Source organism: Adiantum capillus-veneris, chromosome 4, assembly GCF_014529385.1.
Source record: "Adiantum capillus-veneris isolate H3 chromosome 4, ASM1452938v2, whole genome shotgun sequence".
In the NCBI taxonomy this organism is placed as follows: domain Eukaryota; kingdom Viridiplantae; phylum Streptophyta; class Polypodiopsida; order Polypodiales; family Pteridaceae; genus Adiantum; species Adiantum capillus-veneris.
The window spans coordinates 156,870,249-156,942,337 of NC_140934.1; the positions used below are offsets into that span (position 1 = coordinate 156,870,249).

The 72,089-nt window shown below is 41.0% G+C and overlaps 1 pseudogene; it reads left to right on the forward strand.

Annotated features, from left to right (window-relative positions):
- The first annotated feature begins 41,848 nt into the window (after nt 1-41,848).
- Nucleotides 41,849-42,825, forward strand: LOC147460199 (uncharacterized; annotated as a pseudogene).
- The last annotated feature ends 29,264 nt before the right edge of the window (nt 42,826-72,089 follow it).

A 72,089-nucleotide genomic window follows, 5' to 3' on the forward strand; every position in this document is an offset into this window, starting at 1 on the left:
ACACACAAGACCCATCCCAATATAACAAAGAAAATATACATGTGGGTCCCTAAAGCTTCTTTAGTGACCATAGCTAGTGCTAAAAGATAGGAGCCTGGTGAGAGACGTCCCACTCGCTCCAAGAAATGTAAGGAAACGTGGCATTGGATTCCTAAACAACTATTGGAAGCCCAAGGCTACTATCAAGGAAATGATCAAATCTGGGTGCCAAAATGTAGATTGTGTTCTTACTTGTCACTAGGCCCATATAAGCCCAATCCTGTGGCTCCAAAACAAATTGAAGATCGTGGAAAGGAAAAAATCATGGAATGCTACACACTCGCTCCAGAGCTAGTTTGGGTACCAAAGAAAGAACGATTTGTTCCACCTAGCTTAAGAACAAGGAAGTCAAATGAAGCTTCTTGCTCTTCATGCAATTCCTATACAGAAATAGGAGCTTTGATACAATCTCCATCTACCATTGTACATATCCATACAAGCAAGAAAGAGTTTTCACCTCCCGTTGTAAGTTCACCACCTACAACAATGTTGCAAATAAAATCATGGGAGAATACCTTACCACCCTTGCAACTAGATGAAACGCATATGGCGGTCGAAAAAGATTGGTTAAAGTCTTCACCCATAACAACTTGGAACAATTGGTTTCAAAAGGTGACGACATCATTCCAAAAGGTATGATCTACCCAAGGAAGGGGAGAGTGTTTGCTGACATCCATCATTCACTTGCTTCCCTCGCAACCTTCCTCCCTGACCTCTCAATCTCCAATCTTAGGGAATGTATATATAAAGCCTTATCATAAAAACAAGATAAAAAGTAAAAGAGCAAGAGCATAACACAAAATCATAAAAACACATTATGCACAAGAACACGATCCTTGTATTATTTGCACTCTAACCATCATCTATTTGTGTGTACAGATATGGCTAGTACACTAGAGTCATCCACTCCTGCCTTGGGTGAGAGGTACCCTCGTTACTTTTCACAAATGTTTCACATGGTCTTTCCGGTGCTTGCTTTTGAATGGGATTTGGTAGGTACGCTAACATGTGAGAGGAATTTCGAGGAGTTAGAATGGCTGATATGTCTCTTGACCATGAGACTGATCCATACTTAGTAGAGAGAGTTTCTTCCATTGCACAAGCCTACCCTTTTGACCAAGATGACTATAGGCGTCTATGTGACCTTCTTAGTAAACACGGGTGCCTCTGATGAAGAAGAAGATTTACATGACTACACGGATGGCACATATGGTCTCATGGATGATGACTTTGTTTTTCTCGACAACGAGGATAGGGGTTTAGCATTAGGGTTTCCCCTCAATCTCTATAATATCCTATTCCTTTGACTCTCTAGGGGGAGTGCAAATAATTAGATTCGGATTCCTTATGTTTTTTAATTGTGTTCAATAAGTGTTGGTACCTTTTCCCACTGATGTGGCTCCTAGAGGTATTCTTTGTGTTTCCTAGTGTGTACAGGAACGTGTTGCTGTTGTTAGGATTTGGACCTTCATGGAATCTTTCTCTCGTTCTCTCTTCAAATCAAGTGCGACCATCAACACAAACAGGTGTTTCTTGTCCATTAGCATTGCCCCTTATCTTTTTGCATCCATGTTTGTCTACTTTAATTGTGATTGGTAGCATAATATTCAGCACATTTTCTTAGTACCAAACATTAGATTCAATGCAATTTTTTGTCATAATCACTTGTGTAGGTTTAAAAAGCAAGCATTCTGACTAAGCTAGTTTGACCAAGCTAGGTGTTACAGATCTTCTCTTAATACCATGGGGAATGCCTTCCTAATAATCATTTGTTACTTAGGTTCTTAATCCGATTTAGGCAGCATTGTGTGAAATGTATTAGGGCTTTCTAGTGGGCTTAGTCCCTATTGACCTTTAGCTTAAGTATTACAAAGGGAGTTTGCTAATGTGATGAGCTTGGGAAGGGTAACAGTGTTATATGACCCCCCAAAGTTACAAAATTAAAATGTTGAAAATGTACAAACAAAAAAATCAAAGTGCCACAATATAAAATCTTAAGCTGGAAGAGAAATCTCAGCTTGATTTGGTACTTCACTCACATGTATCGCCTATGGTACTAGAGCAAAATAACAAAATAAGTACACACATCAAAATTGAAACAATGTGAAAAGACTTTGGGGGGTCAAGAAAAGAAAATAAGTCAGGCAATGGTTTCATGAGCAATTCCTTTTATTGTAGCTTAACTACAAGGTCTTCTAGGTATAGCCTCTAGTCAGCCCTTGGACTGAAATACTTGGCTCTCACAATCAAACAACTCAATTGACCAGAGAAAATTGAGAAGCTTGCCCATGGTATTAATACTCGATCTTTAGTGCCTTTCGATCGTTAAATTAGCGACCCCAGACTTGTTTACTTTTTTACCTTTACAACTGTTTATGCGTTTGATTATATTGCAATTTAATGTTTATTGCTGACAAATGGTTTAAAATTATGTTACCAATCAAATTGTGTGCCTACAACTGCATATGCTTTTAAAATGTGTCATAATAATCAATATCTAATTCTCATAAATGATTTTCTCATATTAAACTGATCATTTAATGTGGGGAAGTGCCAGGGGAGAAAAAGCTAGAATATTGGTTAAGCTAGTAGACCGGCCACAGTAGGGATCCAAAGGAGGGAAAATAGGGATCCAAAGGGGGGGCCATCTTCAAAAGAGCCATGTGCAACAATGGGCTAAAAAGAACCTAAGGTTCAGCCCATTAAGACTTCCAAAATGCTAAGGTTCCAAAATTCAAAGGTTGTGTCCAAAGGTCAACCCTAGGGAAAATTGGATGCTTTGTGAGTAACTAAAAAGTCTTTGTATATCCCTACATGGGAGGGGGCGAGCCCTTCTTCTAGGGGATGAGAGATAAATTCACACACTCACACACACACACCCACACACACAGGCTCCCTTTACACAAAGGGAATTAGGGACACATGTCGGCTCCCTAGCCCAGATGCCCACAAGCTGTGCCCAATTCCTATTGGATGGCCTTGGAGGTGGACCAATGAGAATTAGGCTAGACTAAATCTAGTTTAATTAATTTAAAAACACTTAATAAAAGAACCAATGAGAATTAAGTCTCCTAAAAGACTATTGGACAGTCTCCCAAGGGGTCCAATGAGCATTCAGGAGCCCAACGGCTTGCCTGATTCCTATTGGCCAGGAGGCAAAGGGGTCCAATGAGAGTTTAGTTTAATTATTACATTGCCTAAATCTCTCACAAAAGAGGAAAGGGGGACACATGTCAGAAGGCTATCACTTATGCTGCTTAATAGCCATTGGCTTATTCACTTGGGGAGGTCCAATGGGGAGCCTGCAAGAGAAAATAGCAAGAGGGCTCACCCAAGAGAGAGAGAGGGGGCTGATTTTTGCAAGGCATTATCACACACACACTCACACAATCTCATGTGTGAAGAAAGAGAAGACTATCTCTTCCCAAGCTTTAATGGATAGCTCATCACCTACTCTAAGCTTGTGATTTACACTATCGGATCTCTCAAAACCATTTGAGGTCCAATGTGATGCTTGTGGTGATTGCCTTGGAGCTGTTTTACTCCAAGAAGGGCACGCCATAGGCTATGAGAGTCGAAGGCTCGACCCTGTTGAGCAAGCTCTAGGCATATATGAAAAGGAACTCCTTGCAGTTCTACATGCCTTAGACTCATGGAAGCATTATTTATTGGGGACTCCTTTCATTCTGCGAACGGATCACCAAAGTCTTAAGTACTTCATGACGCAGACCAAGCTCTCCGACAAACAAATGAGGTGGGCAAATTTCCTTTCGCAATTTCATTTTCATATTGCTCACATTGCTGGCAAGCATAATCAAGTAGCTGATGCACTCTCAAGACGGCCGAGAGTGAATGCGGTTTCCATAGCAACTCACAATGATCTATCTTCAATGATATATGAGTACGCTATTGATCTCGATTTTAGAGATGTGATTTCAGCCCTTGCATTAGGGAAGAAAGAAGAACCATTTACTTTACAAGATGGTTATCTTCTCTATGGCAATAGACTATGTGTTACTAACTCACTACGTGAGAAAGTAATGTATGAATCTCATGCTCCACCGTATGCAGGGCATAGAGGGATTCAGTCTACCTTAAAGGGAATTGAAACCTATTTCTATTGGCCTACCATGAAAGTGAACATACAAGAGTATGTTTCTAAATGTGTGGTTTGCCAAAAGACAAAATTTGATAGAGGGAAGCAACTTGGATTGCTTCAACCCTTGCCAATCCCTAATTCACCATGGGAGAGCATATTTATGGATTTTATCTTTGGATTGCCTAAGTCTATCTATGGGAATACAGGAATATGGATGATAGTAGACAGGTTCAGTAAACAAGCTCATTTTATACCTGTCAAAAAGACTATCAAAGCCCATCAAATGGCAACCCTCTTCATTTCACAAATTTTCAAGTACCATGGCTTGCCAATGTCTATAGTGTCGGATAGAGATCCTAGAATGACCAGTAATTTCTGGAAGGGTCTCTTTGAGAATTTAGGAACAAGGCTAAACTTCTCTTCGGCCTATCATCCACAAACGGATCGCCAAAGTGAAATAGCTAACCTAACAATTCTCAATCTACTAAATGCCTATGTAACGGAAGTAGATCAAAGATCCCAATGGGAGAAGTACTTACCCTTAGTGGAGTATGCTTACAATAACAATGTACATACTTCCACGGGAAAATCACCTTCCGAGGTAATTGAGGGAAGATCAAAAAGTACCTTGCTACTTAAGGTACATGGGAAGATCTTCGCTGCAGATGAGTATAGCCGAGACCTACAAGAATCTTTTCAAAAGATTAAGGATGCTATCTCTATCTCACAACAAAGGCAAAAGGCTGCTGTTGACAAGCACAGAAGAGCCCAAGCCTTTAAAGAAAAAAATTAGGTCTTGTTAAAGTTTCTCAAGGCTCGATTAAGGCACACGACGGGCAAGAATCCTACGGGCCACCAAAAGTACTATGCAAAACTAGCAAAAAGGTACTATGGTCCCTTCCAGATTCTTAGGCCAATCAATGAGATGGCCTATCAACTCAAATTGCCCAATCATTGGCTCATACACAATGCTTTCCATGTGAGCCTATTAAAGCCTTACAAAGCAGAGCCACCTCAAGAACCAACTATTGAAGACCCACCGGAGATTGAGGACCAAGAGGAGGTGCTGCAGCCCGAGTCCATTCTCCGACATGAAGACAAGGTATTAAGAGGTGGTAAGACTATCCGACGATATCTTATTAAGTTTAAGAATTGTCCTTTTGAAGATGCTAGATGGATGCAAGGCATACAATTAAAGTATAACCTAAACCTTGTCAATGCTTACAATGCTTCCCAAGAGTAAGCAAATGTACAAAATGTTAAAAATGAACAAAGTTTTTTTTGTCTTATAAGACTCTCTTTTTCTTTATTGTGCACAAATATGAATTAGTATGCATGCTTAGATCAAGTTTGCGGAGACGACGTCTCCCAAACACCAAGTAGAGCTTGTCACTCTACTATGGAAGAATGATAGGACTAATGTGCAGACATGCTTGCGACAGCTCAGGCTCTCAAGCACCAAATGGACTAGTCATCCATTGTGGAATGATGTCGTAGGGTAACATAGGGATCCTCTACCCGCTAAGAAAAGGACTCATGAATATGCTTTATCTTCTCTACACCATAGTCGAGGACGACTATGATTTCAAGAGAGAGGTTATGTCATAATAATCAATATCTAATTCTCCTAAATGATTTTCTCATATTAAACTGATCATTTAATGTGCGGAAGTGCCAGGGGAGAAAAAGCTAGAATATTGGTTAAGCTAGCAGACCGGCCACAGTAGGGATCCAAAGGGGGGGCCATCTCCAAAAGAGCCATGTAAAACAATGGGCTAAAAAGACCCTAAGGTTCAGCACATTAAGACTTCCAAAATGCTAAGGTTTCAAAATTCAAAGGTTGTGTCCAAAGGTCAACCCTAGGGGAAATTGGATGCTTTGTGTGTAACTAAAAAGTCTTTGTATATCCCTACATGGGAGGGGGCGAGCCCTTCTTCTAGGGGATGAGAGAGAAAGTCACACACACACACACACACAGGCTCCCTTTACACAAAGGGAATTAGGAACACATGTCAACTCCCTAGCCCAGATGCCCACAAGGTGTGCCCAATTCCTATTGGATGGCCTTGGAGGTGGACCAATGAGAATTAGGCTAGAGTAAATCTAGTTTAATTAATTTAAAAACACTTAATAAAAGAACCAATGAGAATTAAGTCTCCTAGAAGACTATTGGACAGTCTCCCAAGGGGTCCAATGAGAATTCAGGAGCCCAATGGCTTGCCTGATTCCTATTGGTTAGGAGGCAAAGGGGTCCAATGAGAGTTTAGTTTCATTATTAAATTACCTAAAGCTCTCACAAAAGGGGAAAGGGGGACACATGTCAGAAGGCTATCACTTATGCAGCTTAATAGCCATTGGCTTGACTTGGGGAGGTCCAATGGGGAGCCTGCAAGAGAAAATAGCAAGAGGGCTCACCCAAGAGAGAGAGAGGGGGCTGATTTTTGCAAGGCATTATCACACACACACTCACACAATCTCATGTGTGAAGAAAGAGAAGACTATCTCTTCCCAAGCTTTAATGGAGAGCTCATCACCTACTCCAAGCTTGTGAGATAGAAGCCTACATCGACACACTCTTGGCTTATGGATGCAAATCCAACCAAGAGCCAAGCTTCAATGCATGCTCATATCCTCTACCAAGCTAATTACTAAGCTAAAGCTATGCTAATATGAGTGATTATGTGAGGAGATGTACATCTTTCTCGTAAGATACTCCTTCTTCCTCTCAATCTACTCTCATACCCTTCTAGCTCTCACCATCTTTGAAGGTGTGTGAGGTCTTGGGTCTTAGAACGGGGATAATTAAAGTTGTGTTTACTAAGTGTTTTGCTTAGTGCATGAAGCTTTCATCTTCATTGCACTAGCTAGTCTTGAAGGAACACAAAGAATTGTATTGTACAATGTCTCTCTTGATGGGAGAAACCATAATACAAAGCCTTTTGGAGGGGGGACCAGCTCCATGCAAATTCGGTCCTCAACTGTTGTCAATAGCTTAATCTCTCTCTCTTTTGAAAGTATTGTTGATGCTATCCAACTAGGTGTTATGCTTTTTGTTGCTCTCTCCACCCAAGCACTCTTGTAATTCTCATTAGGAATCTATTCTAATGAAATGCCCACTATGTTCATGCTAATTTCCGCTACACATAAGTTTTTAGACCATTAAATGTTACAAAATGTATATGAGAATGCAATTATTGTGCCAATGTTGTTGATTTTGCAGACAGTGACTGAAGAAGGCTAAGGACATTCATCTCAAATGCTCTTCCACCTCGATGAGAGAGCTTCAACTCAATAGCTTCCAAGGATGGAATCTACATCAGGAAGGGGGGCATGTTAACCCTCACACACATTCCTATCACCTAAGACGGACACCGTATTATTTATTTGGTAGAGTCAGGTACCGGGCTTGTCAGTCCAATAGGAAAAGGGTAAGAGCGATTGCCGATGAGAGGCGCACTCTAACTGGAACATTCAAGGGATTAGTTGGCTAAGCATTGGGTGCCCAAGTGTGAATGGGGCGAGCTCATATAAAAGTCAACCAAACCTAAAATTCACTCATTCTTTCATTTTTGCAATTGAAGAGTGCTCTTGCTCCATCTCCATCTTCTTCTTCTTCACCTCTTTGTGTGTGTGTGTGTATGCATGAGAGAGAGAGAGAGTGCGATCGAGCATTGCAACGATGTCACGGCGACGGCGAAGCGGTTGAGTGCGGCGCAGTGGTGGCTCCTTCTTCTTCGTGGCGAGGAATCCTCCATGACAGCAAGCGTAGAGCGGTGAGTCACACACCATCACCATCTTTGAGCTTACTAGTTTAGGCTAGTTGCATGCTTGGAGCCTTTTGTGGCTCACACACAATGTATCGGCAAGTTCCTTTGCATTGACATGTGCGACAGACGCGCACACTCATTCTAATCAAGATCTCCATAGTTTAATACAAAGTCGTAAGCCTTCATAAGCCATTCACTTTAATGCTAATCTTCCATAGCCGCTCCTAAGCTAAGCTCCACAGCCCACCTAATATTAAGCTTCCTAGGCCCACTTTAATCGATACTCCTAAGCGAGCTTTAATCATAAAGTAAGCCTTCATAGCCATTCGAATTCTAACTCAAGCTTCCATATCCACTTTAATCCAAACCTCCATTGTCGAAGGGAATGCAAGCTCTCTCGGAGGAGAAAATCCGTCAATCCCTCTGCTAAAATCTTGAAATCTAGGAAGCTTAAAATGTTAAGCCAATATTTTTAGCCTGATCGAAATGAAGCCATAACCCAAGCTGTATTCCTAAGGCAAAATTAAGCATTTCTCTGGGATTTCTCTCTCTCTTTCTCGACCTTGAAACAGCAAAGGAAGAACGAAGGGGAGACTCTTTGTCAAGACAAGCTCGACATGCCAATTAAGGCAAAGGGGAAAGCATTGTCATACTCTATAATTGTTATCATCAAATTGGACCTTATCATCATCGAGTTTACTGAAGTTTGATTTTCTTAAGTATCACTTGAATTAAGGCAGATTAGACCATTTAAGGAGCATAAACTCCATAATTAACATTTGATTTAGCAGCGGTACTGTTAATTGACCACTTTGGGGTAATCAAGTTTTAGAATCTTGTCTAAGTTATCTATTTTAAGCTTCGTCTACATTGATTGTGTCTATTGCAACTCTCTTCCTTGCACCTCTCACAGCCAGAGGCCCCGTGCCTTCTCGGCTTACCTTTCGAACACAAATCCCCCGACACCGGTCATAGTAGGGATCCAAAGGAGGGAAAATAGGGATCCAAAGGGGGGGCCATCTGCAAAAGAGCAATGTGCAACAATGGGCTTCAAAGATCCTAAGGTTCATCCCATTAAGACTTCCAAAATGTTAAGCTTTCAAAATTCAAAGGTTATGTTCAATGGTCAAACTCTAGGTAAATTGGATGCTTGTGGGAAGACTCAAAAGTCTTCTGTTGGACAGGAGCGACTCACACACCCATGAAGTGCATGCAAACACTACCTAGATCAACATAATGTCAATCGAGGACACAAATGACATGATAGGCACACGGAGGAAATCTCTTTAGCTTGTCAGGCTGAGACCATCCTACACATACAACACTCTGGAAGGCCAACTAAACCACAATCAAGAACCTCACTGCTCTCAACTACACCACCTAGCCACATACACACATACGGAAGGTAACTCACCTAATCATGCCAGATTCGTACGAAACTTAAGGAACACCATCCCATCACTAGGATACACCTGTCCCTACGCTTCTACACTCAAAACCCTCACTCTAAACCCATCTGCGGAAAATGCGTAGGATGACATAACAGAATTTTGAAAGTGCTCAAAACTGAAATTTATGAGTACCTATGCGTAGCTAATGTCGCCACGATTCTATAGACTACTAGTACGCAGAAAACAGACATCGTTTGATACACTTACGGCCACAAATAGCTCGTAGATGCGTCGGCGTGTGCGCTTCATCTCGCGTGGAATGCTTGGCTTTGTCGCGTAGCTCTCCTCGAGCGTACAGCAATGGTGCAGTCGGATCTCCAATGTGTTGAGCGAGCCGGGGTAGCGAGAGGATAAAGCTCACGCTCACTCTCTTTCTCTCTCACACACAGTAGACGGCAGCGCTAAAGTTTTGATCATGATTAAAAGTCCTCTTTACAAAATGACCTAGGTACCTTATATACTAAGGCTACCTTAGGTTTAACCAAAAATGGGGTTGAAAGGGTCAAATGGCTTGGTATCTACAATCTGGAAGTGCCATTGCACCCCGGCTTCAGAAACTAGAATAACTACTCATTACAAATGATGTTTATAGCCATAATCCGCAGCATTTCATAACTCGCAAAAGATAAGACTTTGGTACGAAACTTGAGTTATGTTGTGTTGTTGACCCAGCGGTCAACACTCCCCCCTTCCGCGTTCATGTCGTCCCCGGCATGACCTGATTGTCGATGGCGATGTGGTCGTTGTTGTCGTTTTGGCTTCATCTGTTGCAGTGCTTGTAACTTTGTCGACCCACAACAAGAACTATGATCCATTAGAGCGTACATCTATCATCATAACCATTCATCTTTTGCGATCCTCTGATTACTTTTATGTCTGCTCTTCTTCATTGGGGACTTCTTTGTTCCTGTGCAATCATGTTGTTAGTGTTGTCTGCAACTTTGTCATTGTAGGCCATTCTTCGACTCGCCATTGAGGAAAAGTATGCTATGATCTGAAATTGGTGCTCCAATTCATTTGTCAATTGATTTGAGTAGCATTTACTTATTGTTGATGTAGAAGGAATATGTACAAGAGGATGGTGATAGGTGTCCTTAGATTAGGGTCTAAAACCTGGATGACCAAAGGGAAAAAACCCGGTGGGAAAAAAATGCCTTTGGTATATGCTCTTATTGGAGGTGAGCAGTTGAACATGAAGTCCATGTTCATGAAAGGTGAGTGCTTGGGTGAAACACGGAAAGAGTGCCTGATGCAAGTGCCAATTATGGGACACTCTATATGCATATGAGAAATTTTTCAACAAAAGCATGCAATGTGAAAGAAGGAGATGATGGGTGTTTCGAGGAATAAATGTAGCACATGTGACATCAAAAGATGTCTCAATAACTTCCACCTTTCCAAGAAGGGTTGTTGATGTAGAAGTTTCTCCACTCGTATCTCACTATGCTCAGTACATGAGTGTCTTTTGGACCTTCTCCTTCACTTCACCGGACTTAAGTACTTAGACTTCGACTCTTTTGTTCAACTATACCAGCATGAGCGACACAATGTAAATACGCTCAACTCTTCCAGCTTGAGCAGTACCTAGAATAGCTAAGACGCTTAGACCACAGAGAATATTACTTGAAGCTTTGGGACTAACACCTCACTCATTTTGTGGCGTAGCTACTCGACTCTGACTTGTATGACTTGTCAGTTGCATGTTGACACTGCTTTGTGACAAGTTCTTCGGCTGTTGTAGTGGCTGCTGAGACATACTTCGTGAAGTTTCATCGTTTTCCTGTACCTTCTTCTCTTTGTAGTGCTCACGCCTCTCGTCAGTCGTTTCTTCACGAGGATTACGGATTTTTTTATTTTTTCTTAATAATAAACAAAGAACATCTTAAAACAATTCAACAAAAGAAAAATCATTCAAATAGAAATCTAAATGCTATGTACACTATACACATGTCCCTAGGGGCTCATATATGGATTTTGTCCCCATACTCCTCTGTAACACTACTATGAGGGCATATACTCTAAATTTTGTCAAAAAATTGTCACAATAAAACGCAAAAATTCAATGTATCTCACAAAACATTGCCCTCTAATAGTCATAATGTTAGGTCCACATTCAGAATGCCTCCCCTCTTCCTATTTGGAGTCATCCTTTACGACAGGGTATCGCAAAGGGTATGTATTGTGCTTGGGCAATTAAAATTTATGCCTATGCAGGTCTTGTAATGTAGCCCTATTATCCATACACAGTCAATGCATGGAAAAGATTTATGTTGTGCAAGATGTGGGTATAAGCAATTTGCTTATTGGCATTTGTTGGCGAGGCTTCCTATTCTAAGCAATGTAATGGTCTTTGAAGCTCCTGTATCGTTGCTTGATTGAAGCGACTTGCTCTCTTCCAACTGTACTGTAATCGTAGGAAGAATTGTAAGAATTCAAGCGGCGATGCACTGATAGCTGTTTTGTTGTTCTTCTTTGGGACCCATTTCTTTGCGATTATTGGCTGTTTTGTTGATGGCTCTCGTTTGGGAACCCATACTTGTCCATGCTTCGTTTGTGTTTGAAGAGATTTCTTTGGGATCCACCTTTTTGTTGTGTGAGTTGACAATGGTCTTTGCTTCAGCCCTTGTACGCTTGGTTGGTGACGGAATTCAGGCTTTGAAAGTTGATACTGTGGTTGTTTTGGAATCCAAATGAATTCCTGACTTTTTTGTGCTTGAATCAACTTCTTTGGAGCCCAAACCTGAGTTGTGAAAGCTTGAGACTTTGTGATATTCTTACATGTTCGTGCACGCTTTCCTTGTTTTTGTTTTGGTGTTGGATCTTGTGATTTTTCATTAGAGATCTTTGTCTTCTTGATCCATATCTGTTTTTGGCCGATCTGGCTTTTTGGTAGCCAGATTTGTCGAGCTTTTTGGCTTTGACTTGTTGTCCTGTTATTTTGACCTGTCATGGTTGTTGCTGAAGGGGTTGGTGATAGTGATGGCCTGAGTTGATGATAGGGGATGTCGTAAGATTCATCACACTATCGCTACTATCCTTAGCAAGGTTGACTTCTTGTACTTTTCCTTGATTTTTTGGCTGGTAGTGGAAAGTTACTGTCTGTTTGCTCTTGGGTGGTAGTTTCTTGGAGGAATTTTCTAGCCCATTGATTAGAGCATTGTTAGCTCGTTGCTCTGGTAGTATTCCTCCTAGTTGAGTCTTTGCATCCTTATTAGGAGCCCTGTATGAGGATGCTTGTGGTGGCTGTGTCTTCACCGAGGACTTTGGAATCCACTTTTGATGCACTTTATTCGTGTAGCGATGACATTGATTCCCGGGTCGTTGATCTTCTTGAAGCTCGAAGTGTTCTACGGAGTCTTTGCATCCTTATTAGGATCGCTGTATGAGGATGCTTGTGGTGGTTGTGTCTTCACCGAGGACTTTGGAATCCACTTTTGATGCACTTTATTCGTGTAGCGATGACATTGATTCCCGGGTCGTTGATCTTCTTGAAGCTCGAAGTGTTCTACAGAGTCATAGAACTCGTCGTCGTCTTCTTCATCTTTTGATTCTCCACATTTGTTTGTTTGCTCCATATTTCGAGAGCTTGTTGATGTCTGGTTCTCTTTGTTTTCCTGGATTACACTCACTGCAAAATAAGGAACGACATCATAGCCATTTTCATCACAAAACTTTGTTGTGGGAGCATCCTCCACGGCGCACACGTCCAAAGTAGCCAAGATGTGTTCCCATCCAAAAGGCTCTAACTCTTCTTCAGGAAATGGTTCTGGGATATAGTCCATATCCTCTATAGCCCGCTCTAGGATACATTCCTCACGTTTCAAGTTACCACATTGTGAAGCTCCACACATCCATAGTTCTTTAGGCTTACCTAACCAAGCTGGAAGTTTTGATCCTGCTACTGTGGCAGAATCAAACTCCTCAACCGGTGTTCTCGTCACATCCCTATAGCTATGGTCCCTCAAGTTTATCTTTGTTATGGTTTCCATATGTCTCAGGTATATATGGTCATAACCCCAATCTTGGACCATTTTCAATTTTCGCATGAATGGTCTTCCCAGAATGATGTCATAGTTGTTCTTCTATCCAAAGTCAACAACAACAAAAGTGTGTTCATATCCAATGCCACAAGAAGTAACAAGTACTTTTTCTAGCAGTCCTAGGGGCTTTTCCTTGTGTCTGCCTGCAAGCTGTAGGGTCATTCGTGTGGATATCAAGGCAGGTTTTCCCCATTTTTTCCAAACCTCTTTGGTTGCAATGGCCACACCAGCTCCACTATCAAGGATTGCCATGGTTTTTACATTATTGAATTCCACAGGAAGGGTGGTGTTTCCCTCTTCTCCCTCGTAATACTCACCTGCCTTGTTTAATGGCACTGGCCTAGTATTTAGTTGAGGCATTTCAAGCTCTTTGATGCCTTCCTCGATTTGAGTCATTGGGGTTTTTACACCAAATTTCTCTAGACATTTACCTACATTAGCCCACATGTTTGGTCTTATTCTAAGCAACTCGGCTAACATTATTGTACAGGTGACTGGGGTAGATAGAATATCTACTAGCCCCTTCGAATCCATGGCCTTGTTGGGAGACAGTCTCTGTGATGGGACTGCAACCACATCTGACTTGGTCTCGTACTGTCCCATGTAGGACGGTAGTGTTCTTAGCGAATGGGGTTGACTATCCATAGATTGTACAGACCCTTTGTCGCCCCAATACGATCGCACGTCTAGATTCAATTGAGATCCAGTCTCAAATTCCTCTATTGGTGGTAGAAACACTCCTCGTTCATCACTACTCTTGTCTACTCGTCTTCTTAGGTCATCGGCTTCATTGGCCTCTCTGACTTGTTTCCACAATTCGTCAAGACCATCTATCTCTTTACAATCCTCAGGTATAGCTTGGTGAAATCCCTTGGAAGAGTTATCCGTGGTATTCAGTAATATCCTTGGTTCTAATGCTGGGTCTTTGAGGTTTGGTCTGTGCTCATGACTAGAATCTGGCTCTTTTAGTTCCTGGTTTGGTGGGATTACTTGTGTAGGCATGACACGGATCACATCCTCAGGTTTTGCAACTTGTGGTTCTAGTAAAGCTTGGGCTGTTTGAATCATTTTCTTGCACATTTCAAACCTTTGCTTTTCTAGTTCTGCATAGAGATATGTCATCCACCTGTGTTCTTGGGTTTGGTTGTTTTTTGGCCTTTCATCATAGGCTTTCAAGAGGGCATCTAATGTCTCATTAACCTTCTCTGCCAACACAGATCCTCCTGAACTAGCACTTCTTGGTTTCTCATCCGTGGATGGTTCTTCTAGAGGTTTAGCCATCTGTGTAAGAGAAGGTGCCTCCTTTTCCTCATGTTGTTTTATCTTCTCCTGAGCTTCGGTAAGCTTTTCAGCTACGGACTTTTGCTCTCGTTCCCTGTGTGCTTTCATCCTAGTCTTTCTAGCTTTCCAACTATTTCGTTTGCTCTTGGTTTTCTGACTAGGTGCGTTTGTCTTTGGTCCATCATCTGTCTTTGGACTCGTGTCACTTTCCGTGTTCTTTGTCTCTGGATTCTCATCAGCTTTCTTTTGAGCTTGTGCTCTCGTAACCACTTGAACTGGTACAAAATTTTCATTTTCTGAGCTACTAGGGAGCTGAACAATCCCTAATACATTTGTCGTGATTTTCCTGATTTGGTTTGGGTTTTTCGGTCAATCGGGGATCATGCGAGTGATGCCACACTCAAGAAAATAGGCATTTACTTCAGTGATCTCCGTATGAGGACATTGTTTGACCAAGTGGTTGTCACGACTTTTGTGACAATCTATCTCTGGTTGAGGAGATTCTTTTAGCATTTCCTCTTGGCTATAAGCAAGCTTTGACCTAGATAAGCCGCTATTTGCAATGAATCGCAATGTCCTTTCGTCCATTTCATACCTTCTTTCTCTTGATTGAAACCCAGGAGGTGGAGATTGTACCGGCCTCACCACTCCATGTGTTTCTCTCACATTTTGTTGCTCCGAAGGGTAGTACTCACTTGGGTTGCTATACCACATTGTAGCTGGTATTGGCGTTGGTTTATTTGATGCTTCCATCATTGGCATGTATCTCATGTCTACCTGCATTCTAGAACCTTGGAGCAGCAGAGGTTGTTGTCCTACGACAAGCTGTGGCCTTAAAACTCCTACTGGTCTTGGCACATTCCTCGTAATGTGTCTAGGTGGAGTAGGTGCTTCTGGAAAGGTTGTACATACATCTCCCTAGCATTTTCCATGCTATAATAGCACTCTCCCTCCGTATGGTTCATCCATTTTCTCTCAATTTCACACCACTTCAGCTCTCCCAAATCAAACCTTACAAGAGGAATCAACCTCTTGACCAAGTCGTCGATAAGCTTTTCTTGATCAATAGGTGCCGTTGGCTTGGCAATGGACTCACTTATCTCTGAAACATTGTGTTGAGAGGATGTGTCATCTCCTTGACTCTTTAAGTCCTTTTCTTTGTATGCCTCACAGTTATCCACTAGATAAAGAGCTTCTTTGATCAACTCGTTTAGCGTCATCCTCCTTATCATATGCAGATCTTTCTGAAGGCCCGCATGTCTCATTCCCTAGATAAAGATCAGCATCAGTCGTGCTTACGTAGGTAATTCCTCTCTCGGACAGAGCTTAACATATCTCTTGAGCCGTAATGATGCTTTCCGTACTGATTCATTCTCTTTCTGTTTGAATCTATGGATTTGCGAGACCGTGTTGTGAGCAATGCCTTTTGGCAAGAATTCTTCAATAAACTCCTCAAACAGCTCATCTAGGGTCTCAAAATCCCATTTTTCCACCGAGTCGAACCATGTAGCTACATCATCTTCTAGAGTCAATCCAAATCCCGCAAACTGTGTCGCAAAATCTGAAACTTCCTCTACTCTAATCACTCTTCTAAAAGTCGTTACGTGATCTCTCAGATCTTTATCCCCGGAGTATTTTCTGTTTACCCATTTCTGGACTTGGGATGGTCTAACTCGTTGATTGTCTACAAGTCTAACCAGAGACTCTCCCAATCCTTCTCTCGTTATCGCTCTTGAAGGGAATCCTGGTGGCTCTCTTCTTGGAACTCCTATAGGAATTCTCGTGTTTGGTGGAGGCATTTGTGGTCCTTCATTGACCAAATATCCATCTGTTTCTAGTACAGTCTGTGGATTTGTGCTTTCTACAACTTTGTATTCTCGTTCATACTTATCGACAACTATAGATTTCCATTGACAGTCGACTCCGTATGTGTAGACATATAAGAGCTTGTAATCCGTTATCTCTTCTAGGTATAGATCTGAGCACCTATAAAGATTGACCTCATTGTCGTCAATGTATCTATATAGTCCTTCACTCTCATGACCAATCATCCAAACTCTCTCAACAACATGGGTCTTTATCAATTGCAAGTTTGGAAGATCCATTGTAGGAGGATATTCCTCTATCGTCGGGATCTCCAAGCTTGTGTAAGTTGCGTTTGAATCTAGGGTAGACATGATTTCTGGGCTTAAGAGCTTTTGCTTGGTTCAAGTAGACTTAGTCCACTGTGTTCAAGTGCTTTGGTTAGGGAAAAGTCGAAACTATATCCAAAACCGCAACCGTTTCGTCACAATTCTCGCAAATTGTCGCTTTTAGACACCCCTAACTTGCGGAGGTATTTTGAGGCCTCAAACGACATTTTTATCAAAATTGACCTAAATGGTTGCCATTGGCATACAATTAGTTCATGTTTTGCTCTAAGATCTGTAGAGCCGCTCTCAGGCTACGTTTTGATATAAAAACTTTTTCGATCCGCTACCGTTTGTGAAAGTTATGGCCAAAACAGTGAAATGCAGTTTAGAATGGTCAAAATGAGTCCAAATTTAATTTTAAAAGAAGATTTGGGATCTCTGTGACACTGTGAACACTCCAGTATGGTCAAAATTACAGTTGGACCCTAAAACTGGCCTAGAGACATCCTACGCGTAGGATGTCTATATGCTCAGAATTTAACAAAATTTGGTCCAGAGACTCCCCTTAAGTCCAGCAACACAATGGTATGCTCAGAATTTTATTTGGACCTAAAAATGGCCTTGAGACATCCTACGCGTAGGATGTCTTTTTGCTCAGAATGACTTGAAATTTTCACCCCAACTTCTCCTTAATGTGCTGATCACAGTGGTGTGCTCATAAATTCGTTTGGAGTCCTAAATCAAGCTGGAGACATCCTACACGTAGGATGTCTAACTGCTCAGATTTTGTCCAAACTTGATCCCAAGATTCTCCTAGTGCTCAGCAACCCAATGGTATGCTCAAAATTGAATTTGGATACCAATAGGTCAAGATTTGGGCTGCATAAGCTTCTAGTGCACTCCAAGAGTAGAATGTCTGACAATTCTTGTCTTTGCTTGGTAAATAGGCCAAACAAGGTCCAAATTCACTTTTGAAAAAAGTTCTGGAATCCTTGAGACACTGGGAACCTCCCTATATGGCCAAAGTAGAATTTTGACCACTTTATGACCCTGGAGACATCCTACGCGTAGGATGTCTTTTTGCTATGTTTCAGCTCAAACTTGCACTGTAGCTTCCCCTTGTTGTGCTAAGCTCACAGCTATTTTTACTTTTTGATTATGACACCTATAGGTTGGTCAAATGATCAAGAATCTATTCCAAAAATCTTGATGTCTGTTCTGATGAATTCCCAAGTCAAATCAACTCCAAATTGGACTAAAATTGACTAGGAATCTTGCCTAAGGCTATACACACCCTGCTATGTCGCCAATGTTGGACGGGAGCGACTCACACACCCATGAAGTGCATGCAAACACTACCTAGATCAACATAATGTCAATCGAGGACACAGATGACATGATAGGCACACGGAGGAAATCTCTTTAGCTTGTCAGGCTGAGACCATCCTACACATACAACACTCCGGAAGGCCAACTAAACCACAATCAAGAACCTCACTGCTCTCCACTACACCACCTAGCCACACACACATATGGAAGGTAACTCACCTAATCATGCCAGATTCGTACGAAACTTAAGGAACACCATCCCCTCACTAGGATACACCTGTCCCTACGCTTCTACACTCAAAGCCTCACTCTAAACCCATTTGCGAAAAACGCGTAGGATGACATAACAGAATTTTGAAAGTGCTCAAAACTGAAATTTATGAGTACCTATACGTAGCTTATGTTGCCACGATTCTATAGACTACTGGTACGCAGAAAACAGACATCGTTTGATACACTTACGGCCACAAATAGCTCGTAGATGCGTCGGCGTGTACGCTTCATCTCGCGTGGAATGCTTGGCATTGTCGCGTAGCTCTCCTCGAGCCTATAGCAATGGTGCAGTCGGATCTCCAATGTGTTGAGCGAGCCAGGCGTAGCGAGAGGATAAAGCTCACGCTCACTCTCTTTCTCTCTCACACACAGTAGACGGCAGCGCTAAAGTTTTGATTATGATTAAAAGTCCTCTTTACAAAATGACCTAGGTACCTTATATACTAAGGCTACCTTAGGTTTAACCAAAAATGGGGTTGAAAGGGTCAAATGGCTTGGTATTTACAATCTGGAAGTGCCATTTCACCCCGGCTTCAGAAACTAGAATAACTACTCATTACAAATGATGTTTATAGCCATAATCCGCAGCATTTCATAACTCGCAAAAGATAAGAATTTGGTACGAAACTTGAGTTATGTTGTGTTGTTGACCCAGCGGTCAACATCTTCCCACATCCCTATCCTTGACGGGGTGAGCCCTTTTAGTAGAAGGATGAGAGAGAAACACACACACACTCTTTGCAAGCTCCCTAGGCCAGTTGCCCCCAAGGTGCATTCAAATCCTATTGGATGTCCATAGAGGTGGACCGATGAGAATTAGGCTAGAGTAAATTTAGTTTAATTCATTTAAAACCACTTGATAAAATAACCAATAGAAATTAAGCTCTCTAGAAGACTATTGGACAAGGGGTCCAATGAGCATTCAGTAGCCCAATGTCTTACCTAATTCCTATTGGGCAGAAGACTAAGGGGTGTAATGAGAGTTTAATTGCATTATTTAAATACCTAAAGCTCTCACAAAAGGGGAAAGGGGGACACATGTCACAAGGCTATCACTTATGCTTCTTAATTATTATTGGATAGGCTTTGCAGGGTCCAATACGATGCCAGCATGAGTAAAAAGCAAGAGGGGTCGACCAAGAGAGGGCGCTGATTTGGGCAAGGAAGTTATCACACACACACTCACACAATCTCATGTGTGAGGTAAAGAAGAATATCTCCTTCTCAAGCTTAATGGAAAGCTCATCATCTACTCCAAGCTTGTGAGGACCAACAACTCTTGGCTTTGTGATGCAAATCCAACCAAGAGCCAAGTTGCAATGCATGCTCATATCCTCTACCATGCTAATTACTAAGCTATGCTAAGCTATTATGAGTGATTATGTGAGGAGACCTACTTCTTTCTAGTAAGAATACTCCTTCTTCCTCTCAATCTACTCTCATACCCCGCTAGCTCTCACCATCTTCAAAGGTGTGTGAGGTCTTGGGTGTGAGACTGTGAGGGAATTGATGTTGTGTTTTATAAGTGTGAGCTTGGTGCTTGAAGCTTTCATCTTCACTGCACCAGCAAGTTATTGAAGGAACACAAAGTATTGTATTGTAAAATGTCTCCCTTGATGGGGGAAACCTATAATATAAAGCCTTTTGGAGGGGGATGCGGCTCCATGTAAATCCGATCCTCAACTGTTTTCAATAGCTTAATTTCTCTATCTTTTTGAACTATTGTTCATGCCTATCTAACTAGGTTTTATGCTTTTTGTTGCTCTCTCCATCCAAGAACTCTTGCTATGCTCATTAGGAATCTATTCTAATGAAATGCTCACTAAGTCTATGTTATTCTCCACTACACACAAGTTACTAGACCATTAAAAGCTACAACTAAGGTATACAATATCTCTTGTGCAACCCATGCCATGATCAGTGTGCAGCTAAATTGTCAAGAGGAGTCAATTGGGTGAAAGTCCTTATCTAGGAGCTATTTTTATGAAATCCAAAAGGGTGGTTGAAACAATGGATAGAGGCCAAGTAGAAAACACTAAAGTGTGGTAGAACTTGTGGCTTCTTTTCCCAGAGTATGAAGGCCCTGTTCGTAGACTTTTCACTCATGTTGAGACATATCTAGCCTTCCCTACAGTGGATGTCCCGGTGAGGTCATTTTTGATCCAGGATGAGCCCAATTGATTGGGCACATCAAGTTTTAATGCTGCCTTTGGATCTACTGCCATTGCACCCATCAATAACTTTGTTATTGTTTCTACAGCATCAAAGACAACAATGGTCTCTTTTGTGGAAGAAGGAGTACAACAACCACCCGTCAAGAAGTGGAAGCAAGAGATATTGGAGATGCATCTCCAAGTGTTATCTATATCCCAATCTGCAATGAGGGCAAACCACAAATATGGGTCAGACTGTGTCCGTACCGTTATCATCTTCAATATCGACTTCTTTGTTTGTGCCATAGTCAACTAGTTTTGTATCAACTGTGGCTATGGTGATAACTACTCAAGCTACATTAACAAGTGATGTAAGAACGGAAGAACAGACAAAAGTGATTGTGCCAACACAATTTTTTCGAAGCTACAACAACTTCTCTCTGGATTCGGCCAGAATTTGGTATACCCCTGGTCATAGCCTGATTATCAATTGTAGCCACAACATGCTACCCATTTCTTACAATTTGTGTACCAAGTTAGGAAACATTGGTAGGATTAGCATAAGCAATTGTAAGAGATACCCGTACAAAAGCAGCAGACTACCCAAAACCAATTTCTGATCAAGTAACTTGCAAAGATAGAAAAGAAGCTTCATTGAGCTAAATCACGCACTTTTGGATCAGAACAACGTACGGAACAAGTGAGGGCCGCTTTTCAAAATTTTAGACCACCTCTCTCTTGGTATGCACTTGATGGCAAGGCTTCAAGGCTTTGCGGAGGAGGAGGGGCCTTATGCATTAAATCTATGTTTATATTTTGTACATAGCTATGATTTTGATACATTTGGATCTCAAAAATAAGGAGAGGTAGGAACAAACCCTATGAAAACAAAAAATTCACTGGATGCTAATTCTACTTGACAGTCACTACAAGTGAAGAGTAAAAGTCAATAGTAAAAGGGAGGAGAATCTTATGCATTATTGAGTTGGCATCAACATAATTCAAGCATAATTCACTTGTGGACACAAGGCTTGCACATGGAGTCAAGAGGGGACCACCTCGAAGACTTTTGGAAGGAAAAAGATTGACAAATATATTTGTGGGATTTTTATCTATTTTTTCCATTTCGAATTGGTAAACATTTTCAACAACAAATTTGTAGGCGTGGAGCTAATCTTTCTGCTCCTATTTTTTTATGATTTTTGGAGCTACGATTTAAGAGATATAGCCGAAATGGTGGAGTCTATCTGTCCACGTGAGAAGAAGTCATGATTATCCATCTCCACACACATAATTTTTTATAGGTTTCTCTCCATTATTGCTTGATTTCTCTTATTTTATCAAGATTCTCTCAAATATTATAAGGAACCTCTTGCACTCAAGCTATGAAAGAAGGTGGCATGGAGACAAAGCTTGCCATGATGAAGGTGATTAGGAGGAAATTGGTCAATAAGCAGGTCAAACGAATCTCTCTCATTTGGGGAAATGCCCCTAACGGAGGTTACTTTGTAATAACTCCTTTTGCTCATAACCTCTTCCCTAATCACTCTCTTGGCCTATAAAAGGAGGTATTCTTTTTGGTAAACCTATCACACACACACACACACTCTACCCCATATGCACACTATCCCATACCCACACACCTACACATACACACCCTTATGCTACATGTTGGTAGCATGAACCCTAATCACATAATCACAACACCATCACCATGCACAAAATGAGCACCATATTTTCACAAACTTGTAATGAAGAATTGAAGGCACAATTTCAAGAAGAATAATTATGGCTACACTCATAATATTCCTCGCCATCAACTCCCATGCCTTCATTATGCATCCTAAGGTCTTGTCCCCTTCTCATCTTCTTGCCCTATGCTACCTATTGTATTCATCTTTTGCAAGCAATCAACACACTCCATCTTGGTGCCATACCTTCTGTCATTTGGGATACACTTCATTGTGAGTATGGTTTATGCTTGTTCTTTGCATTTTTCTTATGTTGAGCTGTGTGCACTTGCCACCATACACTCTCTCTCTCTCTCTCTCTCTCTCTCTCTCTCTCTCTCTCTCTCTCTCTCTCTCTCTCTCTCTCTCTCTCTCTTCCTCTCATATTCCTATCATCTTGCTACTTGCACCTTAAGGTGTGCGGATTCTCCACCTCTGGTATGAGAAGTGAGCATACTTGCATGTTTCCCTTACCTCATTATCTTCCTTACTACATGCACGAGTAGCAAGCCCATTCTCACTCACTCACCATTCCTCTCATCTTGTTTTTTGACCACCCCATCCCACACTTTGGCATGGATCTTGAAATTGTTTTCCATGGCATGTTTGATTGTGTTTTATGTATGCGTCCTAGCCGCATATCTTGCTAGGTGGTGCCCCTATTGTATACCTCCCATGATGAGGCCATCATGCATAGTCTTGGTGTAGAGGCCACCCGGTCGGTTTTGCACTTCCACCTCTCATTTAGTGCCCCCATTGAGGAGGGATCTACAAAGACCTTCAGTCAAAAAAGAGTAGTGATGCATGCCATCAATCATGGACAAGTGGCTACAAGATTTCTCAAATTGGAGGACTGAAGAAGAGAAAATAGTAGAAGCACTCAAGGCCTTCATTGAAGTGCTACTGCCAGGTTGTAGCTTTGTCAATATCTAAGAGGTAAGCTTCCCATCTTGCATTGATCGTGCTAATTTCAAATCAAGAGGATCAAGAAGGAGGGCTATGAAATTTCATCACTGCTATCAAACAAAGCATTTTGTAAATGAGTGTTGATAGAGGAGGTGAAGAAAAAATGGTGAGTTTTGCTTTTGAGAACCGCATCAACACTCTCACATAGTCAAATTATGTGTAGCACGAAGTGTTTTCTCTCCAACAGTTAGAGAAGAGTTGTCAACTATATTAACCACAAATTCCAAGCCACAAAGCCTAAAGCATTTGGTGGAAGCAAGTGGGCATACGCTCTCTCTAGTCCTAGAGAGTTCAAGTCAAGTACGACCACCCAAGCATCATCGCCGCATGCGAAATGGAAATCCAATTGAGGTAGACTCTTCTTGCACTATTATGTTTTGAACCCAAAATTGAGGATTATGTGGACTTCAAAAAGAGGTAGAGGCCTTGGTGAAGGTGTCATCTTGTCAACACTTAAGGTATGCAACTCTAGTGGTTAAAGTCTTGCTCTACACCCAACATGGATAATAACAATATTCCAAAAGTCTTTCCTTCCTGTTTCTTGAAACACATGTAAACGAGTACATTGATAGGAAGATATTCTACCATCAAAAGATTGTTTTCCTATTTGGAGCAGAGATGCTTGACGAATTCCTTAGATCCCCACGTCCCATCATCTAGCTCATTCTTGATTACTACCATTCTTTTGATGTAAGCATCTTTATTCTATTCTAGCCTTGTGCTCTTCGTAGCTTCTACTCAAGTTTTCCACCCATATATAAACCTTTATGAATCACTAAGTCATTCCAAGAAAAAAAAAGTGATTGTCTACTGATTGATTTACTACCATGGCAAGGGTCTCTTTTTCCACATTTAGTGGCAAGAAGGGAGAAGACATCACCACTGATTTTCTGGATAACTTTGACATCGCTTGTGTGGTTTCCAACAAGGATGTTGATGCCTCATGACTATGAATCTTTCCTCTACTAATGAAAGTAGAGGCTAAGTCTTGGTACAATGCTTTGCCCCAAGCTACCAAGGATGCATGGGACTTACTATCTGCAGCCTTTGTGAAGAGGTTTGGTAGAGGCACAACCTCAGAAAAGTTATGGTAGCTGCTACGAGAGTTAAAGTAGGGAAATCTGTTACAGTATGCCACTTACAAATCCAAGTTTCTAGATTTTTGGGATTGATGGGTTGCCTCATTGGAGGAAGGTGAAGGAGTGCCTAATTTCTTGAAGAAGGACCGTTTCAATGTTGGCCTCTAGTCGCCGCTTAAAGAGAATATGAAGGGGAGATTCACTACAACGTATAAAAGCAAGAGTCAACAAGTCAAAGGAATCAAGCTCAGTCCAACTAACCCCAGTATGTGCCATACAAAGAAGAGATAGGCTTGATTTTGGAGCACTGCCATGAAGAAACAGGCCATCAAGGCAAGGATCAAGTTGTCTTTCGTGTTTTGAGAGCAGGTTACTGTTGGCCCTCTATGATGAGAGATGCTTATTTTTGGTGCAAGTCATGCCATGAATGCCAAGTGTTTGCAAATCGGAAGCTTTTGGCTAAGCCTCAAAAAGCTATAATGTCTTTTGATGCATTTGCAAAATGGGGAGTAGATGTTGTAGGTCCAATGCCAAGGACCAACAATGGTAAAAGGTATATCCTTGTGCTGTGGACTATTTGACAAAATGGGTGGAGGCAAGAGCAGTAAAAGATGTAACAGCACGAAGAGTGGCCTCTTTTTTATATGAACAAGTGTGTTGCAGGTTTGGAGCTCCTATGGTTATTATTTCTGATCGTGGACCAGGATTTAGGGGAAAACTTGTTGCTGCTCTCATGGAGAAATTGAAAATTCAGCATAGGCATTCTTCTCCTTACTACCCACAATGCAATGGGTTGGTTGAGAACTGCAATGGTCAAATTGTGAAGTTGCTATCAAAGTATGCTAGAGAGCATCCTAAAGAGTGGTACTTGGACTTGGAAAAGTGTTTGTGGGCTTATAGAACTGCATATAGAGTGTCAACACAGTTTACACCATATGAACTTGTTTATGGAAAAGAAGCTCTTATGCCCATACAAGTGCAGTTGGATACCTTGAAGTTGTTGTGCAGAATGCAAGGTGAGCATAGTGACAAGCTGCAAGAAAGAATTATTTCTCTAGAGTTGTTGTGAATGAATAGAGAGAAAGCCAGTAATTATTATCTTCAACAAGCAGAGACAAGGATGGAGAAAATGAATAAGAGGCTGTCAGAGAAAGAAATCAAAGAGGGAGATCTGGTGATGAAGTATGATTCTCGCTTGGATTTTACTTTTCAAAAGAAGTTGAGGGACAAATGGTTGGGTCCATACAGAGTGAAGCATGTATTTCCTAATGGCACCTATGAGTTGGAAAAATTATCTGGTGAACGTTTGTGCTACAGAATAAATGGGTATCGATTGAAGAAATATTTTGCGAGGGATGTGGTTCCAGATGCAAATAGTTCCTTGGTTGAGCATAAATGCTCTACCTAGAGGGTGGACAATGATGATAGACCGCTTTTGGCGTGTACAAAGTAGCGTTTATATGCATGGTCATATGTACAAAAAAAATGTAAATACATGCATTTGGGAGCTTTGCAAAGTGGTTTCAAGTTCGAAAAAAGGTGCAACGTGTGCACATTGTAAATATGCGTGCTTGCGTGTCGGCGGCAATCGAGCATACATACATGCCTGGATAGGGTATCGGGGCCTTGGATATGGTTCTAGGTGGGTTTTTTTGGCTCTAGATAATGTTTTTGAGCTTTCTAGAGTGTAAATAATGCAAGTGACAAGTGTAGGTACTCTCATCCCGCTCGAGAAGTTTGGCACATGCGGTAACTGTCTATTTGCGGCGCCTAATCTGAGGTGATACGTGCATCGCCCTAGAAGTGGTCAAAAATGGAATGTGGGGATGTGGAAATGTGATTTGGGTATTGAGGATCAAGCGTGCAAAATTTGGTGAATTTTGGAGTCCGTTTGGGGTTTTTCCCCGGGTAGGTCACCTAAGAAAAATGTAACCTATGACGTGAGTTCAACAGAAGGGTATTTAAAGTTCTTGAAACTTACAGAAATATATATACAAAAGGGATACTATTTTTCAAATTTGAAAAAAAACTTACAGATTTTAACAGAAAAGGGTACATTTTATTCCTTAAAAAATTCACAGATAAGGGGTTTTACAAACATGTGTTGAATGCACGTGATATAGTAGTTTTACACATAGTGAACCCCCCGAGGGTTTTTCCTACGAAAAATGCCCGCCAGGAGTCAAAACTAGCCAAAACTGGCCAAAACTGGGCCCAAAAAGGTCAACAAATGGTCAAAAAAGGTGTGAAATGGCTTCAAATTTCCACATCACTCATGGTGCCGTGATGGTCCAGGCTGAGGGAAGACTTTGGAAGAGCAATATCAACACTTTCACCCCTCTGTGTGTGGGAGGAAGCAGGGTTCCTACATGTGGTCTAGTGCAGTCCCGTTGCGTTCCCATCCTATTTTCGAGTGTAGGGAGGAGTGAATGAGAGCTTTCTCTTTTCAATTTTGCACTTGGGAGAGTCTATGGAAGTTTTGAGGTTTCCATGGATGTGTGTGTGCAAGGAATTGAGGGAAGAAGGTGCGGCTTTCTACAAGACTATGTGACTCTGTATCAGTGCCATTAGGGTTGGCGCTACTCCAAAGAGTCCAACAGAGTGGAGTTTGGTGAAGCTTTTGCCATGGTTTGAGAGTGGCCTTTTGTGGCTGGAGTTTTTGGTTTTTTGATGGTTTTTCTTGTATATTGTGGTCACCATCAAGCGTGATTTCAAGTGTTGATCACCTCGACTCACCTTGTAGTGTCTGCGGGCAGGCAAGGGCTTGTAGGTCGAGGCGTTTGGAGTTTGAATTGAGCTTGTGGGTAGAGTTTTTAGAGAGATTTTGAGTGGTAGTGAGTGAGGTGAGGAATTCGAGTAAATTCCTTGTGTTGTGTTGAGTAGTCTGGGTGTGTGAGTGTGCACACAACATCTTTTGCTCCATCAACGTTATTAGTCGCTTGAAACATTTGAATTCTTGTTGTAATCCAAATGAGTGCTTCAATAATAACCAACTGCTTGATAGATTCATCAGGGGATTACGACATGAGGATATCTACAATGGCCTAGTCATTAGAGGTATCACCACTTGGGAAGTAGTCATCACCAATGCGATCCAATTGGAGGATAATTTAATGATTCAAGGAGAAAGAGTGTCTGTTGAGCCTAAATCTACTAGCTCGCAAGCATGGGCAAGAGAGTCTTAGAGACGATCGTGCTCCACAAAACAACAATATGTATCCAAGAAGGGAGCAGCAATGGTGCTCAGTTTGCTATGGTCCGCATCATGCCAGTGAATGCCCTACTTTTAGAGTAAATTTTAATAAAAATTGCAATGTATGTGGGAGGTATGGTCATCAAGCTAAGGATTGCATAGTATTTAAGTGCGCGATGGCCAATAGACAAAGCTTAGCATGGACGGACACACCTCGAGTGCGTGCATTGATGTCGGCCCCACCTCTTGAACAAACGTCAAACATATGGTCCCTAGGGCCCAAAATGTTGTTCAAACAACACCCTTACCACCTCCAGTGCTAGGACCGCAACCACCACATCCGAGAATCACTTCTGTGAATCAAGTGGGTTGTGAGTCATCTATTGCTTGTTTGAGGAAGATATAGACCCTATTCCCTATGGGATTGATGCACTTGATGAAATTCCACAATACTACATGGAGGACTATTGGGGACAAGTCAAACCTGTCTATCAAGTAGTTGCTCTTGCTGTAAGAGGCCAAAATATCAATTACACTGCCAAGAGACCACCTCTTCAATGCTATGAGTGTGGGGGTCCACATCGTGTAGCCGAGTGTCCTATTAGGCTACAAAGAATGCTACACTAATGCAAACCAATCAAGCGAGCATGTCTACAATGCCGATACTCATGTGTAATCGATGTGGCATAGATCATTTGATTGCCCAATGTCCGAATAATCCAAATGCGCTGAAGATCACGCCATTAAACTTGATTGAGGTTACAACGGAGCCATCACAAAGTACACATGTGGTACTAGTAAATGTACTCACATGATCGATGCTCCAAAAGAAAATTATATACTTGAGAAAAGAGACATGACATCAATTGTCCAATCTCAGAAGAAGAAGAAAACACGAAGGAAGAGATTGCAAAAAGTAGCAAAGTCAGACCCCAATTCAAAGACCAACATAGGGAGTAGTGAAGACCCCGTATATATGAACGACGTTGAAGAGGATTCTGATTTAGGTGAAACCATGGAAACCAAAACAATCACTAGGAAAGAAACCAACAAGGAAGATCGTCATGAGCCACAATGGCCAGGACCCAAGAAGAAGATAGGAACTTACCCAAACCCTACAGGGGAGATTGAGAAAGTCAAGCAATTAAGGAGTTTGATAGAAGAGACGCAAAGGGGTCTAGAGCCAGCACCTAGGCAGATCCAGATCAAAGACACAGTGTTCCCTATGCTTCAACAACCTCTCAAAGTCCATAGACCCCTAGCCATACCTAGTGTCATCCAAGAAGAAAGTGACTTAAAGTCATGGGAAAGTGGGCATACTCACTTCTTGTTGGAAAGAATGTTTACAGAGGGACTACCTGACCCTATCAAAGAGATGGAGATCCCATCTTCACCACGTCAAGGGACTGAAGCCCATAAGGTGTCGTTAAATATTGCCAAATTGATGGATTATCACGGCTTTACAAGTTAGAACCACCATCATGTCCAAACTATATGGAGACCCCAAGCTATTCTTAGCTCTTTGAGCTTTCCTCAATGGAGAACTGAAAGTCAGGCTACCATAATTTGCACAGATGCATGGAGCTAGGGAGATTCCAATAGAGGAGTAACACTTGGATCCACAACCCAGCCTAGATTAGAGCTCTGTTGTAGAAATACATGTTAAAAAGTTGGGACAATACTTTGAGGGTGATGAATCCAATGTGACCATACTAATCACTACCAAGGGATTAACTGTGAAGGGAATCCTTGATGGTGGTGCTGGGGTTAGCATTGTGACTAAAAATTACTGGGAAACTATGGGAAAACCTCACCTTGGGACCACAAACATAGTAGTAAAGATGGCCAATGGGATTATTGTTAAACCTATTAGGATGCTAGAAGATTCAAGATCAAGGTATTTGAACACAAAATAAGGAATACCTTCATTGTTATGGATTTCTCCAAGCACATTATGTCATCTTAGATGATCTTAGAACGTCCTTTCATGAGGGAAGCAAAAATGGTGCATGACTGGTCTAAAAACCATGTCTACTTGCAGTTCCAAGATTTTTTCATTCGAGTGGATCTTGTAACCGGTCAAGCGCATCCTTTAGGTAACAGATTTATAATTGATCATAGATCTGACACCACAGTTCACTCAGCCTTATTGTAGTGTTGTTACACATGTAAAATGGACACTGATGTTGGGGAAGATTCTCCGTATATGGATGTTCTACTAGGGATGACTGAGTCTGACAATGTGGATTAGGTCCACCTAGCAGCAACAACCATAGACACTTGGGGAAATAGGGGGACGCTTAGGGTAGCACCTGAGGGGATTGAAATGCAACAACTTGTACCCCTTAAATATGCTAGAACCAATGCATATAGCTTTTGATGACCTACAGGATGAAGGTTTGACTGACATTGGAACCAGTAGCATCTCACAAGACCAGAGCCCACACGATTTAGAGTTAAAATCATCAGTTGAAATTGACTCTGAGGACGAAGAATCTGAGTTAAATCTTAATTCAAATGTGGGGACAAACCATTCAGGGCCCAATGGTACCCTAGATGACAATCTATCCAAGGGAGCAAAAGACACAAGTAGTGATTCATCTAGTGACTCTTCACTAGAGATCGACCGTAATTGAGAATTAGACAAGAAGAGTAAGAGATATAAGAGGCAATGATATTGACCAATTACGCGTGTTAGAATAAATGAAAAGAAATCTACCACAGAATGGCTTAATTATATAGGGGCATGTGATGCTCATCGGAAGTTGGTAAATAACTGGGGTGAATACCTTCAAAGTGTTATGTGGTGTAGTCCACAACCCATTGACATCGCACAGCTAGAGGCTACAGAGAAGCCAAAGTTGAGTCGTACCGTAAGGAGACAACCAAATCGAGAGTTAGCTCAACAACAAAAGGAAGAGTAAGAGAAATCACAGTGCATAGAAACAAGGCCCCACAGACTTACACCCTGCACCTGAACATTTCAAATCCTACACCACAGAGGAACATAAGGTTGTGTATACAAAGGCATGGAGGAAACCTATCGATGGAAGTAATGGAGTCTATGAGACGGTCCAGTGATAGTTAAGGAAATAGAGTTAGCAGACCCAGGAGAAGAGTCCAAACCTATTTTCATTGCCCAAGATCTAATAGAGATTGAGGATTATGTACTTAAAAAAATTCCCAAGGAATTCAAGGATATATTTGCTTGGACATATCATGCAATGAAATGTGTTCCACCTTCCGTGGTGCAACACACAATCCCCATGAATAGCATGGCTAAACGAGTCTAGCAACGACCCTACCCAATGAATCCTAAGTATGCAAAGATTGTTCAAGAAGAGATTGAAAAGCTTGTCAAAAAAGCGAATTCATATTTCCTTTTGAGCACTCATAATGGGGTGTCTCCAATAGTTATTGTGCCGAAAAATAATGGAAACTCATAGTGTGTATGAATCTCAAGAAGGTCAATGCCGCGAGTAGGAGGGACCATTACACCTTGCCATATTCAAAACATGTTCTTGAAAGTAAATGTTTGAAACTAGCTGCCATACTAATTGGGCCTGACTCAACCATTTGAAAAATGGTGTTTAGACTTTGTAGGCCCAATTAGTCTGGCAGCTCCTGACACTCAATCTCGATATACTATCAACTATGTGACAAAGTGGGTGGAAGCCAGGGCGATACGTAAGGCTAATGCAAGGTCAACTGCCAAGTTTCTCTTTGAAAACGTTATTACAAGATTTGGTTGTCCCTTTGAGATTGTGAGTGACAATGGTACTCATTTTATAAATGGAGTGATAAAGGAACTCACGACAAACTTCATGAGAGCCCACCATAATTCCATGCCTTATTATCCACAAGCAAATGGCCAAGCTGGGACCACTAACAAGACCTTAATTTCTATCTTGACCAAAACAGTCAAAGCTCATCGCACAGATTGGGATTTGAAGCCGACATCAGCTCTATGGGCTTCTCGTACTTACAAAGTGGATATTAATTATACACCATTCAAAATGGTATATGGCCAAGAAGCAGTTATTCCATGGGAATTTGTAATTCCTAGTCTGCGTGTAGCTTCACAAGAAGGTTGGGATGATAACCCTTTAGTTGAGCGTTTATAGATCCTTGAAAGGTTAAACGAAGAAAGGCAATTGGCTGTGCAAAACGCACTTGTGGAGAAAGATAGGAGGAAGAAATGGTTTGACCGTCATCTAAAGAATAAAGATATCAATGTTGGTGCTAACGTCCTTATGTATGGAGTGTGAAACGAGAAGAAAAAGTTGAAATATGTGAGAAAAGGACCATATAGATTATGTGAAATCACCCCACAAGGTACATTTGTGTGGAGACTCTTGATGGAGTTGAAACCATTGGATTCCTCAATGGGAGCAAATTTAAAAGATACTATGATCCTATAAGCCAAGAGGAGCTATGTGCCATCCATCAAAAAAAGGCAGCCAAGGTACAAACACATTTGAAGAAGATACAAGCTCAAGCTGAGGCTAAGGAGCGACAACAATGCATAAGACGCCAACAAGAGGCCAACCTTGGAGTTACACATGCATTCCACGTTGAAATAGAGGATGGGTGGTTGGACTCTGACACACCTCTACGATACCCTATTGAACTAAATAGGCCTATAGGAAAGTGCTATATAATGCCTTGACACGGAAGCTAAATATAATTTGTTGTTATATGGGGTGTGGTGTCAGTTGGGAAAGCCATCCCTATTTGAGAATACTATACAAGTCAAGGGTGTCAACAAGAAAAAAATTGTGATTTTTGGTATCTGACACACTTCTATCAGTTATGACAATGGGATTATAGCTCAAGACTTTTTCGTCATGCCTGTTGGAACTATGGAAGGTCATATAAACCTAGGACGCATGTAGATGATGGCAACCAAATGCACTATTGATGGGGGGACAGGGAGTGTCACAACGCAAAAACAACCTCTTAGCCTTGTCACTAAAGGCATAGTCCCTTAGATATTACCTTCTGAGGAATTAAAACCAAAAACAATGCATGTCCAGGAAGTTGAACCATATGTCCCTACAGCCCAACTCTCTAGAGCTTCAACTTCTGTAGTTGAAACAAAGCTTGAGACACACAAGACGCATCCTAATATAACGAAGAAAACATACAAGTGGGTCCCTAAAGTTTCTTTAATGATCATGGCTGATGCTAAAAAATAGGAGCCTTTTAAGAAACGCCCCACTTGCTCTCGGAAAAAAACGTGGCGTTGGATTCCTAAACGACTATTGGAAGCCCAAGGCTACTATCAAGGAAATGATCAAATTTGGGTGTCAAAACGTAAATTGTGTTCTTACCTGTCACCTGACCCATGTGAGTCAAATCTTGTGACAACAAAGCCAATGAAAGATCGTGGGAAAGGAAAAATCAGAGAACACTATAATATTCTATTACCAATCAAATTTGTCTACCTACAACTGCATATGTGTAAGGTTTCCAGTTCCTGAAACCTTAAAGATTGTATAAAGCTTAATTCAACTGATATGATTATTGAAAAAGCAATGTAGAATAATCCAACCATGGCAAATATTGGTATTTTTGAAATCTTAAGCACAACAAACCCTGGGCTAGAAATTTTTAGAATCAGATTCCGATAAAATCTGAAAAAGTTATGGGCCCTGAAAGGTTACAATAGGAATTCAATTAGTTAAGTAAAATTGGATGGTTTCAATAATTATTATTAACAAAGACTTTCTTATCCTAAGGTTCTAGAAATTACTGATATTTCCAATTTTCATCATTAAAAATAAGTGAAAATAGTAAAAATCGATTTTGGAAGCTGAGGGGGGTTGTGTGGGGCAATGATGAACTCTCCCACACTAGATTTAGCAGTAGGGGACGTTTTTTGACTTGCTGGGGACTGCTTGAACTGCAAGCAACTGCCTTTTACAGCCTGTGAGAGCTTATGAGTGCCAAAAAACTATAAATAGGACCCCTTGCTTCACAATTTGACAGACTCGGAGCCTTGACACACTCTCTCTCATCTAGAGAGACCGCTACGCAGAAATCACTAGAGATTAAGCTCTAGTTGATTAACTTAAATGGTAATTAGCTTAATATTTCTTAATTAGCAAGGCTAGATTAATTTATTTTCTTAATAAATTAAAGATTAGGCCTTTGTATACTCTTAAATCCTCTCTTAATTAAATATTCTTTGTTGATTGTTGTAATTAAGCTTGGGAATATTAAGCTAATTAATTATCCTATCATATTGGGACTGAAATTATCCAAATTAACCATAAATTAACGGAAAATATATTAATTAAGTTTAGATTAAGTTGAGATAATTATCAGAGCTGCATTAAACAAACATTAAGCTAGGAAAATTATCTTATAATTTTCTGAGTAATTTTCATAATTAATTAAGTAAAATTACACTATTTTTTAGAGAAAATTAAAGAGAAAAATAATCAAATTGATTCAAAATGCTTTGAGCTATTTATGAGTGGTTAATTATATGTTAGGGAACCCCTGATAATTAGAAGAAGATCAAATAATTAATTTACCTAATTACTTTAGTAGAAATACTCTGTTTTAAGACAAATTAAATAGGAGAAATTAATAAATTGATTTCAAATGCTTTGAGTTATTTATTAGTGGTGGTTAATTATTTATTAGGGAATCCATGATAATTAGGAGAAGCTCAGATAATTAATTTACCTAATTACTTTAGTAAAAATACTCTATTTTAAAGACAAATTAAATAGGAAAAATTAGGAAATTGATTTCAAATGCTTTGAGTGATTTATTATTGGTTAATTATGTGTTAGGGAACCCATGATAATTAGGAGAATCTTAGCTAATTAATTTACCTAATTACTTTAGCAAAAATACTCTATTTTTAAATTGATTTCAAATGCTTTGAGTTATTTATCAGTGGTTAATTATGTGTTAGGGAACCCATGATAATTAGGAGAAGCTCAGATAATTAATTTACCTAATTACTTTAGGAGAAATACTCTGTTTTTAAAACAACTTAAATAGGGGAAATTAGTAAATTGATTCCAAATACTTTGAGTTATTTATCAGAGGTTAATTATATGTTAGAAAATTCGTGATAATTATGTCACACTCAGATAATTAATTTATCTAATTACTTTAGAAGAAATACTATGTTTCTAGGACAAATTAAAAGAGGAAAATTAGTAAATTGATTCCAATTGCTTTGAGTTATTTATCAGAGGTTAATTACATGTTACGAAACCTGTGATAATTATATCAAACTCAGATCATTAATTTACCTAATTACTTTAGCAAAAATACTCAATTTTTAGGACAAATTAAAAGGGGAAAATTAGTAAGTTGATTCCAATTGATTTGAGTTATTTATCAGAGGTTAACTACATATTACGAAACCTGTGATAAATATGTCAAGCTCAGATAATTAATTTACCTAATTAATTTAGCAGCAATACTCTATTTTTAGGACAAATTAAAAGAGGGAAATTAGTAAATTGATTCCAATTGCTTTGAGTTATTTATTAGAGGTTAATTACATGTTACTAAACCCATTATATTTATATCAAACTCAAATAATTAATTTAACTAATTACATTAGCAGAAATACTCAGTTTTGAGGACAAATTAAAAGGTGGAAATTAGTAAATTGATTCCAATTGCTTTGAGTTATTTATCAGAGGTTAATTATATGTTATAAAATCTGTGATAATTATATCTAGCTCAGATAATTAATTTACCTAATTACTTTAGCAGAATTACTATGTTTTTAAGCCAAAATAAAAGGGGAAAATTAGTAAATTAATTCAAAATGATATGATTTATTTATAAAAGGTTAATGATATATTAGGAAACCCATGATAATTATGTCAAGATCAGATAATAAATTTACTTACTTACTTTAACAAGATTACTCTATTTTTAGGACAAATTAAAAGCAAGAAATTAGTAAATTGATTCAAAATGATATGAGTTATTTTTCATAGGTTAATTATATGTTAGGAAACCCATGATAATTATATCAAGCTCAGATAATTAATTTATCTAATTACTTTAATAAAATTACTCTGTTTTTAGGATAAATTAAAAGGGGGAAATTATCAAATTGATTCAAAATGTCTTGAGTTATTTATCAGAGGTGAATTATACCTTAAGGAACCCCGTGATAATTATGTTACCCTAAAATAGTTAGTTTACCTAATTATCCCAGTAATATATTATTTTTAGGGGAAAATAAAAGGGAGAATATAGTAAATAAATTTAAAAACCTTTGATATAAATATCAGAGGTAGAACATACCTTGAGGAATCCGTGATAAATACCCCAACCTCAGATAAATAGTTTAGGTATTTATCTTCAATAAAAGTAACCGATTTTGCGTTAAAAATAGAGAAAGGCAATTAGTAAATGAATTTATCAAATTACCAAATGAATAATGAGGTCCAAAATCACTATTGAAGGGTGGAAAAATTACCTCAACATAAATGGATGGTATAACAAATTACTATTAGTAAAATTTTGCCTAATTTAGACCATAAGTATAGGAGGGAAAGGTTATAAATCAAATTTATGAAAATCCCTAAGGATAGAACATATTCAATTACAATTTAGAATGAGTAATCCATTAGTCGATAGAAATTTATAATTACTAAGGTTAAAATGGAATATAGACTAAGGATAAACCTAGTTAAAGGGCTTCCCAAATTAAATGATAATTATGGAAATTACTTGTAGTACAAAAAAGTTACAAGAGGAATATCTCATCAAATTAACTATCAAGGATACGTACTTACTCCAAAAATCCTTATATTTGGGTAAAAAGGAAGAAAAGAGATTATTCAATTAAACCTCTAATCAATTAAGTATTTTTATAAGGACAAGAAGTTATGGCACCTAAAAGGACCCGAGCAAATCCTACATCTGATGATGAGGACGTAGCTCTAAAAAGAACTAGAGCGTCGCACAACAACGAAGCCGGGCCTAGTAGTAGACCTACGGAGGAGAGTCTTCAGGCGCCAGCACAGCACGCAGATGGCCAATCAATCCCAGGTGGGTTTCCCATTTATCAATTAAGTCTTTAAATAGTTTAAGTTCTTTTATAAGTTAGCATTGCATACATAAGGAGTGAGTAAGAATAAGAAAAAGAATAATTGACCAAAAACGGAAGGTAACTTCCAACGTGCATTGTTTATAACGTAGGAAAGAATTGTTTTGGTTAAAACTGGTTGAATTAGGAAAGATATGATTGATCATCCTTAATTAAGACAGCTTGTCTCAAGACACCTCTGACTTCTTAGTATAAATTGATGATAATGATTGGCTTTCTAGCCACGGATAAGTCGGTTACCCCCATGACCGTTGAGTTTCTACTCCGTGTCATGTCTTGATGTTTTTATATAAGTTAGGATACCGTTTTTTATCCTAGGGGAGCCGCCCGGTTGTATGGGCAACTGGTTTGGTGTATGGGCACCCGAAATTTTGGGTGGGGGTTTATCCACTCCCAATTATGAATAAGGAATGGGTGTCATTTTTTCACCCTTAGGTGGTCTTGAGATAAGAAGAGTACTGGTCGTTATTATGGACAATGTTTTGATTGACAGTACCATGTCTTAAGTTTAAAGATGTGTGTTTGCTAAAAGAATGTTTTCAATATTGTTTTAAAGGGCTGTTTTAATAAAATCCTGTTAGGAAGGATAAAAAGAATCATTATTTTTATTGTGATAAGAACGTGGTAGTCATTATATAACAAAAGAATCATGTGTGAGTGCGGGGTGGTAAGTGGGGATTGACTAAGGTTGTCAATCAAAGACGGGTGGACCTGATTAGTCGGGTAACTATCCATTCCCGCACACTATAACGTTTTAGAAACTTCTTCACTTTGAAGAGGAATCCACCAACGGCTGTGCCCTCACATATGTTAGGGGGGAAAAAGCGTTGGCTAAGGAAACCATAATCTGAATGATGAAGTTATAGGGTCGGAATAAGAAATTTTTTTTGTAGGCCGTTTGAAAAAGTTGTCCCGTTTCCGCTGCGAGACAGGACTAGGTCTGCTTCTAAGGCTATAGACCCAAGCCATTTTCAATGGTAAAGGTCTATTCCTTGGATTTTTCTTGTTTAGGGACTCTGATTTTTATCATACCTAGAGACCTGTCAAGGATCCCATCCTGATCTTTCTTCTTTGCAACACAGGATCCTTCACGACGAAGCATTGAACGGTGAGTGAGACACCCCTGCCCCTTTGAGATTGCTAGTCTCTTCTAGTTGTGTGTTTGCAGCCTTTCGAGGCTCGTACAAAGTACACAGGCAAGTTCCTAGCTTCGACACGTATGGGAAAGTGTACAGAGCCCTTGCTGGGATGGAACCATCTTCCTTTGTCCCGTGCTGAGCTTGGCGTAAAAACACATATCTATATTCTAGCTCTTGTTTTCCTTTTATCTTTCCATATTAAATGATCAGTTTAACACGAGAAAATCATTTGGGTAAAGCTAGATATTAGATTTTATGACACTTTATCAATATCATAGGAGAACCTTATTGTGCTTGAAGCTCCAATTTTCTTAGGTATCTATTAAAAATGTTGATCTTTCTCTAGAGATCTCTAAATGCTAAACTCTTTTCCTGGATTGCTTGGGTGTCTAGCTGAACTTCAAGTTGCATTCATAGCTTGTCCACCTTATGATGCACTTGGCTTTTTTCTCCACAAACTACAAGTACAACATTATGGAGAACCACATCGTGTAGTTGCCATGATGAATTTGTCGACCTATCACATTGATGTAGATGTGCTCCACATGGTTGATAATATGTGGCACATTATATTGGAAAGTTTAAAATGACCCTTTTTATGCTCCTCCCCTTTCATAGTAGAGTCATGGTGATTAATGCATGATAGCGTTATTTCATTTGTTTTGTCAGTGCTAAAAATGAGCAAAAATAATTGGAAAGAATTCTTGAAGCCTATTAACATGTTTTTATGGAAAAACAACATGAAAGCCACAACCCCTTGCCAATGGGGGAGATGGGAATGGGTAGCAAGACCTAAGAATCAGGGAGGATTAGGGATTATTGACCCCATGGTGCATGCGAAAGCTTTGTGTGCCAAACTTGTTGTCTCTTTGACAAACCGGAAACAAGAGTGGGCTATTATGGCCTGGAATATGGTAAGCAAAGCAAAGATTGCCTCAAAAGGGGGAATATGGAAGATGGCCACTATGCACAACAAGATTTTAACACCTTGTTGGACACCACTCTAGCTTGGTGGATGCATCGGGGAGCTTGCACGGAAGTGTAACAAAGCAACCTCAACTCTCGAATGGAAACAAAGCAGCCTTAGCTCTCCAAACTTGGAAGGGACTCCTTGGAGGGAAGTTTCACGGCTGGTGAACAACAAAGGAATCTCTAAACTTTTGCATCTTTGGGATGACAGAAGCTTTGTTGAAAGGATGTGGAGCTCATGGTGATGTAGCATAAATTGGGTATATATGAAAGGCTTCTGATTAGTAGACTCTTAGAAGTGTAGGCATCCTTGTTTTTGTTTGTATGCGGATCAAAAATAGATTGGAGAGCTTGAAAGACAAAGTTTTCTTGCTTCCCAACACCTGGAGTACCTATAATGTGCTGGTGTATGAAACGGATTGGTTTCCCCTACTCAACAAAATTTGAAAGAAAAACGGGTCACAAGAATGCTGGCAAAAGAGGGTTACTACCATATGGGAGATTAAAGGGCCAGATTATATAAAGGTATTCATCTGGAAGGTGCTTTGGGGAGCCTTGCCCATTGGGATCAAGGTGCAAGCTAGAGGGATTGGTTTTGACACTTTCTTTGGCTACAAAGCAGCCTCGAAAGACCCCTCTATCTGTTCGGCAAGTGCCCTACTTCACGAGACTTGCTACTAGGGTTTGCAAGTGGGTACAAACGACTTGGAAGATAATCTTTTTTATGGATGAGTTGATCTTGGGAGGGCATGATATCCAAAGCCAGGTCGTGTTGGTGTGCACTCAAGTGATTAGATTTTGCTACCTGAACCGGGTTTGGAAGTCGAGGAGCCTTTGAGTCTTTGAGGGAAAACTAGATGTTGCCCTCCTTGAGGAAGTAAAATGACCCTTCTTTATGGGATCATTTGAGACATTGGATCACATTGTCCTCACCATTTCTTTATCTTTTTTTTTTTGGGCAAATCTCACATTGTGTGAGAGAGTATATTATAGAAAAATACTACACAACACCATGCTCAATCCGAGCTATGACCGAAAACATACAACGCCTTTTACACGGAGGCATAACTGATCCCAGACAAGGACAAAGAAAATGGGCTGAATATGGAGGCCATCCACGACATAGCAAAAATCCAAGATAGATCCGATAGGGTGGGGCCCATACCCATCACAAGATACCTCTTAAATTGCCACCAACAAGGCATCGTTGCCACCGGTAGACTCATTGCCCTAAGAGGTACACTGCCAAACCAGAGAGAAGCCATGTTGCCGAGAAACCAATTGAGGAGGGCCAGGGAATATCCAAACAATAGATGAATCATACGGAGAACTTTAGCTTGGACTAGAGAGACTAGTCACAGCTGACCATAGAGATGTTTAAATTGGAGTTGCCTAAAATGTTGTGCTGTAGGAAACGGCTGCTTAATGGGGGGAAATGCATTTCTCCATCTCTGGCCAGGTCCTGTGTTTCCTCTTGCCTCGAAACGTGTTGAAACGGCTACCTTATGTTTTTTGAAAAAACTTTGGGTTAAATATTTAAATTGCTTGCCTGTCTCCTTCAGCGTGTTCGAACTCGGCTCCCTTGATCAAAAAACAAGCCCTCTTTAAAAAATAAGCGAGCCCTCTTATCCACTGTCTCATGAGAAACACAAAACATACTCTAGAGACTGAAATTCTTTCTCTACACAACACTCAGAGAGCTCCAAAGCTTCACAGAAGTCTCCTCTCGGTGCGAGTGCAAGCAAAGAAAGCTTCCATGTGTACACATTAATGAAAGAGGAAGACCCTATGGCCACGAGCACTTGTTTTTGTTTCAATTGCGTCCCACGAGTAGTCATTTTTGAGCCGTGTAAGTGTCCTCTCAAGCTGAAATTTTCTTTTGGTTTGGATGATGTGATGAGAAAAAGGGCCTAGAAGTGCAAGTGTATCAAATTTGTTTTGTCAGTGGAGTGGGCTTGTCCGAAATACAAAGAGCCAGACTCTTATTTGGCTCAACAAAAACGAGAGCGAAGAGCACCAATCTTTCGCAGATAAAAGACAACATGTTTGTGTCAGCTGTCGCTAGCTCCAAGCCTTCTCCGACTGCAACACCCGCATTCAGCTCCAAGAAACATTCTTGGTTACGCCATTTACATAGAAAGTGCCATCAGAACAAGAACCTCTTTGGAAGTATGTAACTGAAATAGCTTGCTTCAATGCAGGTGATAGCAAGAAATAGACTTGCTCTATTTTCCAGGAAGGCTACTCAGGGTCATACTCACGAGTGCGTGCCCACTTGCTTGCTATCAAGAAGCAAGGTATTGGCATCTGTAAGAAGGTTACCATGGCTCAAAAAGCCTCCATGACACGAGAGGATCAAGATAGTGCCAACAAGAAGCAAAAGATTGCCAGCACCAATCCTTTGCATACAAAGAGAAAGGCTCAGGATCAACCATCTTTGGAAGGTATGTGTTCAATGCCTCATGTAGAGAAGATGTGGACAAGGCAGTGGCTAGATGTTTTTATGCATGGGTATTGTCTTTCTCGCTTGCTCGTTCTCCATACTTTTTAGATATGGTCTCTACAATTGCAACTTTTGGTAAAGAATATAAGCCTCCCAACTACAAAAAGTTGCGTACAACACTACTACAGCAAGAAAATGCAAGATTAGAGAGAAGTCCTATAGAGTGTTCTTGGAAACATTATGGTTGCTCTCTTATTTTTGATGGGTGGACAGATACAGCCAAAAGACCATTGATCCATTTTGTGGGTCCAGTCCAAGAGGAATAGTATTCAAGGGCTCCATTTTGTGGGTCCAGTCCAAGAGGAATAGTATTCAAGGGCTCCATTGATACTAGTGGCAGTTCTAAGAGGCTCGGGAGTTTATAGCAGATGCACTTAAGAAAGTTATCAAAGAGGTTGGTGTTGATCACGTTTTGCAGGTTATCACGGATAATGCGGCAAATTGCAAGCTTGCAGGATAGATTGTGGAGGGAGAGTACAAGCATATCTTTTGAACTCCTTGTGCAACGCATTGTCTGAACTTGCTTTTGAAGGATTTGATGGCAATCAAGTGGTTGGAGCAGCCTCTAACAAAGGGAAAGGAAGTTCAACAGTTCATCACAAATCATGATGCAGCATGAGCCATGTTTGGTAAGCACTCCAATCTCAAGCTAATTAGACCGGGAGATACCCGTTTTGCTTCACATTTCATGATGCTGCATAGATTGGTGAGGGTTAAGACTGCTTGGAAGCACTTGGTGACATGCAAGGATTGGGATGCCTGGAAGTGTCAAAATAAAGATGCAAAAGTGATAGAGAGGAGCATTTTGTCGTCTACTTTTTGGGAGGACATTGAGTTGTATGTCAAGGTGTGTTGGCCAATCATGGCAATGTTGTGTATGGTTGACATGGATGAAGCATGCATGGGTGTAATTTTTGCAGGCATGGATCAGATGGTAGAAAAGATCAAGGAGATTTTGGCAGAGGAGGTGGATGGCGAAGAGATGTTTCAGTAGATGAATGAATTTATACAAGCACGGTGGTTGATGATGCATACTCCTCTTCATGCAACAGCTTTCCTATTAAATCCAAAGTAGTTTTCAAAGTCACCTAACAAGGATGGTGAGGTAATGAAAGGATGGAAGGCCACACTCAACAGAGTGGGAAGGAGTGCTATGGAAAAGACACGGCTAAAAGCACAATTGTCTATGTACATTGGATTGCAAGGGAGCTTTGGGGATCTTGAAGCTTTGGATGACATGCAGAAGATTTCAGCAGTTTCTTGGTGGGACAACTATGGGGAAGATACCCCCCTTCTTCAAAGATTGGCTATAAAGATTTTATCCCAGGTATGTAGTGCTTCCGCATGTGAGACAAATTGGTCGACATATGGTTTTATACATTCCATCAAGCACAACCTTTTGCGGCATGAAATCGCTGATGACTTGGTATATGTACATAGCAATTGGAGGCTACAATCTAGGAAAGAAGCCTCTTATGTTTCAGGGCCATGTTGGTTTTGGGATGTGGAAGAGGACTTGACAACGGAAGGCCAGATCGAAGTGGAAATGGATGTTGAAGTTGGTGATGACAAAGCTGTGTAACTGCTCTATGTATGATGTATTGACCATTTGCATTGATGCTTAATAATGAAATCCGGTTTCCAAGAGACTTTATGTGTCAAGTTTTTTGCTTTTGATTTATGTAGATTATGAATCTAGTTATTTTTCATTCATGTGTTGATGCAGATCTTTTTAAAATGTTTGCTTCAATGTAGGTGTCGATATATGTTTGAATTTTTATGTTGTTGTCTACTCTCAAATGGGTGTACCCCCGCCGTTTCCTTGTTCTATAGAATGTTGTTTCTGTTCATTTCGACAGGGCAACAACACAGTAAAAAATACACGTAGTGTCATTGATTGCGTCTATGGTAGCCATTTGTTTCACGTGCTTAAATGCCTTCTTTACCTCTTCATTACCCACAACCACGTGAGAAACCAACATAAACACATATACTAAACAGAAGAGTACATCTTTCAGTCTGAGATGTAGGGCAAGAGTTGACGAACTAAGGGTGGTGCTCTTGGTTTTGTGGAGCGTGATTATTATCTTTGATAGTTACCTAGCGTGTTGATTTACTCTTGTTAGGGAATCTTGAGATTATAAGCACGCTAGAAGACTTTATAAGGCAATGGTCACATGAGGCTCAGTTATTTGGACAGATAACTGAGCCTGCGTTGTGTTCACACGCATGTAGCTGTGCCGGCTCAATTTTACTATGCTTGTAAATTTGTTACTATGCCTATTTTGACACAACTATATTTGGTGAGGCTCAGTTACAAGTTACTTATAACTGAGCCTCGTGTGACCACATCATAAGCATTTTTTTTCCATTGGTCACCTTTTGTTGTGTGTTCTCAAAAGCCATGCTAGTGCGCTATTCATTGGAATTGGTTGGTTGAGAATGAATCCCAACAGCGAAAGCGAAAGCGACTCCTTGGATGAGGTGTTGAACTCGGAGGGCAGAGAAAGCCTATTGAAATGGACTTCGTGTTTGTAGCAAAGGGAAGAAAAAGAGTGAATGAAGGTGTGGCTAATGTCTCTAGGCTTGAGAAGGTTTTGAAGCCGTCATCCTTCGATGTGCGCACCGTGACGATGGATATTTCACATGGGGTGAACATTTTTAGACATAACAAGGTTGAAGATGGATTCATATTGCAAGTTGACTTCAATCAAGAGTTTGCATTGCAGGGCCTAGAGACATGTTGTGCTCACTTGGTGATCCTCTACTTTATGGGTTGGTGAATGTCTACCCAAGGTTTATGGGATTGGGTGGCAACGGCGGTGAAAACAAAAATGTTATTTGCCACTTCACATTGGTTAGCAAAGGGTTCTATGTGGCAGAGTGTCTCTCTGAGCATACGGTGCAGGACTTGGTTATTAGAGGAGGGATCTAGGGAGCATCATACTTTGCGTACACAGTGCCATGGACATCGAAATTTTGTCCGAATGAAGAGTTTATGAACTTTTGTCCGGTGTGGGTCACACTGAAGAGCCTTTCTCTATGGCTCTAAGGCCATGTGGACACTATTACCAAGCTTATGGGCCGGGTCCTTTTTATTCCCAAGATGCAGCATGTCAAACCGATTTGGATGTTTAAGCATGTATTTTGTGGGATATGAGCAAGCCCATACCTAAATACTTAGATCTCAACATGGGAGACTTTGGTGCACATCGTCAGAGATGGCCTTTGCTTCTTTTCCCAATGCTTGTCACAACTATCAGAGAATTGGGCATTATGTTAGGAACTGCCCCAAGGTAGAAGTTGCTTGTAGCCAGTTAAGGAAAATGGTGTGCAGATCCAAAAACTATACCTCATTGGCCATATTGTTAAGGTTTTGGGGGCTACCGCTAACACTGCGAGTCTGTTTAAAAGAAAGGCAAGGAAAAAGTGCTTTTTATTGTGTCTCGTTTTCAACGGGATTCCTCTTGTCTCGGCTTGGCAGTCAAAGGGTGTGTTGTGGCAAGGCTCTCTCCTTTTGGTGGCAACCCTAAGCCATTCTATGTCACTCTTGTTGTTGGTGCAAGGTGTCAGGGTGGCACCCTTTGTCAGTTGATGTATTAGTTTGTGTCTTGGTGACTTGGTTGCTAGTTGATGCCATGGCTCAGATGGAGCATGGCTTACACTGTAACTTCTTTTGTTTTCGTAATATATATATATATATATATATATATATATATATATATATATATACCCTCACAATAGTGAGATTGGGAAAAAAAAAGTTCACGTGACTAAACAAGTGGAAGAAGTTAAAGTTTGAGCCATGCGTAGCACAAGACGTATTCAAATGCACCATAGACATTGAGTCAAGCTTAGCTTTTTTTCTTTTTTCTTTGGGTAAAACTCACAATGGTTAGTGAATTGTATGAACAAAACCATGAAATTACAAATTAAAGTCATGCTCGTGCCGAGCCATGCCATCTCCCAACAACCATGGATACATCACGAGAGTCACCCCACGACACTTAAAGAGACATACGTGATAAGCTTGGTTGAACATGAATTACTAATTGGCCATAACAACGCCAATGGCCATATTCCACTCAATCGGTCATAACGACACCAATTGCTTTGTTCCACCAATTAGAGTTCATCCACCCCCCAATGGTGACAAATGTTTTCCTATTGTCTTGCACAATCTTTGTGAATTTAGTTATTTTCATGGCATTCTCGAATATCCAACAATTCCTTGCCTTTCACATGTGTTCGAAGTAGCAGAATTTGATTGTTTGTGTGCCGATGAGAACCAGTTGGCTCTTGAACACCTTCCCTCCCAAGAAAAGATCATTCTTGAAGAAGCCTATGTTCTAGATCTTTTGAACCCACTTATAAATTCTCCCTGTCAAGCCACATATTGCCGGACGCTCCTTGAATTGAGAGATGTCCTCACTAGCCTTTCTGCATTGCGAGCATCTATCAGGACCAATACCTCTGGCAAGGACCTTTACTCTAGAAGGCCCCATAGAACCGTCATCCAAAGGAGGACCTTCATCCCAAGTGGCCAATGTGGGCACCAAGTGTTCTACGCAATTGCCACCCATCTCGATTCCGGCCATTGCTTGCTACATTGCTGGTTAAGGGGGGGAGGCAGCCACCAACTGCCAAGCTATCCTACATCCCTAATGGCTCGTAACCTTTCATTCCCATAGAGGTAGAATTGGGAGGCTAGTTGGTTTGATCCTTTCCATTTTCTACTGTTGCTATCCCAAACTAGCCAAGTCCATTGTGTCCTTTGTTATTGATCTTTCTGGTGACTTCCCTCTAGAATGGGTTAGCAACATGCTTCCCGACTATGCAAGGTTGCTTTTTATTGAGCTTTTTACATGTTTTGGGTATTTTGCACAGTTAATGTTTTATGAGTGACAATGTGAGCTCCAAGTAAAAATACCAAAAAGTTTATAAGATCTTTGCAATATGACGAGCAAGGATGCTCATAAAAAATCCACCCTTGCTATGCATCAAGGATGGTTTTTTTTTTCTTGCAAAATTCACAAGGGAGAGTAGATTATATTAGCATAACCAAAAAATTATAAAATCTTACCATGCTCGTGATGAGCCATGACACCCTCAAAGGATCGAAGATACACCGACTGATAGGGGAGCCCCATGCCAAAGGATAAGCCCACACCTTTATCATGCAAGTAAGTCCTTGCGGCACACATGACCCTACTCCACTCATCAAAGTTTATCTGTTTCCCAATGATGATCGTCCCCGTGCTTTCTTGGATTATCTCAATGAACTTAGATGTCTCCATGGTGTTCTTCAAGATCCAATGATTTCTTGCCCTCCAAACATGTTTGAAGTATCAAAACCTAAGCTTAGACCTTTTTTTCTTTTCTTTTTTCAAAACTCACAAGAGTGAGTGATGTTATATTAAGGAAATCAAGCAATTACAAGACTGGCCTTGCTCACAATCCAAGCCAAGGCATCCATAGGATCACGATGATATAAGGGGGGATTTAAAATGCACACAAATGACCCAGGCTATCCCTAGCTTACCGACATGGCATTGACAACCCCATTTCATTCATCGGGGTCCTTGGTTTTACCAAATGAAGTGACTAGTTCTTTACTTTCTTGCATGATCTCCAAGAAGCAGGCACAAGAGAGATCATTCTCAAAGACTCGACCATTCTTGGCCTTCCAAATTTGCTTGAAATGGTAGAATCTGACAACTTGTGTACAAATCAGCAGCACATGAACAGCTCAACCAAGAGCCAATCCTTGTTCGGCAAGGCCAGCCCTTGGGTCTCCCCTTTTGCGGAACTAGCTTCCACCATGGTCACCAAAGGATGCGAGCCTATAGCAAACAACATTGAGGTGAGCCGGCAACCGTGCTTGATTGATCTTTTGACCTCAAAAGCACCCACAATTTATCATTAAAGAGTAGCTCAAAGTGGATTCCAGCACTGAGAGTGCGAACAAGTCGGCACAGTCGAGGCCCAAAGCCCAAACATTTCATGGCCTCCTCAATGATGACCAATTTGTCCTACCATAAGCCTTATCAAGATTAAGTTGAAGCAGGATACAATCTTGATTGGTTAGTGAAGTGTATTCAATTCTAACCATGGCCACCAAGATGTTATCATAAATTGATATTCCTTTAATGAACCCGTGCTAATGTGGACTAATGGCTCTAACAACAATGGTAGGCAACCTGAGGGCAATTGTCTTGGGGATGATCTTCTAATCACAGTCATCATGGTTATAGGTCAACAATGCTTCAACTAAGAGTAACATATTTTCTTAGGGATTGGTTTAATGAGTCCCCTTTTGATACTTGAATCTAGGGTTCCATTACACAACGCTTGGTCGACCATTTTTGTAATGGGAACTTGGAAACCGTCCCGGAATTCAATGAAAAATTTTACAATCAACCCATCCCACCCAAGGGACTTCTCTTTACATAGAGCCTTCAACGCAAGGCAGCATTCCTCCTCAATAAAGTCTTTCTCTAGGAGAATGGCTTTGGAGTCTGAAACCATTCCCTTGATACTTCCTAAGAGACTACTCCTGGCTTCATCCACCTCCATAGAATGGACCTCAGGCACACCTATGATTTGACAGAGGTGATCGAGCATCAGCTTTGCCATTTCATCTTGGTCCTTTACTTCATTCCCTCCCCATCCGAGAGAGAGTGAACTAGGCCTTGACCTCTCTTGAGTTTTAGGGCTCTAAAAAAATTCCCTTGATTGTTCGCCTCGGGTTGGAGGTATGTTTACTTGGACAACATCCTGGCTTTCTTGATTTTGTCCATATGATAGTCGACCAGGTCAATTTTAGCTTCTAGCTTAGACCTTTTTTAATGCTCACCAAAGACAATCAGAGTGAAAGTGGGAGGAGGTAGTGTTTTTAAAAAAGTACCATAGCCTTTTAAGCCATGCTCAAGACTTATTCAAATGCACCATAGACATTGAGTCAAGTTTAGACCTTTTTTTTCTGTCCACCAAAGACAATCAGAGGGCAAGTGGGAGGAACTGATGTTGTTGATAATGAAAAGAAGAGGTTAATTATGTGAGAAATTCTATGGAGATGGAGAACTTACTAGTGCTGATTACTATGGTCTTCGTTCACCTCTAATCATCATTTGAAATTCTACGAAGATCTTGCTTACAGGTTGTGTAAGGGCAATGGTAGAACTAGTGGGGCATCGCCCTAGGCTAAGCATGAAGGTTGGGGGTCTCTAGGCCAAGGGCTATATAGAGAGGTGTTAGGAGGATAAGAGCAAGTTTTAGTCACCATTGGCCTTTTACTAGTATCAGATCCTAGGCATGCTCTTGGGGAGGGTATGTTTGCATATCAGGAAAATGAGAGGGGGGCCGAGGAGCTTGGGGGAGAAATTCAAGGGAGCAGTGTGAGAAACGTCTCTTATAGATGAGAGGAGGATGTGAGCACCTTCACGAGAAGCACTGCAAGTGATCTAGGTGGGTTTGCGAGGGGACAAGGAGGAAAAACCGATGTTGCAATGTCTACAAAGGATGACCACAGACATAGTCTTCATCAAATTCCTGCCTCGCTCATTGCATGCTCTCTACACGCCATGGAAGAAGCTTGATTTCATAATGATTCAAGTTGTGAACGCACAAAAATTTGAGAATTAAGAGGCTCTTCCCATGCAAAAAACTCTTTCTTGATCCTCGAGGCATATAATGCCAATATTTGCAAGCACCAAGGCGTGCAACCTTTGAAGCTCTGATAGTCAACATGTTCTGCAACCTGCAAAAAATTGTGAGAACCCAAAAAGAATTTGGAAGGAGCATGATTGAGCACGCTTACTACATCTTTAGTTTTGGAGCATTTTGAATGAGCATGTTGCGATAAGAAACGACACTTGACATGGTTCTAACCATAGTTTTCGCAAGACCATATCATCCAGCAAAAGTAACAATCTTGGCAAGGTCCTCAACACGACTCTACACATGGCTTCTAACATGATACGACCTCAACAAGGGCCGTGACTTTGGAAAAATATGGTTCTAGAATGATGGGTCACCCTCGACAAGGAGCAAGACAAATATGGTCATATATGGCAATGAAATTCAAGCCTTGAGTTCAAAAGCACATGATTTCAAGGCTTTATTAGGGAAGGACATGCAAGGCATCATGTTGTCTATGTTCCCAACCGTCAGATTTGGGCATTTATGATTTCTTGGTTTTCTTACTCCACATATGGGTTTATTTTACAGGACTTGTAAAAGAGGTTTTTGAGATTTCTATTTGTTGCAATGATTATTGAATACGTACTTATGTGAATCTCGAACATGGTATATTATTCTAAGATTGGGCACTAGCTTATACATGATAAAAAATGTCCAAACACATCCTTTGGAAGTTAGCTTTTCCATTTAAACTTGATCTTGAGTTTGGTTTGCAGACAAACAACCCATGCTTGCCACACTCAGAAGGGCTCTTTGTATAAAATTTTTACCAAAATGTTTATTGATTTTTCCAAGGCTTGGCCACTCAGCATGAGTAGTATGGACAAGCAGCCAAGGGTAGCGAGCAGGATGCATTATGACATCAAGGATCTTCAGTAGATAGGGATGTAAGGTACTTAGGATACATTCTAGGTCTATCAGAATCTACAACTATGAGCGAGATTTAACTTTAGATTCCATGGCTATAAGCCGGTCTTAACAAGCATTTTAATTTAGCTCACTCACTCAATCTCACATTTAAAGGAAAATGGTGCTAATCTCTCATCAATCCACTAATCACTTGCCATGCACACACAAAATATACTCAAGAAGAACTAATTAGAACAATATCATGCTCAAACTTGCACAAACCCACTCTAATCATATCCTAATCTTATGCAAGCACAAGCGCACACAGTCTAATCATGACACATAAGAGTAGTTATAGAATCAAGAGAGTGATTAATAACAAATTAAAGAATCCTAACACACTAAATCAAAGTACCATTTAACATCAACAAACAAGAGAGAGGAATGAAGAGACTTATCTTTGTATTAGAGCTCCAATGGTAGTGTATTGAGTAGTCAAGTTCTCCTCCATAGCCACCTCCTTCACAAGCTCTATCTCTACTCTAAAGAATCTCTTTTCAAAATGACTTAACTTTCATCTTTATACACATGGTTGCATAAAATATGTCCAATCACCCAAAGCATAAAAATGAGCATATGGATATAATCTAGAACTTATAAGGAACCTGAATGCCTAGATATAAAAAATGTAGCGTAAGTAAACCAAAAATGGCTACAAGTGTTCGAAGCCTCCAATACATGTTCTTTGGAATTGCTAAGTTTTGGGGATTTTTAAAAAGCGGGTATAGGCACGATAATATCCGCTATAAAATTGATATTTTTAAATAAAAATATATTTTTATTGTAGCACAGTGAGGTTTCTTCAAACCCTTTTTGTCACAAGCTCTTCTCCCTAGCATGTCCCAATCAAGATTTGCGCATGCACATGTTCACACATACACACACACAAATAAAGAAGGCCTATTGTAGGAAACAAAAGAATCACAACCATCCTCCCTAGGGGATGACTAAATGTGTGGTGATGTTGGCGCAACAATGGTGACTCACTCTTCAATGCTCTCTCTCTCTCTCTCTCTCTCTCTCTCTCTCTCTCTCTCAAACCTTACTTGCACAACCACTCATATCATTGCACACATACACATGTAATGCACCTCATTATGCATTTCACATATTAGGGGTTTTCATTTTTGTTTTGGGTCACAAAAGGGAATCCTAGAAAAATAGCTCTTGAGCAGGTTTGATTTTTATGCACCACAATGTTTGCACATAAAAACCACACACACATAATGTACACAATGCACTCATGTGCTTGGTTAACCAACACATAATGCACAGATTACCCAAACACAACACTTCCAAAATGCATTCATCACACATAAAACACGCATAATTCACAATGCACACACAATGTAAACATACCCACACACAATGCAAACACGTGCCAAAAAGGAGAAACCTATAGCACTTTAGAAAGATTTGAGCCAAAAAGGTAACTTAGAAACCAAGCCAAAATGCAATGATTAGGGTGCCAACTTCAAATTAAATTAGATTCCAAGATAAATGCAACAATTGGGGTAGCAACTTAGTGTAGCTCTGCAAAAAAGGAACCATTATCTTTGTACCGTGTAGAGATGTGGTCAAAATGCCTATACCAAATGCACTTGCCATCATCACTCAATAGTTGGGGCCAAGTGGGCCCGTCAAGTCATTTGACTTCAGTGCTTGTACCTAATTACCCTATGGTATAGTATGTAGCGACCTTTCAATTAAGACAATAGAAGGGAACCTACTTCCTTCTATAGTTGTAGGTTTTATAAAACTAAAAAGTTAGGTTTGTTTCAAGCACACAGGTGTATCATGATCCAAATCTCAAGGCCAAGGTTTATTTAGATGACCTTTATGTCACTCTCTTGTGTGTGTGGCTCTTGTAACCATTAGGAAATTCCATGTTTCACAAGTCATACAAAGTAGTGGAAAGGATACCCAAGGATATTGATTTTCTTCTACCACCCAACAAAAAACGACCACCTCAGTGGTTCAAGTGGTTCAAAAGACCGTGCTTTCACCAACCTTTAGGAAGAAAGACAAAGGATGGCATCAAATTTCACACATCTCTTGCAAATGCTTCAAATCCCAACCTCAAGAAATGGGACAGCTAAAAGCATTCCCGTCGAACAGTTTCAAAACCCCTTTTTTATACGACGACTTGTTCAAGGTACTGCTAGAGATGGACCCCAAGGACTTTATGACAAATAAGTTGGCTAGCTCCTAAGCTAAATCTAGGCAGGTGCCAATGGATGAGGACAACAATAAGAGTTCCTTGAGGCGGGAAATTATGTTCCCTTATCCCAAATGATGAATGATCTTGCGATCCAATCTTGGAGCATGAAGGGATTGAAGACCTAGAAGAAGAACACCCTCTTTTGGGAGGATGTTAATTGTTGGGCCATCTAGGAGCATCACTTGGATTCTCGTAGCAAAAGAAAGCAGGCATTGGGGAAGAAGCTAGTGTTCTATAGAGAGTGTTCTTTTACACTTGTTGATGCACTTTATGTACCTGCGATCAAGAAGAATCTTTTGTCTGTATATGCACTTGTTAGACTTGGACTTGTAGTCAAATTTGTGGATGACAGATGTATTGTACATGATCTCAGTTTTGGTGATGAAATCATTGCATCTGGCATTTTATGTCGGGGGCTGTATAAGCTCACCTTGTGTGACAAGTGTCGTCAGAATTTTTCAAATGCAGTTGCAAAATTCTAAGGTTATTTCAGATGCAAAACTTTGGCATGCACGTTGTGGACAATCTGAATTTTACCAGTTCGCTGCATTTGCAAAAATTTGGTATGGTTGCTTCTTTACCGCCTCTTGAAGCACCTCTCAGACATGTTTGTGAAGGTTGTACATGGGGTAAGATGCAGCGTTTGAAGCTTCCAAAGGATGGTTCAGTTAGGGCCACATGCAGATTGCACCTTGTGCATAGTGATGTTTATGGGCCCATGCAAACTCCGTCCTTGGGCAATTACCTTTACTTCGTGACTTTCATTGATTATTACTCCAAGCATACATGGGTATATCCGCTTAATTCCGAAGTGTTTATGTGCTTCAAACAATTTTTGGCTATGGCTGAAAATGTCTCGAAGTATACTATAGGCACCCTCCATTCTGATCAAGGGGGGGAGTACATGTCTCATGAATTTAATGCATTTTTGTCTAGTCGTGGGATAAAACACCAATATAAAGTGTCTTATACACCTCATCAAAATGGTGTTGCTGAGAGGAAAAATAGATCACTTATAAAAATGGCACAATGTATGGTCAAAATTCAAGCTTTGCTGCATTTGTTTTGGCTTGAGGCCATCATGTGTGCCACTTATGTACTTAACAGGTGTCCTATGAAAGCCTTGCAGTCTATTACTCCATATGAAGCATGGTATGATAGAAAGCCTTCTATTGAGCACATGCGTGTTTTTGGTTGTTTGGCATATGCTTTGGTGCCACAAACACAACACAAAAAATTGGATGATAACGTTGTCAAATGTATTTTTGTTGGTTATAGTGCTGAAAGCAAAGGCTACATGTTGTATCATCCGCAAACAAAGCGTATCTTGATCTCACAAGATGTTATGTTTATGGAAGATTTTGTGCAGTCCTTGTTGTCATGTACTAGAGACAATAATGTCAGCTCACAGGACGTTTATGACACTTTGTTGCCTCTGTTTGGTGGTGGAAGTTTGAATGCGACTTCCAATGAGGAAAACATACAAACTACGAGGGTTTTTGAAAATGTTAAAGAGCAGCCTATTACTGATGCAGATGTACATGACGTACTTGATGAGGAAAGTACTGAGAACAAGCACGCTAGAGGTATGCCAAAATGGCTGGTGCATACTTTGCGTGATAGTAAATTGAATGCACCTTTGTCATACTCATTCATGTTCTTGCCATGCATCTTATGCACCAGATTGTTATGTCTTGGATGTGTCTAGCTTACATGATGTTGAGGAACCTCTGTCTTTTGAGTAAGCACAGAATTTAGAAAATTGGATAGCTACCATGCAATCTGTATATGATGCACTTATAGAAAATGACACATGGACTTTATGTGATTTGCCTCCTGGCAAAAAGGCCATTGGTATGAAGTGGGTTTACAAGTTGAAACACAAGCCAGATGGTGAGATTGAGGTTGTCAAGAGGATTTTTTGCTACTTGAGTGGCACTTTATATCTTGGCTTGTTTTATCCCAAGGGGGGATCATTACCGCCAGACTTACATGCTTTTTTGGACTCAGATTGGGCTGGTTGTTTTGACACGCGAGTGTCCACAAGTGGTTTTTGTTTCATTCTTGGCAGTTCATGTATATCATGGTTGAGCAAGAAGCAACCTACTATGGCCACTTCTAGTTGTGAGGTTGAGTACAAGGCAGTCTTCACAGCTATGGTTGAGTGTGTATGGCTCAGACGCCTTATGGTTGATTTGGGTGTTGGACATGACCTGCCAACACTATCTACACTGACAGACAGAGTGCATTGGTAGTTGCAAGGAACCCAATTTTTCATGGTCACACAAAGCACATTGAGGTGCATTACCACTATGTGAGGGAGAGGCCCTTAGCAGGAGAGATCAGCTTGGCTTATGTGCCAACACAGGACAACCTTGCAGACCCTTTCACAAAGGCATTATCTCGTGAGAATTTTGAAGCCTTTCACAAAGCTTTTGGCTTACTCCCCTTTGTGGACTTATCATGTCCTAAAGACATGGCACTTCCCTTTACTCTATGTGCCAGCTCTCATTCACCGCATCACTCCCAAGGGGATTTGTTACATATACATGTGGTAGTGATATGTGTGAACACACTTAGGACTGTCGGGGCATTTTTTCCCTCACCAAGAGGTTTTTCCTCCTCCTGTGCATTGTATATACGCCCATCATTCTAGGGCTATCCATCTTTTAATTGCACACTAAGTAAAACTCTCTCTGTTGTGTGCCTTGAGCTTCCTTCATCTTCTCCAAGCTTTGTGTTTTTTCCTAGAACCTTAAGTCCAACACAAATATGCAGTCTTCACCAAGCAAGAGTGCATTCTCCTATAGCTCATGGACAAGACATATGACAAGATTACCTGGTCCTTCATTGAAGATGTCATGGAATCACTTGGCTTTGGGTTGTGGTTTTGTTGATTGGTGCACACTCTGGGCGCTAGTAAGCCAATTTGAGCTCTTGTTCAATAGGAGAATTGTGGGCTCCTTCAAAGTCAAAAGATCTATCAAGCAAGGGTACCCTCTAGTCCCCTTGCTATTTGCCATCGGCTTGCATCCCCTGGTCACTTTGCTTGCAGCTAGTGTTGTACAAGGGAAAATTCAAGGGTTGACCTTACCTGGCAACAACCAGGTGCTATAGTAAAGTTGTTCATAGACGACTCCCTCTTGTTCCTGAAATCTTGCCCTCAGGTTGTCATAAAATATATTATCTAACCAACCCAAATGATTATCCCATATTAAACTAATCATTTAATGTGGGAGAATAAACGGAAACAAGGGTTAGAATATAGACATGTGCTTAGGGTTTTGTCTCAACACGGGGCCAAGGTTAAACGGGTCCAAATGAGAGGTGGTATGTTAAAGAGCAATGCTACCTAATGAAGCTTAAAGACCTTAGGGTTAGCTTCATTAAAGACCTCCAAAAGTTAGTGTTAAAAAGCCCTTTGACCTTAAGCAATGACCTTAGGCAAGCTAGGGCTGACCTTGAGGTGGTAACCCTACCCAAACATGAGGTGCTTGTCGGCTTGCTAACTATAGTGCTTAAAGTGTTTGTGGGAACCTTGCCCAAAGCTTGAGGTGATTTCTATGTTTAAAATGACTAAGGTTATGGAAGTGTTCAATTCAAAGATAAACTCTCAAGAGGCTTTCCATGCTTGATTGACTAAGTGCTTTGAAGTGTTCGATTCAAACCAAATGACTTAAGAAGCATAAAAGACACATGGCAAAATTCTCCACATGTGACCCTCATGATGTGCTTGAATCTGATTGGATAGTCTTTAAAGGGGTCCAATGAGAATTTAGACGCATAAAAATAAATAATTAAGTTCTTTCTCTCAAAGAGGAAAAAGAAGAGACATGTCCCAAATGATATAATTAAATATTACTAGAGAGAGAGAGAGAGAGGTGTGGACCAAGCATGAGAGGGGGGTATACTCTCTCTCTCTCTCTCTCTCTCTCTCTCACACACACACACACACACACATTCTCTCATTGTGTAAAGTGCAAAGTGCAAGAGCTCCATCTCCTTCTCCAAGTTTGTGGAGAAGTTGAGAGACTACACCAACACTCTTGGCTATAGAATACAACTCCAACCAAGAGCCATGCTTCAATGCTTAAGCTTGCCATCTTCTTCATCTTCATTACTATTCCATTATGCTATGCTAAGCAAGAAGAGTGATGATAAGTGAGGAACTATTTCTTTCTCCTATGGATGATTCTTCTTCCTCTTCCCTACCCGCATTTCCCACTAGCTCATGAAACTTTCCATCTTCATAGCATCACCAAGGTCACAAGGAACACAAAGATTGTATTGTAACAAGTCTCTCTTGATGGGAGAATCTATACTACAAACACCTTTTGGAGGGGGGACCGGCTCCAAGTAAATCCGAACATGTTCTCTAAAAATCTCTCTCTTGCAAAAGTATTGTTCATGCCAAGTTAATTAAGTACTATGTTTATGTTGCTACCATCAATTAAGTTCACCCCCTATGTTCTCAATGTAATCTCACAAAAATTCTCACTCTAATTCCTAATTCCACTATTCTCAAAGTTCATAGGCCATTTCCATTACACAAGTAGTAGTCAAGAATGCCCTAGAGATTGTGCAAACGTTTTCCGTAGCCTCGGAGTCAAAGTGCAATATTGAGAAGTCAAGGTTGATCACCATGTCTGAAAATGACTCATTTGACCCATCTTTATGGATAAGAGAGATTGTACCGAAAGGAAAATATTACGACATCTAGAAACCCCCTTAGGGATGGACATAATGCACAAGTGAAGATTCGAGTGGATCATGGAAAAGGTCGGGTGTAAAATGAGAAGGTGGGAGTATGTGCGACTTCCCTTCTTGACTCGAGTAAAAGTGATCAATTTTTTTATGTTCTTGTACATTGCCTTCACTAGCCTGCTCCTCAAGATAGCCAAATGTAACTAGAAAGAGTTCATAAAACTAGTGAAAAGATTCTTATGGAAAAGTAACACCACTGAAGATGACGTCATGGAAATGGGATAAATGGGAGGCAGTCGCTCAACTAGTGGAACAAGGTGGGCTTGGGATTATTAACCCTATTGTTCATGTTGAGCCTTATGTGCCAAATCTGTGGTCTTGATTGCAAAACAAGACTAGGCATGGGCTACTATGACCAAGGATATGATGGACAAGGAAAATCTTTGCTCTAAAGGTGGTCATCAAAAAGGGATAGAGGTTCACGACAAACTATTAGCCCCAAGGTGGTCTAACTTGAGACTAGGTGGCACAGCAGGCGAGCTGGTGGGTACGTGCAATAGAGCAATAGAGGCATTGGAGTTGAGCGAGATAACCAAATACTTCCAAAGCTCCTTAACACATCAGTCCCCTTGGCTCTCTACAAATTCTAGCGTACTTTTGAATCCTGAGAGGTTGCCAGAGATGTGAATAGAAAATGTCTCCAACGACTGACCCACTTCTGGGACGCCAATAATAAGAGCTAGGAAGAGACAAACCTGTTGGCTACCCAGTTTCACCTCAATGGCACTAAGAAACTAATGGTCAATAGAGCTGTAGAAGGGTTGGTTTATATCTTGATGCCTATCTACAAATCCAATTTTGAGTGGACCTGGCGATGGCCCAAGAGTAGCCATTCCTTTAAACGGTATGCCAAGGGTATATACCATGATTTAATGCACAAGGTTGATTGATTTGACCCCCTCAACAAGCAATAAGGTAAACAATGGCCAAAATCTTGGGTGGGTGGTGATAGCAAGAAACATATGGAACCCATAGTGGCCTTAGTCAATGAAGATCTTTTTGCAAAAGGTGCTATGGGGGACCCTACCGACAGGCATCAAGATCCAAGAGTGTGTTATCGACTTCCATAGGTGCTCGGGGTATAGAACAACTAGTGAAGACAAAGCCCACCTTTTTGAAGAGTGCTTGGTGATTAGAGGCCTAGCAAGTAAGATCTACAAGTGGATCCAAAGGACTTGGAAGATAGGGTTCTTCAAGAATGATTTGTTTCTAGGAGGGAAGAGGATGTGAAGCCAAGAACTTTTAATATGTACTCAAATTGCTAGATTTTGCTTCTTTCATCATATTTGGAAGGCCAAGAACTCTTTTGTGGTTGATAGGGACCTCTCTTCAATTAAATTCTTAGAGATCATCCAAGAGAGCAGGGATAAGATCTGTGCAGTTGGAAAAAGGCAGAGTTTAGACAAGTGGAATAAGTTTTCTATTGCCGTCAGAACCAACTGTGGTGAATAAGTGCTGGTAGATTATGGTTAGCCTCGGTTTGAGGCTTTGTATCTCCTGGATGTAAACTTCAATCCCTACAAGCTTGACACAAGCTTGAGGTTGCCTTCTATATTTCTTTTGGATTTCTAATACATGCACTCAGTATTGTCATGTGAAAATCCGTGTGAAGCTATGTATTAATTTCCATCCAGGATCATCCTACATTAGCAAAATCCACGATCTCTTGTGTCATAATTGTATGGTCCCATTTTGGAAATGTTGCCCCTTTGCTATGTTAATATAGCATCTCTACTCACAATTGTGACAGAGATCCAAAGAGGCTAGAACACAAGAAATATGGAATTTTTAGCATAAAATGAAGATGAAGGTCCACATTGTAAATTTCTCTTTTTTTGGTTTTTGTTTCCCAAAATCTTTCTCCATTTTCTGATCAAGATTCCTTTATTCAATTATGGATGCATTATGGACACTATGGTATTTTGGATGTTCTCTCTCTCTCTCTCTCTCTCTCTCTCTCTCTCTCTCTCTCTCTCTCTCTCTCTCTCTCTCTCTCTCTCTCTCTCTCTCTCTCGCGCGCATCCGCGTGCACACACACACACACACACACACACAAAAGTACACACACATCATGAAATGTGACACCAAATGAAGGGTCCAAGGCCCCCAATTTTTGTTTCTTGTTTGGTCATGCAGTGTTTTTCCACTTTCTTGTCCGATTATGCTTTGGTGATTTAATTGTGATCAAAGACATCACTATCCCTATATTACCATTCCACATTTGAACATTTATCTATATGAATGCCAACTAAGGATGAAGATCAAGGCTAAAGATAAGGGTAGAGGATCGTGTTTAGAGGCATTTAGGGAGGGATTTTACAAATTTGGTCAATTTGGAAATGTAAAAATTGCATCATATTGCTCGTGAAAAGATGAATTAGGTAGTAACAAGATTGATAGTTGTCTTTGATTTAATTTAAATGCCCAATTCAAGAAAAGTCAATATTTTAGAAGGCATTGCCAAATTTGTGATGCCGATCTGTGTATCTACTTTTGAGTGGAAATCTTGGAATGGCCTTTCAGTAGCCATGTCTTTAAACCTCATACCAAGGGAATTTAACAAGTGTTAATATAGGAGGTGGATTGGTTTATCCCATTGAACAAGCAGTGGAAAAAGAAATGGATGGAGGCTAGATGGGTGGAGGTCATGAAGAACATCTGGAATCTACAATGGCCTAGTTTTATGAAGATATTTTTGTGGAAGGTTCTTTGGGGGGCCTTGCCAACATGTGTCAAGATGCAAGCATGCGGTATTGGGTCGGACAGATGTTCAAGGTACAAAATGGCTAGTGAAAACCTCACCCACCTGTTCATAGAATGCCCAGATATTAGAGGCCTAGCAGGAAAAGTGTGCAAATGAATACAAAGAACGTGGAAGATAGGGTTTTTCAAGAAAGATTTGTGTCTCGATGGAAAACAGTTTTGAAGTTTTGCACTACTTATTTGTACTGAAATTGTTAGATATTGTTTCTTCAGCAGTATTTGGGAGGCCAGGAATTGCCATGTATTCCATAGCGACCTCTATGTGGCTAGCTTCTCCGAGATCATACAAGAAAGTAAGGAGTTAATATGTGCGGTAAGTAAAAGGTATAACTCAGATGATTGGATTAGGGCGTGACTCTGACCATCTGATCGAGCCATGTAGTGTAAGGGCTTGGTATGGCTGACTAAGTTCTGATGTAACCTTCTATCCCTCAAGGCTAAGCATGAGCTTGAGGTTGCTTTGTAATTTACTCTTTGTAACTAACAAACACTCACAATTTGTGAGTTTTGCAAACAAAAAAAAGTCAATATTTGAGGTTTTCCAAAGCTTAGACCCATCTCAAAATTGACTCCTTTACCCTATCACCCACGTGTTTGCTTCAAAAGAGTAGCATGGAGTGGGTGATGTATTTTTATATTAAAATAATCTTAAAAAAAGTAAACTAAGGAGCAACCTCAAGCCATAAAGAAATTCATGGGTAGATAATAGAGAATGCATCATACAACTTAATGTAGAAGAGTTCCCTACTTACATCTAGGAAGAGGGACCCTCCTGAGGACTCCAAAACAAAACTTATTTTTGTTGTGTGCTTTCAAGTACATATACATATGTTTCTCCTTTTTGGGTGCCCAAAGGGCATGGGCTATAGAGTTGAGTACCCTTTTTGGCCATAGTGATGTGTTCCCTTTTTGGGTGCCCAAAGGGCTAAGGCCATAGTGATGTGTTCCCTTTTTTATAGTGAAAAATCTCATTAAAAAAATAAAAGAAAGAATAAAAATGTTTGATTGGTGAGTGCACTCTAACATTCAAGAAAGAGTCATGAGTGCTAGTGGTGGGTTGTTGAAGAAAGAGTCATGAGTGGTAGTGGTGGGTTGTTAAAAAATGTGAAAGATCAAAGATCCAATGTGTATGAGTGGACTAAAAGTAGGTGCCTCAAACGTTTTTCTGGGTATCCTTATGAAGTATCTAACGAGATGCGGTTTGGGATTACATAATGAAATATAAGCCAAAAAAATGTGTCTCTCTCTTTAATTCTATTTCCACACGTCCTCAGATATTTGTGTGGCTCTCTCTCTGTGTCTCACACACACACAGCTCCGTAGGCAATTCTCTTTCTCTGTGTGTGTGTGTGTGTGTGTGTGTGTGTGTGTGTGTGTGTGTGTGTGTGTGTGTGTGTGTGTGTGTGTGTGTGTGAATCTCGCTACTGGAAGTGGGTAGGGCAAAGACTCTCTCTCTCTCTCTCTCTCTCTCTCTCTCTCTCTCTCTCTCTCTCTCTCTCTCTCTCTCTCTCTCTCTCTCTCTTTTGTGTGCAAGGTTTGAGAGTGAAAATGGGCGAACGTGATGGCGATAGGCATAACAACATGGAAGAAGGATGATGATGACTGTGAACACCATTGGCAGCCAGAATCGAGGGGAAGCGGGTGCCCATTGTCAAGAGACCAAAGAGTTGCAACTACAATAGGAAAGTGACATAAGGGGCAGTCGTGTCTATGTAGGAACGGACGAGGAATAGGAGGTTTTGATTGACACAAGAGGCAGTGGACGAAAATGAAGTCATCTTGATAGAGTTAGAGAAAATCGCTATGATTTTGCACCATCCTCGTGCCATGGGGAAGAGTGAGTTTGATCCACGTAAACTCTATGTCTCCCCTTAATATGTCAGCTCCGATGATCTTGTTTTGGTCTGATCCTTTGAGCTCAAGTGTAGGGCAATCTAGATTGGGTGCAAACAGAGGTAGCTCATCAATATGCATGTTATGTAGGCTCATCCAAGTGCTCATATGGGCATACCATCAATGCCTATCATCCTCAGCTAGTAATTGTTGCTGCATGGATGAGGCCAATGCTAGTCGTGTGAGTATCTATCTTGAGGGAATGGAGGAAGGTCACTGCTTGAAACAAGGCCTCAAGCACCATCAGTGATGCATTGATCTCTGCATGAATGATCTTGTGCAGAATTGAGGCATGCACCATTATCATCCATTATTAATAGCTACTTGACCAATGTCTCTCCATGCACCTCTATCATACAAGCTCTTGCACCTCTGCTTAACCCTGTTTTTACCCCCCCCCCCCCCCCCCCCCCCCCCCCCCCCCAAACTGTTGTTTGATGTGCTTGCACCCCCGATCACCCTTTTGGGCACCACACTGCCCAAAAGGTTGAGGGGTACCACGCTGCCCCTCACCCTTGTGCAGCCTGCACTACTCTCCTTGCCTCTCGCTGCCCCATGCTCCACCCCCTCGTGCAGCACCTTCCTTGTACTTTTCACCCCATGCTACCAACCCAACATTCCTGCCCCAAGCACAGCCTGCCTGCCTTTTGGTCATGTTACTCCCCCTCCCCTACATATTGCTCGTCTTTGCCAGTTGTCATTGTTACTCTTGTTGACTTACAGATCACTGACATCAGCTTGTCTCATAGTGGCTACTTCAACAAGTCTTTATTGTGGGAATGTTTACGCTTCATGTGGTGATGAATTTTGACATCCTTTGGCTCCGAGCAAGGGACATTTCTACAACACCTTGGTCCATTGCCATGTTGCACAAGCACAAATGGCTCAAGTTGTCGATGGCCTTCACAAGTCATAGCTAGCCATGTCGGCCACATCTACAACAAGTTCTTTTTGTTTCCAATGCTCTCTCTCTCTCTCTCTCTCTCTCTCTCTCTCTCTCTCTCTCTCTCTCTCTCTCTCTCTCTCTCTCTCTCTCTCTCTCTCTCTCTATCTATCTATCTATCTATCTATCTATCTATCTCTATCTGTCTCTCGCATACACACACACACACACAGAGTTCCATGATTGGGGTAGTAGCTCAACTCATCAGTCCTACCTCAAGACTCTTTTTATGATGTTTCCGGTACAAGGAGAGAGTTCATTGCATAGGTATTGATTGTGAGGGCTCCAACAATTTATAGAAGATGAGATACTCGTGAGAGAGCAGTGTGATGTAGATGGGAGCTTTGCATACTCTTTGGAGAGAGCCTATTTTTTTTGGTGTGGGTGCAAGTAAAGATGGATCAAGAGGCAAAGAACATAGCCTTGCCTCAAGGTGATTCTTGGCATCCATCAATAAACTCTTGCAACAAGGTGATCCTTGGCATCCATCAATAGGCCATCATCAAGCATGTCATCCTTGTTGGGGTACTTCATCACAATGGATTCCTATTTTCCTTGTTAAGATTTTGGCTTTACTGGTAGGCTTTCCATCTTCGTGTGGCCTTTTCAAGTGGATCAAGCTTGAGATGGAAATGATTTTTGTGTCCATTTTTGTTGGAGTTTTGACAAAATCTTTAAACAACCGAGAAACTAAAACATGCAGCTCAAGAGAGCAAGTTTGGTGCTATCAACACAAATATCATTGATCTCTATGGTTCTAGTTGCATGCCTTTCCTTTCCAAACCTTCCCTTAAAATCTTGACAAACTCTCCTTAAAAAGCTAGGTTTCAAAATGAATCACATATACTCTCTCATTATTTGCACCTTGCATGGTGATTTATCATTGGAAGTAGGCCTCGTGATTTTATCACTTGTTGCTAAAATTCCTAATTTTCAATACTATCTCCAAATATTCTCCTATTGGTGGAGCAATGAACTTGTTCTTGGTATGATTGTGCACAATCGTATCATAAGGGGAGAAAATCAGGTTAAGGATTTTGGAAGATTTTTTTGTCTGTAATTGAATGAAGGAAAATTTCCTATCGGATCATATATAAATTGTAGGGATGTGGGCTCTCCATTGTTGCCATCTCAAACTCCTTCATAAATCAGCTTGAGAAGAGTTAGGATCAAAGGTTTCATACATATCATCACACAAGTTGACAAACTGCTTTGACTAAATCAAGTTGTAGCATTACAACTAAGCTTTGGGAACTATGTGAGAATTTGATAAAAATACTATACGCCCAAAAAAGCCATAATAGAAATATCCTCTCGATGTTCCAAAGTGGAGTGTCCACACCCTTACAATTTCCAAGCAGCAAATCCTGCACTTCTAAATTCTTGAGGCAAATATGAGCACAACTTTTTTGAATGGGAGAAATGAACTTGATGTTGTCCCTGGAGCTAAAGAAAAGGTGAAAGACTTCTTTGGTACTAGCTTTGCATCTAGGACATGTGCCATCACTCACTCTAGCTCTAAGTACCTTATCTCCACTCCAAACCCCCCGATGGATGATTAGCCACATCAGTGTGTTGTGTTTGTTGGCTATTGGGTAGGCCCAAAGGCATTTAAACCTGTAAGTCCATTGCTTGGAGCTCCATTGAATCTTAAACTTCTTGTTAATCTTCCTCTTCAACTCCTCCTTTAAATTTGAATTGTTTGAAAATCTCTAGGGATATTTTATATGTTGAACTTTTTAACTTGCACCCTCTAGAGGGAAGGCGTGTTTTGGCCGGTATAGACTTCTCTCTTTCCATACACCATATAGCTTCACTATTGTTATGTTAAACTCTCTTTCCAACAAAGTTTCTGACTTCAATCTATGATTCTAAAACATATCACTCCATACATTTATTCCAGCTTTGAAGCACGTATGTGCTCTTCTGGTCGGAAACAACTTTTCTTTAACTATAAACAATCCAAGCCAAGGTAAGTCATTCAAAAAACAAGAGTAATTAGATTTGAAATCTTTGGAACGGCCCCAGTAGGTCCTGCCAATTTTAGAGAAAAGAAAATGTTTCGCAATACGGATAGAGATTTTAAAGCGAAATTAAATTGGTACTCATACGGTCGAGAATTTGGAATGCGTGTAGAAGTTGGAAAATGGAGAGTCAACGACTACAATGCTTGCAATGGATAACTTGTAAGAAGGATTAAAAAAAGCTTTGGGTTTGATTAGCTTGCGTTAAGCACCTCTCTCTCTCTCTCTCTCTCTCTCTCTCTCTCTCTCTCTCTCTCTCTCTCTCTCTCTCTCTCTCTCTCAGCCGTTTTTTGACCTAGTAGACAGCAGTTCACTCTTTTGACCATAACTTGCTCATCCGACCTCCGATTTAGGTGATTTATAGCCTCAATCGAAGAGCACGAAGCCCTCTACGCATTGATGTAAAGTTAGAATTTTTCTGTGTAATGGAAGGCTTTGCTGTAACAGCATCTAAGAACTGAAAAAACTGTCAAAACTTTGCGTTTTTGTTGCCGACTTGAAGGCAATGTCAGACAAAACTCGCAAGGGTGGAAAAGCCACACTCACCATGGAGAATGATGCAAAATCTCCAAGGAATTTGGATGCTAATCCAACCACATCATCTACAACAACGGAAGCAATGATCATGGCTTACTTGATCTCGTTACAAGAAACCGTCAACAAACAAGGTGAAGAGTTGCGCGCACTTGCAATGGAGAATGGTACTTTAAGAGTTCTCGTTGTGGAGAATGAGCGCCTCAAGAAGGTTCTTGAAATGCAAACAACACGCTTGATGCATCTTGAGAATGAAGTTCAAGAATGTAAACGCTCTCTTGTTGACATGAATGTATTGAAAGAGCGCTTGAGCAAAGTTGAGAGTGATCATGTATTGAAAGAGGAAACAATAGATACAATACGACATGATGTATGTGAGATGAGAAATGCATCCAAATCATGGGCTGATATATGTAAGGATAATGTGGTTTCTACATCTCCTATCACGCAAGTCGTCCAAGCAAAGAATGTAGAGAATGTGGACACTCAAGAATTGCACGAACGACAAAAACGCTCAAAGAACATCGTCATTCGTGGAATCAAGGAGGAAAGCATGGAAACACCCCAATCTCTTGCAGTTGCTATTGAAGAGTTTTTTGCTACACACTTTGGCATGTCAGGAATCATGGCTTATGGTGCACATCGAGTTGGAAAACAAGGAGTCCCTCGCTCGGGAGAAAGACCTATTGTATGTACCATGGCTGATGAGGTAAAGAGAAAGATCATCCTTGACAATGGTTGGATCTACCTCAAAGGAACAGGTTGTAATGTATATGAGGATCGCACTATTATGCAACAAAATGTACGTCGCAAAGCATATGAGGAAAGAAGCAAGAAGGTTAAGGTATCACCTCAAGAAGAAAAGCCACTTAAGGAGGATGCAAGTCCACCCAACAAATAGGGACACATGATCTATGAGACCAACTCACGCTTGCGAATAAGCTTTTGGAATTGTAACGAGTATCCATGGAATGCAGGAATTGGCATTGATGAGCTTACCAATGACTCCGATGTGATACTTCTTGTCGAAACATGGGAGCATGATGCGCAACGAATTCTTGGATTTGACAAATACGATGTGCATTCTTTGATGTGGGCCAAAAATGCAAAGCAACGAAGAGGCCAAGGAGGCGTAGCATGTATGACCAAAAAGGGTTTGAAAGATGTTTCCATTGTCAAAGAAGATAAGTATAAATGCTACTTATGGCTGAAAATCAGCCCACCAAATGGTCAAGTCATGTTTGTGGCCGGTTGCTACATTCCTCACTATGACTCCAACTTTTATGCTTGCTTGAATATGGATAGAGATCAGCCCTTTGTTGAACTAGAGGAAGACATTGCTCATTACAAAGATCAAGGTGAAGTCATTGTTTTTGGAGACATGAATGCTCGCACAAATATGCTACAACACGACACACAACAAGTAGACATGCCGCATGTCTCAAGAAGAATGGATGACTCATACATGTATAATCGAAGTTCTAATGATGCAAAAGAAGTGGATCACTATGGAAAGTTACTTCTACATATGTGCAATAGTACCGGAATGCTCATTGCAAATGGTGTATCTCTATGGCAAGGCACCAATGACTTTACATGTAGAAAGCACAACGGTGCTAGCGTGATTGACTATATGTTGTTCTCGGAAGCCACTCTAGAATGCATACAAAGCTTTACACTTGGTGAATGGAATCCGGAATCGGATCATAGGATGTTATGTATTGACCTCAAGTGTGGTAAACAGCCCAAGCATGTAGCTTCCAATCATGATGTGAATCATTTGTACCTACGTCTAGACTTCAAACGAGCACTTATATATGCTGATATGGTGGACCAAATGTTAAGCATGATAGAGCATCAAGAGAGCCCAACATTAGAATGCAAGTGGAAAGTTTTCAAAGAAGTAATTTTCTCTTGTGCGAAGGAATGCTTTTCGGTGAAACACATGTCTTGCAAAAGGTCTAAGAAGGGTAGCACCAAGAAGAAATGGTTTGACATGGAATGTAATCAAGCCCGAAAACACTTGCTAAGATTGGATGCAATCAAAGACAAGGAAGTTTACTTGGAATGTTCACACACATACAAAGCACTTGTTCAAAAGAAGAGGAGAAGGTGGGAAGTCAAGAAACAACTTCTTTTAGCACAAGAGAAAGCACATGCATGTGGCAAGTTTTGGCAAAATCTAAAAGGCAAGCGCGTTGAGAGCTTTGGTGACTTGACTCTTGAGGATATGTATATGCATTGTAAGAATCTCTATGAGCAACCCAATGTTGATAAGATGGAGTGTTGTAGCTCCCTTCCGTTTATGTCTCCCTTCTTTACCATTGAAGATGTATGCCGCGCGCTTGAGAAACATGCTACTCGTAAGGAAGGTGACCTTCAAGGTGTCAAGGCTGAAATGATTAAATGGACAAGCAAGAAAACACGATATTGGGTATGCGATATGTTTAACCTTGCACTTCAGTATGGCATGCCTCATGATTGGAGTGCAAATTGGATCAAACCTTTGCACAAAGGAGGAGATGTAAACAATGTGAACAACTATCGCACTATAATGGTTGGTTCTTTAATGGCAAAGTTATTTGGATGTATCATGGAGATGAAGATAAGTGAATGGGCTGAAAAGAATGGCAAACGTGCACTTGGCTAAGCAGGTTTTCGAAAGCATCATAGCACTATTGATCACCTTGTCACTCTTCGAGTTCTTATGGAAGCGTCTCGATTGAAAGGAAAAAAGTTGTATTGTTGCTTTGTGGATTTCAAGAAAGCTTTTGACATGGTACCGCGAGGAAATCTTTGGAGACGTATGCAAAGCCTTCAAGTGCCGAGAGAATTTATGCATGCAGTCTTTCGCATCTACCAAAAAGTGATATGTCGATTACGTATGGGAGATGGAATTTCAGAATTTTTTGCAAGCACTATTGGTGTCAAACAAGGATGCCCACTTTCCCCAACCCTCTTTGGGCTACTCGTTGATGAATTGGAATGCATGGTTCTTGACTTTATGCAGCAAGAAGGCATAGAAGAGGTTAAGATTGGAAATGCGGTGATCATGCTTTTGCTTTATGCCGATGATGTAGTGCTCTTGGCACATACCTTAGAAGATGCACAAAAGCTTATGAGTGTCTTGGAACGCTTTTGCCTACATAGCGGGCTGATCGTGAATGGATCCAAAACCAAGGTTATGCTTGTAAAGACCCTCAATGATGAAAATCCATGCATTGTATATAACAATGAGAAACTTGAAGTGGTAGATCACTTCAAGTACCTTGGCCTTGAGGTTCCATCCAATCATAAATGGAAGGATTGTGCAATGCATCGCTTGGAAGCCGGAAAGAGGGCCTATTATGCATTTGAGAACATGTGCAATGCAGGAGAGATCAAGTGTTGGGCTCTCAAAAAGTACCTCTTTGACACATTGGTGACACCTGTACTTCTTTATGGAGTGGAGGTGTGGGGTGGAAGCATCGGGAAGTCTACTTGGAAAGAGTTTGAGAATGTCCAAAAGCGTTTTCTCACCAACTTTCTCCAAGTCAAGACACAAACACCCTACATGCTCTTACTTCTTGAGTCCGGATTGCTTCCCATTGAGGTCTTGGGCATGCAAAGGGTTGTGGAGTACATGCGTAAGACACAACGTAGCCCTTTGCATCGACTTCCTAGAATCGCATATGAAGCAAATCAAATGGTTCAAAAGACATGCAAGAGCAAAATACTAAGTTCGGGGTGGATGCTTGATATCAAGAAATGGTTTGGAAGATGGGATACATGTCACTTGGTCAAGGATGCGTCGATCGACTCCCAAGTTAATGAGGCCTTCTTACAACGCCAATGTATCACGGCTTGGGAGAAATTCGGAGGTTCTCGCTTCAGCCATTACACCACACACGTTGCCCCAAACTACAAATCTCTCTTCTTCTCGGAATGAGGTAACCGAACCCATTCCTACATCCTTGAGCCCATCCGTTTGAGTGCGATCCGCACCATTGCCTCCATTCATCTTAGCTCCCATTCTCTACGCTGCGAGATAGGATGTTGGGGCACTGGCGAGGAGTGTCATCGACTTTGCACCTTATGCCCTCGTCAAGTGCGAGAGAGTGAGTACCGCACACTACTTGAGTGCTCAGCTTTTGACCACATTAGGTCCTCTTTTCCCCATATATTCAGCCATGATCTCTCCCTACATACCTTCCTCTCCCAACCACGATGTGGACTCTCTATTGCGACGCTCATTTCAGCCATTTTTGAGCATCGAGAGTCACTTATGAACTCCACTCACACCACGTGACATGTTCATTTGGTCCCATAGGTCATATTTGACCTCCCAGGACGATAATAGAACTATCTATCTCTCTCTCTCTCTCTCTCTCTCTCTCTCTCTCTCTCTCTCTCTCTCTCTCTCTCTCTATCTATCTATCTATACTTTTTTCAGTAGGACAAGCGGTACACGACTTGACAGAATTGGTGGGCATGCTGAAAGAAGAAGAAGAAACGTTTTTTTTTCTTCTTCTCCGCTATTTGGTGGTGGGAGTCGTGGCAAGGAATGTGGCAATATCTGCCTCACCATCTAGCCCTGCATCGCAAGCAAGGATGTTTTGTCCTCCTATTGCTCACCTTACATATTGAGAGCATCATTGATTTGAGGTTTGATGTTTCTTCTTCTTTGCGAGGCCCATGTTGGCTAGGCATGGCTGCGTGTGATGCCTTTGTGCTGTCATGCGATAGGGACGATGAGATTGCTAGTTGTGAGCTGTTGTTGGTGAGGGATATGGTGAGAGTGATAATCACAGGTTTTGATTGGCGGTGATCAAGAGGGGGAAAGGAATTTTATTTTTGGGGGTAATTAGTTATGTCCCATTGAGCACAGATTGCCTTCTGTCTTCTCTGGTCAACCCCAATCCATGGAAGGGTGCATCCCCTCATGCACGCTTTGGACTCAACATTGTTGACACACTTTCCAAAGATCTTTTTTTGTTGGAGGAAAGCTTTATGAAACGTGGTTGCAAAAGGGATGGTATCATCATGGTTTGCTAAATGTCTATGGGGAGTCTTTGGCCAATCAACACCCCTCACCTTACTCTCTCTCCCTCTTCTACGTTCCCTCCTGTAGGCCATAACATTGGAGCTCTCGTCTACTCTATCTCTCCATCCCTCACAGGTCGCACACATCGTAGCCCTATTGCCCTCAATCTCTCCATGTTATGAAGGCCATTGCAATATTTTGGAACTCTCTTTTTTGTTCTCTTTACCCTTATTCTATCACGATTGAGGTTATGGGTGGGCAACCTCTTCTTTAATTTAGTTTCTTAGGTGCACCCATGTTGAAAGGCTAGCATCTATATCCTCTAATTATTCAAGATAATTGAGGGAAAGGCATATTAAGGGAGACCTCTTGCACCATGAAGCAAGAGCTATTGTGTGGTGATGCTTCTAAGGCCCGATCTAGATGAGGCATTGATAGCCATGCAATGTCCATGCTGGCATGAAGCGCTTGGGGGAAAAATAAGGCTCACATTTTCAAACATGCCATTTCATGGGTGATCCCCCCCCCCCCCCCCTTCTTTTGGAAACTTACCTTTACCATACACTTTTTAGCACCATTCCGCTCAAGCTATGATTGTAGAGCTGAGACATCGCAGTTCAAGTAGTCTCATCTTTGCATGAAACCCTACCTCCATCTCTTATGAATAGGCACGCTAGGGGTTGGTAAAACAGTCGCAAGCTGCTACGGGGTTTGTCTGAGCCCAGCCTAAGGTTTGATCCTTATAGGGTTTGCAAGTTCTACAGGCTGAGAATGGGGGTGGGGTAGGAAGAGTCCCCAGTTACAAGAGTGCCCTTGAGGGAGGGGCCCTGGCTAGACGGTCCTTTCTTTCGAGTTAGGTCTTCAAGCGAGCTCGACGGAGCGAGCTTTTTTTTTTTGAGGACCTCTGTCCTTACCTCCTCTTCTTTTTCTCACCGCCCATGTGCTTCCTCCTCTTCCCTTGCTCCTCCTCCTCAGTCTCCTCCTCCAACATCCTCCCTCTCCTCCACCTCCTTTCTCCATCTACTCCTATAACTGCCTTCCCTTCTTCCATCTTGTCCTCCACCAACCCCCCTCCCTTCCTCAAGGTCCTCCACTCCCTTTTTCCTCTCTCTTTTCCTATCACTCTATACCACTGTCCCCCCCCCTCCTCTCTCTCTCTCTCTCTCTCTCTCTCTCTCTCTCTCTCTCTCTGTGTGTGTGTGTGTCCCACCCCTTGTCACCCCTCTCTCCCCTTGTCTTCCCCCTCTCTCTCCCTCTCTCTCTCTCTCTCTCTCCCTTTGACATGGATAGATTACCCCCTTTTCAAGTATTCACTAGATGCACCCTCCTTGTCTCTCACACACATCGAGATCACTCAGCTCATCAGACAGGACTTGATTCAGTTAGACACTAGGAGGACATGGATATATCCTATGCGTGTGTCGAAGATGGCTTTCTACAGAGAGCATCTCCTTGAGCTTACAGAGGATGGTTTTGTGACCAGACCTACCTACATGAACACTCATCTATCCCATGGATTACGATGTGTTATTGGACATATGTGCACATCATCACATCAATTAGAGGATTGTGACTGGGAGATTTAGAGGAGTACCATCAGAGGCTAGGGTTGAGAGAGACCGAGATGTGGAGGGGAGAGAGAGAGAGAGAGGGAGAGAGAAAGAGAGAGAGAGAGAGGGGGGAGGGGGGGGGGGGGGGGCTTACATAAACACTCATCTATCCCATGGATTACGATGTGTTACTGGACAAATGCGCACACCATCACATCAATTAGAGATTGAGGCTGACAGATTTAGAGGAGTACCAACACAAGCTAGGGTTGAGAGAGAGCGAGGTGTGGCACAAAGAGAGAGAGAAAGAGAGGGGGGGGGGGTTGTGTTAGAAATTGTGAGAGGGAGAGAGGGGAGGGGGGGGATGCCTTTTTTTTCCTTTAAAAGAGGGAGAGAGTGGGGGGGGAGGGGGTGCCTTAGGAAAAAAAAGAAAAAACCCCCAAGCCAAAGCAATAGAGATCGCTATTGCTTTGGCTTGGGGTTTTTTTCTTTTTTTTCCACTCTCTCTCTCTCTCTCTCTC